Below are 72,089 nucleotides of genomic sequence, written 5' to 3' on the forward strand. Positions count from 1 at the left end.
TTTTTCAATTGAAAAAATATAATAATATTATACTAAAATTAAAGAGAATAAAATACTCGTTTTTATGGTGCAATATTTTTACAAAAGTATTAACGTATGAAAAACTTATTGTCGTTTAAAAATCGTGGGTGAGAAGTTGGTTTAAAGTTGAAACTAAAAACAAGATATGGTTAAAGATGAGGGGGGCAAACTTCTAAGTTGGGTGAATTGTGTTTAAAAGACAAGTTTACCCTTAATTACACGTATACTTTATGCATTAGTGTTTGCACAACTCTTAAAATCAAATGTCTTAATTTGACCTTGTTTGGTATATTATATATAGTATAGATATAGATAACTTGACAAAATTATTTTTTAGGTTTAGTATCTTGGTACCCGTAGTGAACTTAACCGATACCTATTGAATTCGTGTTAACTCGCTACTGCTACCCCCATGTTACGAAGTTACTAAATTTCTGTGTCGTATAGTCACGAAGTTACTAAATTTCCAAATCTTATTCAGAATAATTGTTAATTATCTTATCGCGTCAAGTAGCAGAACTAGAAATTTTATACAGGAGAGTCACTATAAATATTGGGGTTTATTACATACACCCCATGGTGTTTCCTAAACACTCTCCCATTGAGCCGCGGATCGGGCGATAAGCCGCTTAATGGTTGGGTGTTTTGGAAAGTTGTGTTTTTTTGTCATTTTGTTTATTTTTTTTTGTTTTATTATGTTTTTGTCTTTTTGTTGTCTTTTAATTTTATTTTGTTTCTTTTGTATATTTTTTTGGCTCGGGTAACCTTTTTTGATCGATTTTGGAAGGTCATTTTAATCGGTTTTCGAAGGTCACAACCGGAAAAACAATTTTAAATTTAATAACGAACAAAATAAAACGAACGACTTTTATATAATAATAATTAGTACATAACGACTTATATTTGTTTTCTTTTTTTGTATGTCGGGTGTAACAGATTTTTGATTTGTTTTAAAGTAATAACGAATCAACAATTTTAAAATTTAAAACGACCAAAATAAGCATAACGCATAACCAGATTTATAAAAATAATAATTATTATTACATTACTTGTTCGGGAAAAAAACAAACGAGTTCGGGAATAAGTAACAACAAACAAAAAAAAAATCTAAAATGCGGCACCACCCGCGTCGTCATCGCTTCCCTCCCCATCGAAACGTGGCGCCGGTACCATGTACTGGGCTCCATGCTGCTGGGCAGATAAATAACCAACCATCCAGCTCACTTGACGCTCTAGTCTCTGTAGGCGGGGGTTAGTGGCCGCATCCAAACGCACGGCGCGATGTGTACGCGGAACGCGCTGCGGGTGCTGATGAGGTGGATGTGGCTGTTATGAACACGATAAATTAACGTTAACAAGATACAAAAAAAATCAAACGATAAAATATAACGTACCTGATCACCGTCCTCCATGTCCTCATCACTGTCAACCTCGGCGCCCTGAATATCCACCTCCGGCTCCTCGATTGGCGGAGGCTCAACAAGTGGGACCTCTACGTATGGGCCAGAATTGAAATTAGTGACCAGGTGATACTGGCGCCCAATCTTATTGACGATTTGCATGCCCTGTGCCCGTACACGGTCCAGCTCTCGCGGAAAAAAAGCGGCGGCTTAATGGGTTGGTCATCCAGTAGGCGCTCGTAGCCCAAAGACAACGCAATCCGCGTAACGAACGTGCCACCGACCAATTTCCCGCAGCCCTGCCTGTGCAAGTAAATGGCGAAGTAGTCGTCGAGACAGCGAGCGAGGTTGTAGTGTCTCCCCGTAAGCAGGCATCGCAAAAAAACGAGGTCACGGAGGTTGAAGTGATTTGCCCCCCCCCCCCCCCCCCGTGATGACCCTGTACGGTATGAGCAATAAGCCTGTGTAGGTACATGTACAAAAAAACAATAAAATTTAATATTATTATAATATAATACAATATAATATAATATAATATAATACATATACGTGTACAAACCTGTGCAACGGGTCCATGATGGCTGAGGCTTTGGCGTCTGACTTGTATTCTCCTAGGGGGGTAGTTGGCCAAGGTGTATTGCTAATCGCCGTCCAAAAACGTCTCAACACGTCATCTGGTGATTCGTGTATGCTCTGCGTGTAAACAGGGGCGGTTATATCCTCAATTGTGTACAAGCCCAGCGCCCTGGCAAACTCCTCCATCGGCAGATAACGCCAAATCCCGAAATTACGGAACCAAACCTCCGCCTTACTGGTATCCGCACCCTCAACCAGCATCGGGACCTGCAAATCTCCCTCCGGGCGTGGCCTGAAACAATATTTACATGTTTGTTAAATCTACTTTATTTATAAGTTAATTGAAAAGGAAAAAAAATACCTGAAAACGAATGTAGAGTAAAACTCTAACATGAGAGCCCGGTACGCTGGCTCCTCTGCGGTAAACAATCTCTCCCACGGTGTATCCGTCCCAACAATTCTTTCTATCATGTCTTCTGCCCGAACCATATTTATAAACTCCCTAGACAAGTTCGAGGAAGGTTGTGGCTCCATTTTCCGAAGCTGCGTAAACCGGATTTGATAATCGGACTGCGGGTCAAACCTCAAATGCTCATAAACATCAAGTACTTCGTCCCCAAAAATGTATGTATCCGCCATCTATGTTTAACACATAAATATAACCGGTTATTGTCAAACCCGTAAGCCAAACGCGTTTCCTTGTCAAACCCGTAACCCAAAACCCGTTTCATCATCAAACCCGCCCGTAAGCCAAACCCGTTTTCTAACCAACCCGTAACCCAAACTCATTTCATCATCAAACCCGTAACCCAAACCCGTTTCCGGGTGAAACCCGTAAGCCAAACCCGTTTATCATCATACCCATAACCCAAACCCGTTTTCTAACCAACCCGTAACCCAAACTCGTTTCATCACCAAACCCGTAACCCAAACCCGTTTCCGGGTGAAACCCGTAACCCAAACCGTTTATCATCATACCCGTAACCCAAACCCCATCATACCCGTAACCCAAACCCGATTTCTATCCATCCCTTAAACCAAACCCTTAAATCAACCAGTTTGATTAACAAACCAGTAAACCCTTAATCTAAATGAACACCTATATCAAAATAGAGTAAAACAGAAGTATCATAGTTACCTTATTGTTGCCGGGTCGGAGTTGGTGTTGTTAAAGACAGAAGAAGTTCGGGACTATTGGGGGACGGCGATTAAGGGTTTTTGTGGGAAATATGGTGTTGTTTGAGATTGAATGTGAAAAGTGATGGTGGGCAGCGGGTTAGGGTTGTGTTTAACTTTGATCCGCGGCTTATCGCCCAATACGCCGCTTAGTAGTATTTTTTTTTAATTTAAGTATTTAAGGTATAAATAAATTTTATCTAAAATAATTTTATATATTCATAATATATAAACGGAATTATACTAATAAAAACACAAATTTGATATGGAAGCAACACTAAATTACAAATTTGAATTTATAAACGAATTGAAACTAGTAACAATTAACAACACAAATTTGATATTAAACCAATAATAAATTACAAATTTGAATAAATACAACAAAAGGCACTGGATATTACATCAAATTCTATACAAAGACTAATTTCTAATCAATCATTACACCCGGGTATCTTGGCCGACAGCAGCTCCCCAGCCACCGGAATGTCAATTCCGGAGTGCTCCTAGATACACCGGGACTGGTACCGTATACAGGTACCGTTATGCCCGCATATTTCCTTCATTAGCTGGTTTAGTCCTTTACGATCTATCATGTAGTTATGACGAATTTACATCGGCAAGGCGACTGTTTGTGGGGACACCGAATTCATCAAAGATCGGTGCCATCTTCCTTATTACATTGGAAACCCACCCCATGGAGGTTGATACGGGACTTTATTATTACAGAGCTACCAATGTTTCCCGACACAATCACCAAAATCCCAAGTAAAGGACACTGTTGGGATATATGAAGGGGGACTACTAAAGTGTTCCGCCTGCTCACGGCAGTTGCACTGTTAGCTCAAAAGTTCAAAATAGCATTTACACAGTCACCACTATTATTTTTAAAATATATTTAAACAACCGAATGCAAAAAAACAAGGTTGAAAAATATATATTTTTAAAATCTATTTTATATATATTATTAATGTATATATATTTATATATATATTTTTAAAATCTATTTTATATATATTAGTAATAAATATATATATATATATATATATTTTTAAAATCTATTTTATATATATTACTAATAAATATATATTTTTAAAATCTATTTTATATATATTATTAATAATAACGGACTCCAAAATAACATTCACACAGCCACCACTATTTCTGAACGAAATTATTATGGTTGTGTAGATGCTATTTTTCGGACCCCGTCGTCGTTTTCAAGTACCTACGTTGGGTTTAACAAAAAATTAATAAATATTACAAATATTCTTATTAAACATGATTATTATAATAAAATGATATTATTAATAATATTCTTATTAAATCTTACAGAATGTATATTTTTATATATGATAAAACAATATATATTCAAAATAATATATATTAAAAAGACACTTACAAAATAATAATATTCTGACAACAAGTACATGCATGGGGGTGTCACCAATTTTATCTTGGTCACGAAGAACCTTCACGACGTTGTTTTTATCCCTAGTAATACATTTGTTACCGGGAAAGCTTTTCTTTAGGGCTGACTTAATTTTAGCAGGCGTCAGACCCTACCTATGCAACGTCGCAACCATATCAATTTCCTCGTCGGTCAGTTTCCTTGGTGTCGGGTGCCCCTCCTCAAACAAAACGGGATCGTGGTTGTGCGTCTCGTTGACAACCTCTAGCTTCCAACAACCATCTGGCGCGTTGTACCTCCCGACAAGTTTAAATGGACAACCCCTTTTAATACTCCCGGTATGCCTCACCGTTCCCTTGAGTTTTGGTTCCCCACCTCGATTGCATACAAGTTCAACACTTCTCTCCCTTGAACGTTGGACTGAGATAACACAACCATGCTCACGTCCTGTCTTCTTAACCCAATCCACCAACTCAGCAACAGAATCAAAATACTAATATGAAACAATGTAAATAAAGTAATATTTAGTAACGTGTTGAAAAAGAATAATAATAATTTTTTTTTAAAAAAATAGGTCATACATTATTAGTTACATAAGAAAATGACGTTTACCGTATGAAACGATCATCATCATCAACATCGTCATCGCCTCCTTCGTGGTGACCTTCTTGAATGCCATCAACGACGTTGCTCGTGATTGGTCTTGACATGTATGGTTGCTCTCCTAAAGGTAACTGGTATGAATTATGAGTTCCGTAATACGGACCGTCTACATGTAACTTCTGCGAAGACTGACCATAAGACTCCTCGACTATGGCCTCATATGTGTTAGAGGGATGTCCTATTATCCTCCGGCCACGAAGGGTGACTACCGCCGTATATGATATACCCCTGATAAAAAATATTTTGGCAAGACAACGTATAATATTTAAAAAATAACTAACGCGTTGTTGTACTATATAAACACACTGAATAACCTGGTCAGGATTTGGTAAGTCGTATTGCTCGATATTTCCATACCCCGGCTCATGGTTCAAGTCGTGAAGTTTATTCAAATCTGGCAAGCCCGACTGCTCCGGCTGATCGTTGTATGCGTAGCTCGACTGCTCGTCGTTCCCGTCACCAAACAAAATATCATATAAATCCATTATAGTTTAACAAATACAAAACACAAATACTTTCTATATCTAATCAACGAAAAATATTGTCTACAATGAAAAATGAGAAATGAGCATGATATATGTAGAGAAAGAGAGACGGATGTGCCAAAATTAAATTATTGTCTTGATCAGCGGCGGATCGATCGATCCTCGGCGTATTAGGTACGGTTTATGATGGATTTGATCTGCCGATATTGACGTGTACTCGATAAGCGGCGGATCGACCACTAAGCCGCGTATTTGGTACGAACATAATAAGACAAAAGCGTATAGTATCATATGAATACAAAGTTGTTAAAGTAGTAGGGTTTTAAATTCAACAAAGTTGTTAATAAAAAAATATTAACAGTCTAGTCCCAATCTTCATTCATAATTATGTTCTACTTCCAAATTTAATCACAATCTTCATCACTATTAATCGGTCCGGTTTGGTTTTTAAAAAATAGAAAACCGAACTGAAATTGCAAATTCAGATTATTTTAAAAATACATAAAATTAACGGTCGGTTAATGCTCTAATTCGGTTTTCTGCTCACACAAATAATTTCATAATTTTAGGAATAATAATAAAAACGTATAATATATAGTTGCAGTTTATAAATTATACAAAAGTAACAAAACCATACGCGTTCGAAACTTTCGTTCAAACTTTGTAACTCTCCCGCGTAAAATCAAAAACCAAAAATTCCCAGTGCCACGCTGGCAATCCCAGTAAACCCACCCACACCAATCAAAACCAAACACTACCGGCTATAAGTACAAACACCCAATAACCAACTTAACATCATCAAACTCACATTTCTCTAAATTGGGTATTATTAATAATATTATTAGGGTTGATCAATAGCATTTTTCAATGGCGCCAAAGGCTGATTCAGAAGCGAAGAAAGGCGGCAGAGGCAAGCCGAAGGCTACGAAGTCTGTTTCCAGATCTTCAAAGGCCGGACTTCAGTTTCCGGTTGGTAGAATTGCGAGGTTTTTGAAGGCTGGAAGGTATGCTCAACGGGTGGGTGCTGGAGCTCCGGTGTACCTTTCTGCTGTGCTTGAGTATTTGGCTGCTGAGGTATGTTTAGTTTGTTTTGTTTTGAAATTAGGGTTTCTTTTACAGATTTTGAAGTTAGGGTTTTTGTTTTTGGATTCTGTAATTTTTTTTTTTTACTTTTTTGATTCTGCAATTTGGGTTGCTACTTCTGATTCTGAAATTAGGGTTTTTTTTTAAAAAAAATTTGAAATTAGGGTTTTTTTAGATTCTGAAGTTAGTGTTTTTTTAATCTGAAATTAGGGTTTTTGATCTATTTTCTGAAATTAGGTTTTTTTAATTATTGAATTAGGGTTTTTGTTTCAGATTTTGAAATTAGGGTTTTTGATCAATACTCCAAAATTAATTTTTTTTTTATTTTTGATTTATAAAATTGGATGTTTAATTTAATTTAATTTAATTTGAACTGGATTCTGAAATTTGTGGTTTTGTTAATTGATTTCGGAATTTGGGGTTTTGTTTAAATGTTTGAAATTAGGGTTTTTGATTGATACCTTGATATTATGGGGTTTTGTTTTGTTGATTTGGTAATATGTATTCTGAAAATTGGGGGTTTTTTTGTTGTTATGATTAGGTGTTGGAATTGGCTGGGAATGCAGCTCGTGATAATAAGAAGAGCAGAATTGGACCGAGGCATATACAGTTGGCGGTGAGGAATGATGAAGAGTTGAGTAAGTTGCTGGGAGCTGTGACGATTGCAAATGGTGGTGTTCTTCCGAATATTCATTCGACTTTGCTCCCGAAGAAGGCTGGCAAGGAAAAGGGGGAGATTGGATCTGCTTCTCAAGAGTTTTAAATTGAATCGGTGTTATGTTTAGTATAGTGTTTATTTTCGGTTTGTGGTTTGTTGGTTATGATTCTGGTCTTGTGAATTAGAACTTATGTTGTTGAAATGAAAGCATTTGTCATTTTTCTTCTGTTTTTGGTGATTTGTTTTTTTTTTAATTTTTTTAGAAGTTATTTATATTAAAAGTCAATGGCCAATTAAAAGTTGCAAAAGCTTGAACTTAAAATGAATGAAAAGCCAAATGAAGTAAAAGCAATTCTGATTAGTAGTGGATGTGTAATCTTATGTGCACAAAATAAAGCAAACAAATAATTGATGATATGCTGTAAGAAATGTGGTTTTGTTAATTTACGCCCTACTTGCGGTGCGCACATATAATGTATATATGTGTGAACTCTTGGGTGGATAAAAGTAAAATAGCATTAATTTTGATGTTATTTTACTAATCTCGTGAAAATAACGTTAAAAGTGGTGGAATGTTAATCAGGTATCATGTGGTGGCGTTGATAGCCGAAAGACAACGGTACATGCACCAATCAGCCGGTGCCCCGATGATTGTGTCTTATGTGTCTTATGTCCAAGGCTTGATGCAAAACTACTATCGAGCCGGGGGTCTCATCGGAAGCAGCCTCTCTATCCTTATGGGGTTGAGGTAAGGTTGTCTACATCTTACCCTCCTTAGACCCTACCATAACTTTGCTATTGATGGGATATACTGAGTACGATGATGATGACGTCTGTTTTTCAACTTGGGTTTCTTTTGAAACAATTCTTACGAAAATATTTCACTTACTAAATCCGATTATTTGTTCTATAAAATACATAATTTTTTACAAAGCTACCCCGTGTACACCATAAATCGGGATCATTAAAGCTCTTTCACTAAAATGACATAGTTTTTTAGAAGTTTAACTATATTGTACCTTTGAATCAACAAGTGTGTAGTGTGTACAGTGTTACTGTTTGACTTTTATTTATTGTGTTTGACTGCTATTTGTTTAATGACTAAACTTTGTACACGTGGGGTTTGAACCTCTAACCAAGTATTTAACATCCTAATCACATTATCACTCCATCAAAGTTGGAATTGCGTTTGACTTCTATATATTGTGTTGCCGTATCTCCTTTTTTACAGATGTTCGTATGATATGTTTGTTTATAAGATTTGTCGTAAATATTTCTTTATAAGCTTTATTAGAAAACCCATATACCGTTGAAATTGAGAATTTACAAGGAAAAAGTTAAAAGAGTGTTGTATTTAGTTTAAGTATGTATCAAACAAAGAATGAAACATAATCTGTCTTGGTAAGAGTGTTGCATAACTTTTTGATGAAAATGTTTGAAAATGTGTATTTGTCTCTTTAGTTAACCACTATTTAAATTTCGAAAAGGTAAAAAGTAAAATTAGAGTTTTATAGATTTTCCCTCCTTTATAAAGGTCGAAAACTTATTTAAGTAATACTGAAAAGATAAATAAAATGTAAAGTCTCGTGGGCAGATACTTTGATAAGTGATAACGTTTTCCTGTATAGTCTTAAAATACGAAAAATTTGACTTTGAATAGGGAAAATGGTATGTAGGTCAAAAGCTGGTTATCGGTTTTAAATTTTTTTACAATGTTTAGACAAGTTGTAACATTGAGTTTAAAAAAAGTATTAAAAATGTAATTTAAAACTTAAGCAACGGTGTTTCAGCCGTGACATAGTTGGCGAATACAAATTCGGTGTAACTTCATTCCCTAAATTCTAATCACCTCCGTAGACCGACAAATGACATTATTCATTTTAAGATTAGACTATTCCTATTGGCAAACCATCATTGATTTACCACACTGTTTAGAATAAAAAAATATTAAAAAACATTGAATTGATGGCAAAGTAGTTTGTTCAAGCAAGCTAGTTTGCAACTCATATTGGTGTCACATGTCACTATATGAGTGAGTATATTTTTAATTTCTTTTTCTTTATTCTTTAACAATAATTTGTTTTATGTCTAATTTTGGGTTTTGCTAATAACTTTTAATAATTATGTTTTTATAAAAATTTAGTCTTGTTTAAATTTTTTTTGTGAGCGTATAAATTTTATTATAAAACGAGTTAGTTAAAAAATAATAATATAAAATTAACATTACTTATTTAAATATGTATGATGAATATAGTATTTTTAATATAAAACTATTATTTTTTATATTTCTAGCCATTTAGAAAAACAATTATAAATTATATTTATTGAAAAAATAATAATGAAAGTTGGGTTGCTAATGAGTGTAGAAAGTTTGGGTTTGATTGAATTGTATAAATAGAAGAGATATAAATTAGTTTTATAATAAAAGATTTATCTAGGTTGAAATAAAAAAAGGATGGAAATTGGGTGAAGGAGAAACATACAATCAACCCACCGTCCAAACGTCTCACAAATTCATTCTTGCAAAATATTTCTAACTCCAGTTAGGGTTATGAATGGTGGTCTTGTGTTGTTATCTACATACAACAACAGCATATGCTGCCCAAAAGTCACTTCAATATCAAGGTATAAGCTTACTCGTAATGTAAAGATCATTGCAGCATCATCTTCTGAAGCTGGTGTAAGTGGTGAATTGAAAAGGTCTTTGTTACTGGAACAAGTGGATAAAGAGTTGAGTAAAGGTGATGACAGAGCTGCACTTGCTCTTGTTAAAGATTTACACTCTCAACCTGGTGGTCTCAAAGCCTTCGGTGCTGCCCAACAGGTAGCCAAATAATAATAATAATAATAATAATAATTAATTAGGAGCATAAACGAGCCGAGCATAAACGAGCTCTAGCTTAAAGTTATGCCAAGTGTAACATTCTAGGCCAATCCCACATCGGCTTTAGACATGAGAGATTCTTGGTTTATAAGTAAATACCCTGCACCAACAGTTAAGCGTACTTAGATGGGACTAGTAGCAGGATGGGTGACCTCCTGGGCAGCCAAAAACAAATCCGTGAGCTCTTTGTGGACAAAACGGACAATAAAATTTCAATTTTAATAATCGAAAGTTTAACACATTGGCCGATAGTAATTCATACTGTTAATTTGACTATTGAAAGCCCTAAATTTCACGTTCATCGGCAACGACAATCGTGGTAGTTATTCGTTATGGATTCATTTGATTTTGACTCGATTACAAGCGGAGTTGTACCAAAATGAATTTTCCGGGCATACGAGATTGACCAGCCAGCTGGGTTGGTTTGGCTCACAATGATGATTATGAACTGAATGGGGGAAACATACAAGCGAAATTTGAGTGGAAATCAAATATAAATCGGTTATAATAAGTGTATGACTATTATGATATTCGGATTGCTCCTAGTAACAAAAGTGAAAGTTAGGACTGCTAACGACCAAATTGTCAGTGTGAATTATTATTATTGGTAAATAGGTCACAGTTTGGATTATTAAAATCCAATTTTCCTAAAAAGAAAACTCGATATGAGCCAAGGTTTACAGGGTGTGTGAATTAGCAGTTGTAAAAAGTTACACAGTGATTCATTTTGCTTATTATATATGTTGCAGATGATTATAACAATATGAAGTAAATACAATTTATTTCAATACAGGTACCCCAAAAGTTATACAGCTTAAATGAACTAAAACTGAATGGCATAGAGACTGCATCTCTTCTAGCACCAAAGGATAACACCCTTGGCACCATAGAAAGAAACCTCCTCATTGCTGCGTTCTTAGGATTCGTTTCTGCTTGGAACGCCTTTGATTTTGGCCCGGAAGAACTCTTATATATCTCATTGGGGATCTTCTTCATATGGACATTGGACTCTGTATGTATCCTAAAACTTCTTTCTGTTGTCACATGTTTATGTTTGTTTTTTCTAATAAACGAACGAACTTGAACACGCGCCTCATTGGTTCATGAACGTTCGTTCATTTAAATTTGTTTATGTTCGTTCGTTAATATATTATTTAAATTTTTTAGCCCCGTTACATTTGAGTCTTGTATTATCAACTTTTTAGCCCCATTACTTGTAAATTTTTTATTAATCCTCAACCATAGTGTCCAAAATCATATGAAAATCCAAAATAACCAAATTGTTCATACTCAAAAGAAAAAACTTCATAAAGTAATAAATATAAAAACGAAAGCAAAAAAATTAATAACCTCACAATCTAAAACAAAACAGAATATTAATAAGCTCATAATCTTAAACAAAACTGAATATTAATAAGCTCATAATCTAAAACAATATACATATATATATATATATATATATTGCTAACCAATAAAGTTTAATGTGTTCGTTATATAAATAGAGATTAACTGTTAATTATGTTAATCCCATAATTATTTGGTAAGCTGTTCAAGTATTTATCACATAAAATCAAATTAAATAGAAAAAAAATATAAAAATATGCACCTGCCGCTTTTACTCTTAAAATGTCGACTTTAGTCAACCAAGGCGGTTGACTATCGCCTCGCCCCTGAAATCTCACCTAGGCGCAGGGACGCACCGTTTTTAATAACTATGCATGTAATCTGTTTTCTTAAAATCTTAGTTTTAAAAAGCGACGTGACAATTGATACGTTTTGATCCCACAAGTCGATGCGGTGATCGATGCGAGGCTTTTACTATTAATAAAAAATATACTAAAAATTGTTTGCAGATAATGTTTGAACTTGACAACTTTGTAGATAATGTGGGAACTGATATGTTGTAGGTGGCTTTTGCTGGAGGATTTAGCAGCCTGGTACTTGATACAATCGGTCATAACATCAGTGAAAAGTATCATAACAGAGTTATTCAAGTAAGATATCATCTATCAAAAACTTGCAGCTACCAGCTAACTTTATGTTTTATAATAAGTTGTAAGGTTTATTTGTTGTAGCATGAAGCTGGACATTTCTTGATTGCATATTTACTCGGAATACTTCCGAAAGGATATACTTTATCAAGTTTGGAAGCTTTTCAGAAGGAAGGATCACTTAATGTTCAAGCTGGCACAGTTTTTGTTGATTTCGAGTTTACTCAACAAGTAAGCATGCATTCTTCGTATTGAATTCAAGTTTTGAAACTTGTTTTGTTGATCTTCTAATTGTCAATCACTTTCTGTACCATCAAAAGTAAATTTGTCAAAATTTTCTAATTTAACATGTAAGCCCTTGTCAATTTTTAACATGAAAAAAAAACCCGTTAAATGTGAGAAGTTTTGGAGGCAGAGTTTTATTGTGTGATTAAGTTACTCGTCAAACATGTTAAATAAATATATATTTGCTAGGGGTGAGCAAGAAACCGAAAAAACCGAAGTGAAACAAAAACTGACGGTTTGGTTTTATGTTTTTGTAAAAACCGCACTAAAGGTTCGGTTTTCGTTTTGCATGTAAAAAAACCAAAAAAACCGAGCTGAACTCCTAATTTTTTTTTATATTTTTATATTAAGTAATTTATAAGAATTTAATAAATATGTAACTTCAATATTTTTGATCAAATGTATAATAGTCAATTATTTTACAATTAACAAAATTATTTATAACTAAATAAATTATTTTTTGTCAACTTTTTTTTTTCGGCCTAAAATTTTCAAGCTCAAATGGCAAAAACCGAAAAAACCGAAACCAAAACGAAATCCGAAAACCCGAAACCGAACGGTTTCAAAAACTCCAAAAACCGAAGTTTTGGTTTTCGGTTTGGTTTTAGCCAAAAACCGCACCGAACCGCACCACGCACACCCCTAATATTTGCTAAAATTTTTGAAACTTTGTATGCGCAGATAAGCGAAGGAAGAGTAACAGCAACGGTATTTTTCATTTTTAATCATATTTAATTACATTGTTTGCACATTTGGTTCAAAGCAGAAATTTAGTCATCTTATGGAAATGAAGAAATGCATTTTTTTCAGATGTTGAACAAGTTTTCATGTATAGCATTAGCAGGAGTTGCAACTGAATATCTTCTTTACGGTTATGCTGAAGGAGGCCTTGCTGACGTCAACACAGTATGTACTTTGTTTATTATGGAATTTTAAAAAATTATTTTTTCTATAAAAAAAAGAGTGAACTGCGGTTTTCGTCCATGTGGTTTGTTCAAATTTGCGGTTTTAGTCCAATAATTTCATATTTGCGATTTTCATCTCTGTGGTTTCACGTCACTTGCAATTAAACCCATTAACCTCGTTAAATCTGGCCGTTAAACCCATCAATGCGAGGGGCATTTTTGTCCTTTTACTCCCCAAATAAATCCCAGTCGTAATTCGCAAGCCCCCCTCACATGAGGGGCTGAGGTGTATTTGGGGAAAAAAAGGACAAAAATGCCCCTCACGTTGATGGGTTTAACAGCCAGACTTAACAGGGCTAATGAATTCGGGTTTAATTGCAAGTGAAATGAAACCACATGGACGAAAATCACAAATTTGAAACTATTGGACTAAAACTGCAGATTTAAACAAACCACAGGGACGAAAACCACAGTTTACTAAAAAAAAACTTGTAGTAATTGTTTTTTTGTTATATAATATAGCTTGATAGGTTACTGAGCAGCTTGGGGTTCACTCAGAAGAAAGCAGATTCTCAGGTGAGATGGGCTGTACTAAACACCATCCTTATCCTGCGCCGACACAAACAAGTGCGTGCTCTTCTTGCCGAAGCCATGTCCGAGGGAAAATCGGTTGGGTCTTGCATTGAAGTTATTGAGAAAAACATTGATGAAAGCAATATTTAACCTCTTCATGGAACAAAGTTACTGTTCAATGATGTATATTTGTAAAGTTATTTTGTAAAATGATACATAGGATTATTTATTTGAATATTAGCTTGTTAAAATCTTATACCGATTTGGCCAGGGTGTTCAAGTTATTCGAATTTGAAAATTTTAAAGCTGAATTCGATTAAGATATTAAAAACCGACTCAAATAAGCTTGATGGAATAATTAATTGGACTCAATAGGGAACCGATTAGATTATTTAAATTCGTCATTTGAACTTGGTTCGGTTTAAATTTTGGGCTTATGGAGTCCGATTCGAATAATGAACACTCTTAGATCTAGCTCAAGCTTATTGACTCATGCAAATTGTTGAGCCTAGTTCAAGTTATTTGGCTGGACTATTTATTTCCTTGTATGTTGGTAGTCTGGTAATATATTGTCTGAGATAGTTGACTTGTTATTTGAGACTTTTATAAAAAGAAATTTATAAAATCAGTAAAACGATTAAACCGAACCAACTTGTCGAGCCACGAGTTGCAGGCGAGACGGGCATGGGGTCATATCTAGTCCAGTTGGAAAAATCGTGCCGCACTGACCCAGGTCGTATTATTATTGGCTTGAGCCCGAGATGACGTGGGCTCTAATCAAACTCACTAGTTCGTTTGAACAACCCCGCATACACACAATTGGGAGTATTTAGAAGAGAGAGAAGACGTGATAAGATTGTGAGTGGAGACGATTTATTCTCGTGGAGTGTGAGAGAGAGAAAATATTTTGACATGTCCTTATTGAGTTATTGGTGATACTTTTTTATAGTCGTATAGATATGTTGTATACTATTGTGGTTATAAGCTTGCTAAATTCTCAAAATAGTCTTTCATTATATGTTTATTGTCTTGGGTTTCGTTCTCTCTAATAATTGTTTATGTTTGTTTTGAGAAAACAAATAATCATCTTTGATTTATGTTTTGATTATACTGTAGGAGACATTACTGATGCTAATACATACATAAAAAACACTTATAAAATTGAGTACTATAGGTTATTCTTTTTCAAATTTGATAGTAAGAACATTTACAACCTTATCCCTAACCATATACTTCATCTAAAAATCATATTTTTTAAATTTGTTTATCACTTTATACATCTCATTCCCTATATGTTTTTATCTTTTTAGATGAAATATGATCTTTTCAATTAAATAAATAATATTTCTTTATTTGTTATTATTATTTTTAAATCTTTTTTCCACTCATATCTGCACACAAAAATATATATACTAAAACATAAAAATAAAATAAAGAGTGAATATTGTTTATGTTATGTATAAAAATGTTGGATGCAAACGATGAAAATGCAAAAATAAGATGGATGTAAATTTAGGTATTCGTATCGAATAGACAGGGACAAGTACTGATACATGCACTCGGTCCTAATTCAAAGTAAACAAATTTTAATTTCCGTGATTTAACCAAACATATTTTACCCGAATCATCTTGACCTGTCTCGCTTTTTGCCCCCCCACTAGAAGCGAGCAAATAAACCGGTTAACTGAATCGACCCAAAATCGAACCGAAACTGAACCGGTTTGAAACCGTTTATGCAGAAACCTCTTTGGAACCGACTGAAACCATAGGTTCGAAACCGGTTTGTAATTTTCTCCACCAAAACGGTTACAAACTGGTTAACCAAACCAAAACCAGCCAAAACAAAGCAAAAACCGGTCAAAACCCATCAAACCGAAACCAATTGTAAACTAGTAAAAAAACCGGTTTCAACCCGAACCGAAACCGATCTTAAATCAGTTTTAACTTTTATTAACCAAGCCAAACCGGTTTCAACCCAAACTAGTTTTAAGTTTTAAACCTATTTGTGCGAAACAAAAACAAACTCCATGGAGACAGTTGGATATATAATAAATGGAGGAAGTATGTATGTATGTATGTATGTATGTATGTATGTATGACTGAGTGTATTGAATAATTTAATATTATTTAGGGAGAAGTGAGCTGGATGAAAGTCATACTTGCTTGCTGTACTCACTCACTGGACCATTGAGGCATTCATTGATTATTATTATTATTATTATTATTATTATTATTATTATTATTTTTCAGAGCAGTCAAACTCATGAGTTCCGGTTAGAGTTCTTGTTCAGGCCAACAATATGATTGAGCAGTTCATCAATTTTGTCATTCGACCACCCAGGTATCATATATATATATATATATATATATATATATATATATGTGTAGGTTAATTGCCATTGCAGATCTGTTTGTTTCCATGCCCTAATTTTCAATTGGAATATTAATATTATTGATTAATTACCACTTATCATCACATTTAGGTTTATCATTTTATTCACCACTCAATTACTTACTTTTCTTCATTATAAATGAGTTACTACTTATATCCTAACCAGTTAATGCGGAAAAATATCCGATATCGGTAATTTTAATATTATGCAGAGTTTATATATATATATATATAGCACTTTAACGCTAACAATTCAGTATACAGAAACAGGATCAAATACATTTTATTCTTAACATGAAAACGGTGAGAACCAATTTGTTGTTATGATTAGGTTTATTTTTATAGGTGTTTTATGTTATTTTTTGTTCGTATTTGCTAATTTTCTATTATGAGACGTTATAAGTATTTGCTTATTTATATTTGGTTGTTATTATTTGATGTTTTCTTTTGCTGTTATATGTATTTGCTGGTATATGCTGTTATTATTTTGTTCTTGATTTTGATTCTTTTGTTGTAGTTTTTAGGTTCTTTTCTTTGTTATTATAAGTCATTGTTTATGTAGATTGGTATTGTAGTTGGTATTGTTTCTTACGTTCACATTTTTAAATAAATTGGCGTTATTTCCTACGTACTCATGTTAAGATCAAAATGTACATGAACCTTCCCCTAGTATACATACTCTCCTACTACTATTAACAAATTAACCTTTTGCAACTAGCGGTTCGGTTTGGTTATTAGCATTAACCGAACCGAACCGATTGGTTATCGGTTCGGTTAATTTCGGTTAATAACCGATATCAAACATGGGCTAAAATTTTGCTTATAAATACATGAAATGAAGGTATAACTACATGAAATGAAGGTATAGATATATGAAATTGAGATATTAGTACATGGAATGGAGATATAAATACATTAAAATGATAGTACTAAACTATTAATACGTATAATACATGAAATAGAGGAAAAAAGGCTGGAAAATATGAAAAAAAATGAAGAGTTTGGTGCGTTTCGGTTAATTTCGGTTACTTCGGTTCGGTTCGGTTTCGGTTATTGCTCACCCCTATTGCAACTGCCAAACACACTAACAATTGTAGCAAGTAGGAACTAATTAAGACTCAAAACACCGACATTAAACACTAAAAGTTGAAAATTAAGATTTAAAACGCTGATATTGGGAATATCGATGATATATCGGTCAATATCGCCAATATTATTGGTACCGATATTTCACATGATGACCGATAACCAAGATACCACCGAGATTGACTGCATAGCTTATATCCAACCTCACTTTTCACTTACTAGTTACAAACTTAATTGAATTCCCATTAAAGTCTTGTGAATGATTGATTGATTGATTACACAGAGCCGAGTATAACCCGGAACAGTATTTATGGGAAAAGAACTTCACTCTTGGTGGAAGGACTTTCAGAAGACAAGACCTCGAGGCAAGTATGGACGGACGGACAAACAACTAGTTACGTATACTTGTTTTCATTTGTAAAGATTTCTTAATGACATTGTTTGCGGTTTGCAGCTGACGAATAGTAGAGGGCATACCTTGCGGATGACACGTGTCTCCCTTGTGTCGTATACTGCCATGGAAACAGGTACCTTTGTTTTTAATTAATCACATTTATCTGCACTATATATAATACATGAGACAAGGGTAAATTAAGACACTTGATTTTAAAAGTTTTACAAATGCTAATGCATAAAGTACATGTGTAACGAGGGGTAAACTTGTCATTTAAACACAATCGCCCAACTTACAAGTTTGCCCCCCTCATCTTTAACCATATTATGTTTTTAATTTTGATGCCGGTTTTGATGAGTTTTTAGTTAAACTTATGAGCCCAACTGTTAGTACCAACTTTTGTTCGTCCAAAACCGAAACTGAACCATTGAAAATTGAAACCGAACCGTTACTAACGGTCTGGTTCCTGTTTGGTTTCATAGTTTAAGCTTGATGATAAATTTTGTGAGAATGCTACGTTGGATGTGTGGGCACACAAGGCTAGACCGAATAAGAAACGTTGTGTTTCGCGAGAGATTAGGGGTGGCGAACATAGCAGACAAGATAAGAGAGTGGAGATTGAGATGGTTTGGACATGTAAAGAGAAGACAGACGACGAATCCTGTTAGATCCGTAGAAAACATTACTATAGAGGGGAGGAGGGGTAGAGGACGACCGAAATTGACTTGGGATGAGAGGATTAGGCATGATTTGATAGACCTAAACCTCTCCGAGGACATGGTTGAGGATATGAATTCGTGGAGAAGTAGAATTAAAGTTAAGGATTTTTAGAGAGAATTGAATACCTTAGGGCTTAGACTTAACTTATTTAGGTCACATACCATAATGGTATTTCCCTTACATATATTATTATTATTATTATAATTATTATTAGCTTTTATATAGCTGTTAAACTGTGATCTTATTATTAATATTATTATAATTAGTAGTAGTTTTTATATAACTGTTAAACTTTGATTTCCTTTATTTTGCTTCATACACATGTACTTAGAGCCGAGGGTCTCTCTGGAAGCCACCTCTTTATTCCTTTGGATAGAGGTACGGTGTGCCTACATCCCACCCTCCCCAGACCCTACTTATAGCTTTGCTGTCAGTGGGATTTTTACTGGGCATGATTGATTGATTGATTGATTGATAAATTTTGTTAAAAACGATTTTAATTAAACTGTATTATCATTTCTAACCGCATCAACAAAATATTTATGAGAAACTTATTTATGTAATCATCTGTGTGTGTATATAGTGGATGCAGGGCAGATGCAAATGAGGCTGCCGTTATTCTTCTACCATCAAACATTACTGTCTTCACTCTTGATTTCTCGGGTTCAGGGTTATCGGATGGCAATTACGTCAGCCTTGGTTGGCATGAGAAAGATGACCTCAAGGTTGTTGTCTCGTATTTGAGAACAAATCAACAAATATCTCGTATCGGTCTATGGGGACGCTCTATGGGTGCAGTTACTAGGTTGCTATTTTTTTTATTTCTTATATTTTAACACCCTCGATGCAGCTTATTTATTGTATTTTTGAATTATGCTTTGCAGCTTACTCTATGGTGCTGAAGACCCTTCTATAGCTGGAATGGTGTTGGATAGTGCTTTCTCTAACTTGTTTAATCTAATGATGGAACTGGTTGACGTGTATAAAATACGGCTACCCAAGTTTACGGTAATTTAAAGACTGTTGATTGTTTTTATCTTTTTATGTACACCAGACCAATTCTTTCTATTTAATCTGGTGAAGGTGGCTCTGCAGTACATGCGTCGAGTGATTCAAAAGAAGGCAAAATTTGATATAATGGATATTAATGCATTGAAGGTCGGTCGGTCTATCTGTATCTAATAATATAGACATTAGCAATCAAGTTATATCCATGACATACACAAGTTAGCATTATAAATTGCTGCTGCAGGTTGCACCGAAAACGTTTATTCCTGCTTTATTTGGACATGCCAAGGGTGACAAGTTTATACAACCCCACCATTCAGACCTTATCTCTCTTTCCTATGCGGTATAAAATCTCATACTTCGTTACAGATATTATTATTATTGTCATTAATATTAAGTTTGGAAATAATAATGTATACTGCAGGGAGATAAAAACACGATAAAGTTCGATGGCGATCACAACTCAACTCGGCCTCAGTTTTTCTATGACTCGGTATCTATTTTCTTTCACAATGTTCTTCACCCTCCTCAAGTATCACCAAACAGATATTTTGACCTGGGAGATCTTCAGGTTGAAGAGGTAATTTCTGTTTTACCCTAATGTTTTCGCTTTCAATAATTCTTTTTTTTTAAGGTTGTTTTCAATTTTCTGTTTTGATTGGTGCAGTTGACTGCTGCTGCAAGCATGAGTAAACCATCACAATTCCAGGTATAGATAATATTGTTGTTCTTCTTCAAACCATGCGTTTTCTGTTTGGAAGTTGACTTTTCTTTACCAATGTTTGCAAGCCCCCATTTGAGGAGTGTTGTTCTTATACAAGCTCAAACAGAGAGAGTTGGGGAGGATGCTCATCGCTGGGCAGTGTTGGTGAACCTTTTCCAGACTTCAGCACGTCTAATGACGATGACACGGTCTCTCTCTCTCTTGTGCGTATATATATATGTGTGTGTGTGTGTGTATAGGATTAGGATCATGTGAGAACCATTTTGAAATTGAGAACTATGAGAACCATTTTGGACCACAAAAAAAAACTCTTTAAAAAAATAAAAAAATTATAAGACAAAAAAAAACTCGAAAATTAAAAAAGTAAAAACCAAAAAAATTTATTTTTTATCCCGGTTTCTAAAAAAAAATAGAAAAAAATTAAAGAAAAATATCGGTTTAGCAAAATCATACACATATGTATAATACTTCTTTTTTTAATTTTATACATGTTATTCTTTATACACATATGTACAATTAAGATAAATTATAATGTACATATGTGTACATTGTAAATCGAGATGAAATACAAATATACATATGTGTATAATTAGGTGTTTTTTTTATGAAGCCGGAATGAAATATAAGAATTTTGGTTTTTTAACTTTTTAATTTTTTTTTTGTTTTATAATTCTTTTAAATATTTTTTTAGAGGTTTTTTTAGTGGTCCAAAATGGTTCTCAATTTTCAAATGGTTCTCTTAGGATCCTTACCCTATATGTATATACATGCACGTGCATAATTTAAAGTGTGCCAGTTAATGTACCGAAAACTGTTGGTATGTTGTCAAACAAATCTTAATGGTACAACTAACGGATAGTATGTTGACTTTTAGGGGACATTGAAGGTGCTTGCAACACCTCTTCGAAGCGGACAAGCAGAAGCAATAGCAGCAGCAGATGCAGTAAAGGATAAAAAGAAAGTCCCAAAACTAGAGGCCCTTAGTCAGCGCCTGCGCCTCTGCATTCTGAAACGCGTCAAGCATAGGAGAAATCATTCATCCTGAATAGCTGTAAAATACTTAGCTTCTAGGATTCAAGATTCTGTAACATCTGGTAACAACTAACATGCCATTTTTTTATGTACTGATTAGAAGTGAAAAAATGAATGTTGTACATTTGTCTTTTAACTGAAATATTTTAATATCATTTAAGTTGGGACTAAAACTATACTAAAAATTCCAACCATCTATAATACATGTTTTGAAATTTTCTTTTCTTCAACTAGTAAGATGAAAAAAGAGAGTTAGAATCAATAAAACAAAATATATGTATACATTTAAAGGTGGGCATTATATTATGGTTTGGCTTCTTGTCTCCATTTGTGGAGTTCTTTTTCTACACTCTGCCTTGCTGCATCGGCCGTGCTTTGAGCGTTGTCGATCTCTTGTTGTATTTCCTTGTTTTCATGCAGGCCTTTCTCCAGCTTCTCAAGGACTCCTTTCTCTTTTTCTTTAATTGTTTCGAGCTGAGCCGTGATGGTTGCCACTTTCGTATCAGCTGCAGTTGTTGCTTCTTCGGCTTTTCTACTCAACGCTTCAAAATCCTGCGTCGTCAACGCGATGGTATTTGAATCATCATCCACAATCCCCGAATCCGTTTCTTCCTTTTTCGAGGACGACTGTTTACGGATTTGATCATCTGCAAGCTCCTTCGCTGCTTTTGCTTCTTCAACCTGTTTTCGTGCGGTCTCCAGCTTGGCCTCGGTATCTTGGATCGCCAGCTCTGACCGCTGCGCTTCCCTCCAAAATATTTCCACCTGTTTCTTCATTTCCTGTTCTTGCTCTGTTGCCTTTTCAGCCTCGGACCACAGCTCGTGTAACTTCGATTCTAACTCGTTTACATGAGTCGCTGCTATTGTTTCCTTTGTTATCGCCTCTTGGACTTGCAGTTTAATTTGGTCTAGTTCCACTCGCAACTCTTGGCTTTTTAACTCGTCTTCTTTGCACACGGTAATATCCCGCCTTACATCCTCCAGTTCCCGCTTCAAGGACTCGACCATATCTCTAATACTTTTCTCTTCCTCCTGAACTTGAATAAGTCGCATTTTAGCCTCGTCGACCTCCGAGTTTGCAGTTTTTAACATTTCCATATCTGCAGCACGCACTTCTTCCAATTGGTCCCGCAGCACGTTAACCGCTTCACTAGTTTCCTTTAGTCTTTTTTCGAGATTTCCGGACGCAGGGTCGACTTTCTTGTTTAAACACTCGGTTCTTTTCGAGTCAAGATCTTCCTTCTTGGACTCTATGAGGGCTTCCTTTTCTTCCATACGCCTGTCGTGATCTTCTTCAGCTTTCGCAGACGCAATCTTGACGCGCTCAAGGGTTTGACTCATGGCTTCGACGTCCTTGGAGAGCTGGCTTATTTTCTTGCGGTTGACTTTGGCGGCATGTTGGGCTTCTGCAGCCCGCTGAAACGAAGTCTGCTTTGCAACCAAGGCCATCTCGAAATCGTGTTTGAGTTTATTAAGTTGTTTCTTGGCTGCAATAAGTTCCTTGGCAGCTTCTTTGTACTGGTCTCTTTCGCTGTCAACGGCTTCTTGCCAAGCTGGCTGGTTTTCCAGTTGTTCAAGTCGAGCCTTAGAAGCCTCCGTCTCCTCTATTGATGCATGTTTAGATTCGCTTACGTCCTGTAGCCTGTTGGTTAGCTCATTCAATGTTTTATTCGCCTTTTCTAGTTCTCCAAGTGCTTGGGCTTTCATAGCTTCTGCGGTTTTAACATGTTCTTTGAACTTATCAATCTCCTTGAGGATCCAATGCAGTTGTGTTTCTCTCCCCAATACGCTCTTCGAAAAGATAAATTTACAATTTAGTTATAAGATAAACATGCATGAACGCATGTCACATTAATAAGATTTAGAGTGAACTGCGGTTTTCGTCCCTGTGGTTTTTCCAAATCTGTGGTTTTAGTTCAGTAGTTTCAGATTTGCGATTTCCGTCCCTGTGGTGTCATTTCACTTGCAATTAAACCCGAATTCACTAATCTCGTTAAACCCATCATCGTGCCCTTCACGTGAGGGACAATTTTGTTCTTTTTTTGCCAGATACACCCCAACCCTTCACGTGAGGGGCTTGTGAAAAGGGACAAAACTGCCCCTCACATGAGGGGCACGCTGATGGGTTTAACGACCAAACTTAACGGGGTTAGTGAATTCGGGTTTAATTGCAAGTGAAATGAAACCACATGAATGAAAATCGCAAATATAAAACTATTGGACTAAAACCACAGATTTGGACAAACCACAGGGACGAAAACCGCTGTTTTCTCTAAGATTTAAAATATGTACGTACCTCCTCGATAGTTCTGGTTTTTTTTAAGACAGGTTTGTCGGCTTTGGGTGATGCTTCAACGAACATAGTAACAGCAGCCTTAACCGATTCAAAAGGTGGTTTGGTATCAATTTCCCCGACGGCTTGCTCATTCCCTCGAGGGGACGCAGCAGCTGCATTTTGGCGGTTTCTTGCTTGAAAAGGAAACATTATTCTGCTTTCTTTCTTGTACCACAAACAGATGATCACATTTAGCCTAAAGTACACGTATGCAGGTTTCGACACACAGAAAAAAGATGAAATCAAAACGATTATTAGACGTACAGAGAAGAGAAAAGAAGATCCTGTGTTTCAATTCTCTTCTCTGTATTTTGCAAAATGATGGGAATTTGGAACCAAAAACATAAGGATGGTCAGCCTCATTTTGTGGGACATCCTAAAGATGAATATTGGAAAGCTTACTATTTATAGAAAATTTTTCTTATTTTCTGTTTTATAAAATCTAGGCATGGAAATAGCTCAAGACAGGCGACGAAAAAGATACGACCCTGGGCCTATTTAATCAAAATAAGCGCTGGAATTCTCCATTTTAGTCGTTGACTTTGACTCTCCAGTCTCCACTAATTAAGCCGTAGTCGACTGGTTATGTGGGAAAAGATGGGTTGACCCGACCCGTCGGATACTTGTTACAAAACCTCAAATCTTCCATCCGCGTGTGCACGTTGATAGTATGGATTTTATCAGAATGTTGGTATCGTGATGAATTTATTTGATCGATCTTTGTCTACTTCTTTCGGGGCAAGGATAGGTTTCGGGAGAGGGGATGTGGCGATGGTGGCCAACACAAACATTTTGTTTCAACTTTTTATTACCGGGAGTGTACAATGAGACGGCTTTAAAAAACCTGTGACCGAAACCATGGTATAGTTTTATCATAGAGAACATTTTATATTTACTGCTGGTGCACAAGATTCAGTTCATATTATTTTCATATTATTCTTATTCTTATATTTCCTCCATAATCAGCAGGTGACAGTAGATAACAAGCTCATGTAAACGATAAGCATGAAATGTAAATGTAGCGGTTTATTACAACATTTTCCAGTTTGTAACTAACTAGCAGCTAAGCAACACAATCACAACTTGGATAAGGTCCCTGCAGTTGGCCTGCAATAAGACAAATTCTCAATCAAAATTCCAACCAAACTAATAAACATTCATCGTTAGTTGTATAACATAAGATGATATACATAATACTAACTTTTTAGCCCTTAAAAGCAATAGATCTTAGTCTTGACATTAAATTATATATCTTCCACTACACATTTAACTTAAGGAAATGTGACAGGTTTTGGATCGGAACGGGTTCGGTTCAGGTTTCAAGCCAACACGAGTTTTCACCCGTGACGGGTTGGGTTTTGGTTTCTTTTTGGTCGATTTCGGACTCGTTTTTGTCCGTTTTTTCAGTTTCGGTTTTGTTTGGTTTGAATTCTTTTAGCTTCATTTTGATTGTTTTATTCGATTTCGATTGATGTGGTCCGGTTTTGGCCAGGAAACATTTTAGTGTTTTAGATATTTTAATAGAAAACCCCTAAAAAATTTAAAAAAAATAATAAAAAAATCATAACTTTATATATAAATAAAAAACAAAAAATCTAAAAAAACTAAAATGTTTCGGTCGTTATTCTCGTACACAAAAAAAAAAACTCAAAACCCGGTCCGACCCTAACCTATTCCGACCCAAACCAAATCAACCCTTTTTTTAATTGACCCATTCTGACCCAAACTCATCCTGACCCAAACTCGTTTTGACCCATGACTCGTTCGACCCAACCCAACCAATATGCCACCTCTACATGAAAGCAATAAATTTTACTTTTCAGAATTTAGATTATACTAGTATATCAACTTTTCAGAATTTAATTATTACTTGAATGAATAATAAACTTACATGAGCTCCAGAACCAATGCAGATGCTCCTCCACCGCCGTTGCAAATCCCAGCAACCCCAACCCTTCCATTATTTTGCCTCAATACCTGCAAACGAGCATTTTTGTAAGACAAACTCAATGAATGACGAATAATATACCATAAACATACCCCTAGCAAGGTGACCAAAATCCGCGCTCCACTGCAACCTAGTGGGTGACCCAAGGATACAGCTCCACCATGAGCATTAAGTCGTTTCTGTAAAAAATCATAACTTCACGACAGTGATAACTTTATAATTCAAAAGAAAGAAAGAAAGTTGTTAAAGACTACTAACTTCATCGATTCCCAGCAGCTTCTGGTTTGCCAAGGCGACAACCTGCAAAGCCAGTTCGGTTTACCAACACACCGAAGAAATGAAAATAATGGGTTCATAAATAATTAAATACTTACTGAAAATGCTTCATTGATTTCATAGTAATCAACTTGAGAAGCCGTCAAGCCAGCATTCGAAATAGCCTTCGGTATTGCAAGGGATGGAGCTGTAGTAAATAATTCCGGGGCCTATTATTCACCCAATCGTCAGTCGTTATGTATGTATGTATGTATGTATGTATGTATGTATGTATGTCACAAAATAATAATACAATACAAGTTACCTGAGCAGCATCAGCAAAACCTCTTATTTTAGCAATCACTTTTAATCCAAGTTTTAACGCCTTTTCTCCACTCACCAGCACAAGCGCAGCCGCCCCGTCACTGTCCATCGGTTAAAGTTCGTTATGTTCTCGGCTTCTCGCAACATATATCTTTTAACTAAGTTATCATAATTACATACCTTATACTTGAAGCATTGCCCGCAGTCACAGAGCCACCATCTGCCTTGAAACTTGGTCTTAGATTCCTCAATTTTGTAGCATCAAACTATAAAAATACATACAAATATTATTATTTTCTCTAACAATCATATGGTCATAATATTTTTTATTAAAATTTGCATTTAATAGGTACCTTTGTCAATCCTTCATCTCTATCAACGAGTTTAGCGGCCTTCCCAGAAACTTTCACCTAACACCATCCATGATTGTAATTAGAAAGCAATGCATTGTTTTGAGTAGGCGTGGCAAATGTGACCCATGGGTTGTATTAAAATGTATATAATGGGTCAGAATGGGTCAAAGCGGGTTGACATTTCTCGAGTTTTTTTTTTATGAAACGAGAAAAACGGAAAAAGCATTTTAGTATTTTCAAAAAAAAATTCAAAAACTAAAAAAGTAAATATACTAAAAAGTTTTTTCTGTTTTGACCCATTTAAAAAACCCCTCATTAAAAAATTCAAAAAAAATTAAAAAATTAAAAAATTATAACTTGAAATATAAATCAAAAACTAAAAACGTAAATATACTAAAAAGTTTTTTCCGTTTTTCTCGTTCCATAAAAAAAAAACTTAAAGAAATGTCAACCCGTTTCAATCATATTCATTTTTAGTTTGACCCATTATATACATTTTAATGCAACCCATTCAACCCAATGGGTCACATTTGCCACCCCTAGTTTTGAGCGTATTTGAATCTCACCGGAACGATTTCCCATTTGAAGGCACCATTCTTTTGCGCAGCAATTCCACGCTCGAAACTCCTAACAGCATAATCATCCTGATCTTGTCTTGTTATCTTGTAGGTGTTAGCGCATAACTCACCACACACTCCCATACCAAAGTCATTGTAAACATCCCACAGCCCGTCTTTCACCATCCCATCTATGATGGTCTCATGTCCTAGACGAGACCCCCGTCTCGACCCTGCTACATATTTAGGCGCATTCGACATGCTTTCCATTCCACCAGCCACTGCAATATCATTCGCGCCAGTTTGAATGCTCTGCGCTGCAATCATCGTTGCTGAAACAAAACAAAACAATATTATTATACAATTAATAATAAGTTAATTAATGAAGATGGAAACAACCTTTCATCCCGGACGAGCATACTTTGTTAATAGTAGTGCAGATGACGGTATTGGGTATGCCGGCACCTAATGCAGCCTGCCTTGCAGGAGCTTGGCCTAAATTTGCGCTCAGGACATTACCGAAGAAAACTTCTTGCACTAGTTTAGGATCAACGTTAGCTCTTTGCAGAGCAGCTAAAAATTAAGAAACACAAGAGTTCAATCAAACCTTAAATTATAAGCACTACCGTATTCGTAGACAAGGAAACTCAATATAATTTTTATTTTTTTAGAACGGCAACTTTCTTGTGTGTTAGGCCACTGCACTGTCCACCTGTTGCCCCACTTTGGCTAGACTATGTTGTCTTGACTATTAACTGGGCCCACACTGACTCCAGAGTGGCTTGGGCGTTCTCCCGGAAAACCATACTGCCGATTGCTAATTGACAGTCATTGTGCCACCACAAGGGCAAAACTCTCTGGCATAACACACGGGGTGACTAAAACCCGGGTGGGCTCAGGATTCAAACTGACAACCCAACCTTGTACAAGGCCTAGCTTAAATCTTTCATTGCCAGTATCCACCTAAAGTGCCACAATTCGGAATTGAACTCGGGTCTCCATTTGGAGAACCACTACGCCACAAGTGAGGGATAGTAAACTCAATATATAGGGGAAAGTTAACATACAAATGAAATTAACGTGTTAACTGTGAGAATCAAGTAGTGTAATTACACTATGCTGCAATTACACTGCACTATATAATTACATTATGTTGTATATATATATATTAATAATATATAAATATAAAGGCAGGTAGGTAGCTAAGTAATTACTAATTAAGTAAGTAAGAGTAACCTTGAATAGCAATGGATCCGAGGTTGGTTGCAGATAAAGAAGAAAGAGAACCGAGGAAGTCACCCATGGGCGTACGAGCAACACCCACGATACAAACATCTACATGTACAAAAACAAAAACACATTCAAAAAAATTAAATAATTATGGGATGAATTGAGGAAAAACTTATAAATAATAATATTGTACCTCGAGGGTTAATTTGATCGGAATAAGGAGGAGGCATGATCAGCAGCAGCAACTATTGGGAGTCGGTGAGAGAGAGAAGATTACAAAACACAGATGATAACTACAGACTTCAGTTTGAGTCCAAAACTCAAACTCAAAATTGATTATTATTATTATTATTGGGAGGGATGGGAAGGACGTGTCAGCACCAATGGGTGTTTGACTATTGTCTTTTTTATCATTATTACTCGTATTTGTTTAATTTACTTGGGAAACTCACCAAATTATCAACTTATAAATTCACTATTTTTTATTACAAAAAGTAAAATAAGATAAATTGTAAATATATAATCTCATCATTTTATGTATTTACTGATAATAACTTTACCTTTGGAATTCTCAATTTAAGGTTCAACCTTCTAACTATTTTCCTCTTAATTGGCATTCGTTAAAAAATATCACTAAATGATTTTTTTTTGAATTTCAAATCAATGTTTTAGGACTTTTGATCGGAAGAAATATACGAGACGACTGATATACAACTTATCTCGAAATGGTTAATCAAATGGCTTGATTTTTATTAACTAGAAATTCAAACACCCGAATTGAAACACTGTTTAGTCGTTTGAATCACCGTTTCGAGATACATTTTACACCAGTCGGCTCGTATCCTTTTTTCGATCCCTAAAACGTCGGTGTGAAATTATGAAAAGCGTTAAGTGTTTTTAACGGTATAATAAACCACAAAATAAATAAAAGGAAAAAGGTAAGGAAATGAAAGAAGGAAAAATTCCATCCCACATTGGTGGAGGAAAGAAATGGAGAAGGAACCTCCATAGTATAAATAGGTTTGTAAACTCTTGTCCCACATCGCTAGATTAACAAACTAGTGAGGTCTTTATAAGAAATGAAATTTCTATGTTAATGTTCTTATAAGACATATCACACCCAGTGATTCTAGCGGAGCGCACGGGCTCCGGCTCGTGCAATATGGCGCTTTGATGTCGCACTTTGCACGCTCGCATCGCCGCGAGCCGCTTAAGGAGCGCCTTAGTATTTTTGTTGGGAATTAAGATTTTTAATAAAATAAAATAAAAATAAAAATCCTTCCATCGCGATACGCGACGGGTTTAGATTACCCATCGCGTACCGCAACGTGGAGGTTACGCAGAGGACACGTAGCCTGCCACGTGGCGTGCCACGTAGCAGGCCTAGGGCTGACTCAGCGAAGCTATAAGATGCTTCGCGATACGCGATGGCCGTTGTGTATGGCCATCGCGTACCGCGATGAATTCCAAAATCAGCTATAAATAGGTTGTGAACGGGACATTCATATTTGCTCAAAAATTCTCTTCTCTCTGAAAACACACACACACACACATCAGTATTTTATAAAGTATAATACCCAAGTTATCGTAGCGATATCCTATCCGATCGAAAGAAACATACACGAATCCAAAAGCTCTGCCTGTTAAGGTAAGACATTGTGCCATCGTGTAAAGTTTCTAATCTCGTGATTATCGTTATGATTGTTGGTTTTATACTAATCTAGTTATACTACATTGTGTTTATCCTAGGTGCTTAATACCAGGAGGTGTTCTTTAATTATAAACTTACAAGGTGAGACATTCGAGTTTTTGTACAACTCATATTTGCGTGAGACAACTATTTTTCCAACATTGTCATGATCATTTCAAAACCTACAAAACTCATGGCAAATGTTCTAAATATTTTCAAATATATTTTTAAAAAGTATTTTAAATACATTACAGTGATTAAGTCTTTGTAGACTTACGGGATGGTTACCACAGTCATAGATACGGTCGAGTGACAAGTACCTTTCGGTAATTTGTAAGCAGACAGATGTAAAAACATCTTAATGCTGTAACTGTAAAATGTGTCATTTACAAATGAATGTACTCACCAGTATTTCTTGCTGATCAAATATTTTAAATATGTTTCAGGTGACTTGTTAGAGACAAAGGAATAATGCCTGCGGGCTTCCAGCTTAAATAAGTGGCTTGTCACAAGAATAAAGAAACGTGTTTTGTAAATAAGGGTTTAACCCTATAAAACTTATGTGTGTATCAAAAGGGATTAAATTCCCGTTTTATCATAATAATAATAATCATGGTGTTTTTATAACTCTGATCATTTTTCCTAACTACGGTTCTGATGAAATTTTCCGCTGCAAAATAATTTAATAAACACCGATACCACCAATCAATAGTCACGGCTTCCCATCCCGGGGTATAGGGGTCGGGGGCTGTGACTGCGGAAGTGGTATCAAAGCCACTGGTTTAAGCAATATGAGTATTTTAATAATACCTAATCTTAAAAATTAATGTTAGGAAATACATGCATTAACCTATGTGTTAACCATAAAAATAAGGTTTTAACCACACGTGAAAATAAATACTATTTTCTTTTGGAATTCGTTGTTTTATAATTTTTTATTAACAACATGAGTGAGCTAGTTGATGCTTTTGAGCACATATCCGTTAACTCCACGGATATAGAAGAAGGAGAAGCTAGTCAACAACAACCTGAACCCATGATCTTTCAAGCCCTACCTGTAGAAAAACAAAGCCTAAAAGTAGAAGAAGGCTCAAAGATTGGCAACGAGGATTGAGAAGAAATAAGAAAGGAAAAACCACAGTCAAACAACCAACTCAATCACAACCTGAACAACCAACTCAACCACAACCTGAACAACCAACTCAACCTCAACCAATAGAACCACCACCAACTTTACCACCACCCATGTCAACAATACCAATGGAGGAGCGACTAGGCAGATGCCTAGATGAATGTGAAATCTTTCAACCCATATTCAGTGATATAGGTGCAGGAAGCTCCAACAACCCGAATATGCCAACCAAAACCCAAATAATATATTTCCCCAGGATGATATTATCAGTCAAGCTCAAATGGAAGAATGGTGAACGAACGATTGACAATATCAAACAATGATGTCAAATCCTTATGCACAATTCCAGGCTGAAACCGCAAACTACCCCACCATGACACCGGAAATGACGACAGAGCTCCGTCACTATGAGGAAGAATTGGTGGAAACCGCCAATAGACTGAGGAATGTTGGGGAGACCCTACTCTGGAAGTACTATGACCGAGAGCCTTATATATAAAGCCATATATATATATATAATATTTAATTACGATATTAATAAATTCTTTCTTGTATATAATTCAGATGTCAAATGAAGCTAGTTCTAATTACGAAAACAACCATAATCACGGAAACGAGCACAATCAAGAAAATTGGAATAATCATGAAAATTCCAATCAAGAAACTCATCTGAATATGAATGCTATTGAAAATATGATAGCTCAGAAAATCGCGGAAGCAATTCCTTTAATTGCTGATGCTATTAAGCAACCCATTTCTGTAATTAGGCATAAGGCCGAGAATAATAAGCGAAAGCTAACACTGTGGCTAGTAACAGTGTGAATGGAGGAGGTAGAAACCCATTACCCAAAAAGCAAAAAGTTCGCGGTTGTACTTACAAGGATTTTTGGCTTGTAAGCCAACCGAATTCTCTGGAAATGAAGGATCAATTGCAGCATTACGCTGGTTAGAAAAGACGAAAGCCATTATAAGAATCAGCAAGTGTGCTGAAGAAGACAAAATATTATATGCTTCTAATCTCTTCGTTAATGAAGCAATAGAATGGTGGAACACAATCCTCCAGTCAAAGGGAAACAACGTTGTTTATACTATGACCTGGGAAGAGTTTAAAGAAATAGTAGAAAGGAAATTTTGTCCTCCTCATGAACGAGAAAAGATTGCTACTATGTTCTTAAACCACAAGATGGAAGGTGTGAAGTGTCGTGAGTATACGATAAAATTCTTCAACTATGCGAGAATGGTGCCGGCTTTGGCTTCGCCAGAGTCAGTTTTAATTTCTCGTTATATTTTGGGATTAGTAAGTGAAATTCGTGATCTGGTAAAGTCAGCTAGACCTCAGACTATTGAGGAAACAGTTAAGCTAGCAAATACCCTGACAGACTGTAACATCCTAAAAATTTTAATGATGAATAAAGGAAGTTATGTTTAGTGATTTCGCGTAATTAATTAGTATCGGGTAGGGAGCGGGTCTTGGACGTGGATTAATTGAGATGGGTTAAATAAGAATGGGATTTCAGGGATATAAATACCCCCAAAATCCCAAAAATATCTTCATTTACATCTATTTCTTCACACACTCAAAACACACACATTCTAATCGATCAAGATTCGAAGCCGAGACTCGAGATTTTGTTGATAGATCTGAGTTGGTAAGGTAAGAACAAATCCAACAAAGCTAATATTACTGAAAATGGTTAGGATTGGATGGGTTAACCGGACCCGAAACCCAAACTGCCCAAATCGGACCCCTAAAACGTCGATTTTAGGCCGATTTGATGGTTGGGATTTGTAGGCGCCGATCATACGATTCCGTGGGTACCAAAATCGAGTTATTTGGCTAAGAAACGAAGGATTTATGGGCAAACAGATCTGCAGCGCGATAACTTCGCCTGCAAGATTAAGTTCGCCTGATGAACTTCGCCTTCAAGCGTAACTTCGCCTTCAAGCGTAACTTCGCCTAAGGATAACTTCGCCTACGGCCAAGTTCGCCTAAGGATAACTTCGCCTGAAGCCAAGTTCGCCTAAGGATAACTTCGCTTGAAGCCAAGTTCGCCTAAGGATAACTTCGCCTGAAGCCAAGTTCGCCTAAGGTTTAACTTCGCCTGAAGCCAAGTTCGCCTAAGGATAACTTCGCCTGAAGCCAAGTTCGCCTAAGGTTTAACTTCGCCTGAAGCCAAGTTCGCCTAAGGTTTAACTTCGCCTGAAGCCAAGTTCGCCCGAGGTTTAACTTCGCCTGAAGTGAAGTTCGTTTAGAAAATAAATTAAAAACCTAATGGAAAATGTGTTAAGGCAGTTATCGAAAATAAAATTTTTCCAAGCTGACCTGGCAGCTTAACCCCAGCCAGGGGCTCTGCCCCTTGGACCCCGCTAGGGGCTGCCGCCCCTAGACCCCGCTGCCAGGGGCGCTGCCCCCGGACCCCCGTTCATTGTGGGTAGTAATTAAGACTAGAAAGATGTTATAAGTAGTGATAGTTAAATTGATATGTATACTTGTTATACAGTCAGCCGTGCACAACTGAAGAAAGGGATTACGATCAACGGAGAACGTAACCGTGTTCAGGTGAGTTTCTAGCCCCATTTATGTGTTATGTTTTCGGGGCTGTGTGCATACTCGATATGTTTGTTAATACGCTTATCCTAAGAGATAAGTGTATGCCTTGTGTGAATAATATGAAAGTATGAATGATTGCTTGATGGAACGTGAACGATCTTCGGATATTGCACGTACTGTCAGGTTGTAACGCTATGTATAAGGTAAGTATGTTATGTATGTTTATGTGTATGAACGTGATAAAGATAATAAAAGAAAGAAATGATAATGTATGGTTGTATGGTTACGGAAAGGGTACCGAGCCCTAATAATACTCGAGGTATGATGTATGGTTGTATGGTAACGAAGAGGGAATCGAACCCTACTAATATTCGAGAACTAGGGAACCGAACCCTACTAATATTCGAGGAAAGAGGGTACCGAGCCCTAATAATACTCGAGGAAGGAGGGTACCGAGCCCTAATAATACTCGAGGAAAGAGGGTACCGAGCCCTAATAATACTCGAGGAAAGAGGGTACCGAGCCCTAATAATACTCGAGGAAAGAGGGTACCGAGCCCTAATAATACCCGAGGAATGTAGGGCGTAATGCTCTTTATAACGTAAGATATGAAGGTAAGTTAATACAAAAGAAAGTAAGAAAGTATGAAAGTAAGAAAGTAAGAAAGTATGAAAGTAAGAAAGTATGAAAGTATGAAAGTATGAATGAAAGAATATAATGTTATGTGAATGGTATGATTATGTGATTATCTAGAACTCACTCAGCGTAGCTGACTTTTAGTATGCACGCAGGTGAGTAGGATGAGGCAGCTTACTTGAGGAGACACATGGCACTGAACAAGAGTCGGGCATCTGAAGACTTATGATGTTTTAACTTTAATGCTTTAATGGGAAAGACAATGAATGTTTTGAGACAAATTATGAATTATGTAATGTTTTATGAAAGTTTTACATTCCGCGTAAATGTTTTAATTAACTCTGATATTTAGAGCTGTGTTTATGAGTAAATCCAACACGAAAGTAGGGTTACCGGTAACGGGGCCTTACACAGACGGATTAGTCCGAACCCAGGAAGAAAACAAAAAGAAAGATCTAGCCTAGAAGATTACCCAAGAATTCCGGAAGAAAGGAACAGGGCAATCTTATGCTCATCATTTCTGTAAAACTTGCAGAAAAAGACATTCAGGGAGATACGCTTTTAAGAAAACTAAGTAATGCAATTATTGCAAAATGGCTGGACATACGGATGAAGAATGTAGAAGAAAGGAAATTCGTGTTTGCTACAACTGCGGAGAACTTGGCCACATTCGTCCAGAATGTCCAAAGCTGACAAAGGCGCATGACAACAGAGCAAAGAACACAGATGGACCTACGAAGAATGCACGAGCCTTTCAGCTTACTGCACAAGAAGCAGCAATGATTCCGGACGTCATTGCGGGTACGTTCCTTATCAATAACGTTTACGCTAAAGTATTGTTTGATTCCGGAGCAAACCAAAGTTTTATAAACACGAAGTTTTGCCAAGCCTTAAATCAACCATTAACCAAACTCCATCAAGTCTGCACGGTAGAGACGGCAGATGGAAATTCCATTCATATTCATGAAGTACTCCAAGAAGAAAACATAAACTTACTAGGCCACCAGTTTAAAGCAAATTTACTCCCAATGAATCTGGCTGGATTCGATGTTATATTAGGAATGGACTGGCTAGCAGCCAATCATGCTCGAATCCTATGTAATACAAATTCTGTTGAAATTCGCTCGCCAACAGGAGAAATTATTACAATTCAAGGAGATAAGATACTCAAGCCTAGAAAGTTTATATCAGTAATGAAAGCGGCAAGCTATCTAAGGAAACAAGGCGTAGTATATATGATTTCTGTAATCATTAGCGCCAAAGAAAAAGAGCTAAAAGAAATTCCGGTAGTATCGGAATATCCTGATGTCTTTTCAGAAGATTTACCTGGACAACCGCCTGATCGTGAAGTTGAATTTAGAATCCATATAATACCAGGAGTAGCGCTCGTTGCAAAAGCACCATACCGATTGGCGCCAACAGAGATGTTAGAATTAAAGAAGCAACTAGATGAATTGCTAGAAAAAAGTTTCATATGACCTAGCTCATCACCCTGGGGAGCACCAGTACTGTTTGTTAAAAAGAAAGATGGGTCGATGCGTATGTGTATCGATTATAGAGAATTGAATAAAGTCACAATTAAGAATCAGTATCCTTTACCGAGAATTGATGATTTATTTGATCAACTCCAAGGAGCTCGATATTTTTCTAAAATCGATTTACGCTCAGGATACCATCAATTAAAAGTGCAAGAAGAAGATGTTCCTAAAACAGCTTTTAGGACAAGATATGGTCATTATGAGTTTACAGTCATGCCATTTGGTTTAACCAATGCACCAGCTGCATTTATGGATATGATGAACCGAATATGTAAACCATATTTGGATAAATTTGTAATCGTTTTTATAGACGATATACTTATTTATTCCAAAACCAGTGAAGATCATGTTTAACATCTTCATGCACTTTTGACACTATTGAGAAAAGAAAAGCTTTACGCTAAATTCTCAAAGTGTGAATTCTGGTTACAAGAAGTACAGTTTTTAGGACACTTGATTAACCATGAAGTTATTCACGTGGACCCTTCCAAAATAGAAGCTATTACTAATTGGTAAATTCCTAAAACTCCTACAGAAATTCGAAGTTTCTTAGGATTAGCAGGATATTATAGACGCTTCATTCAGAATTTTTCCCGAATAGCAGTTCCGTTAACTAAGTTAACATGTAAGAATGTCAAGTTTGAATGGGGACCTAAGCAAGAAGAAGCTTTTATAACTTTGAAGCAAAAGTTAACAAATGCCCCAATACTTGCGCTACCAGAAGGCACTGAAGATTTCACAGTCTGTTGTGATGCTTCTAAATCAGGATTGGGATGTGTATTAATGCAACGTGAAAAAGTTATTGCTTACGCATCTAGACAATTAAAGAAGCATGAAGAGAATTACATGACTTAGAATTGGAAGCAATAATTTTTGCCCTAAAGATCTGGAGACACTATTTATATGGTAGTAAGTTTACCGTATTCACAGATCATAAAAGTTTAAAATATATCTTTCGGCAAAAGGAGCTTAACATGAGGCAAAGACGCTGGATGGAAATTCTTAGCGATTATGATTGTGAAATCCTATACCGTGAAGGTATGACAAATATAGTAGCCGATGCATTAAGCAGAAAAGAGCATGAAAAACCTAAAAGAGTGCGAGCTCTAAGGTTAGAACTTCAAGTCAATTTAATTGATGATGTAATGAATGCTCAGAAACAAGCAATAGAAGAAAATAATATTGCTGATGAGAAAATAAATGGTACCATTGATCTACTTGTCAAAGGAAATGATGAAATTCTCCGAATGGGGAACATGATCTGGATACCAATCATAGGAGGATTACGAGAAAAGATTCTCGAAGAATCCCATAACTCCAAATACACAATGCATCCAAGAAGAGATAAAATGTATCAATATTTGAAGAAAATCTATTGGTGGATAGGAATGAAAAAGGACATAACCAGCTATGTTTCAAAATGCTTAACTTGTTCACAAGTTAAAGCGGAACATCAAAAGCCATCAGGATTACTTCAACAATTAGAAATGCTAGAATGGAAATGGGAATTAATAACAATGGATTTTGTTACCAAATTACCTACCACAAGAAAAGGTAATGACACAATCTGGGTGATTGTGGATAGATTAACAAAATCAGCTCATTTTATACCAATGAAGGAAACTTTCAAAATGGAACAATTAGCTAAGCTGTATGTAGACAAAGTTGTCTCATTACATGGAGTTCCATTATCCATTGTATCGGATCGGGATAGCCGTTTTACTTCTCATTTTTGAAAAAGTTTCCAAATAGCTATGAGAATAAAATTAAACTTGAGCACGACATACCATCCACAGACTGATGGTCAAAGTGAAAGGACCATACAAACATTGGAAGACATGCTAAGAGCATGTGTAATAGATTTTGGTGGAAATTGGGATGACCATTTACCACTAATAGAATTCTCCTATAATAACAGTTATCATACAAGTATTAATGTTGCCCCATTTGAAGCCCTTTATGGACGAAGGTGCAGAACTCCAGTATGTTGGGCATAAATAGGAGAAAAACAATTATCATGTTCTGAAATCATACAAGAAAGTACTGATAAGATAAATCAAGTTAAGGAAAGATTAAAGACCGCACGAGATCGTCAGAAAAGTTATGCAGATCATCGACGCAAACCATTGGAATTCCAAGTTGGAGAAAAAGTGCTACTAAAAGTTTCTCCATGGAAAGGAGTAATCCGATTCGGTAAGAGAGGAAAGTTAAGTCCACGATTCGTTGGACCATTTCAAAATCTCAAACGAATTGGATCAGTAGCCTATCAGCTAGAATTACCAGAGGAAATGTCAGGTATACATTATGTATTTCATGTAAGTAACTTAAGGAAATGTTTAGCTGATAAAACACTAGAAGTACCCCTTCAACATATAAAGGTAAATGAAAAGTTGAAATTCGTTGAGAAACCTTTGCAAATTGAAGATAGAAAGATCAAGAATCTCAAGCATAAAAGAATAGTTCTGGTCAAAGTGAAGTGGGATTCAAACGTGGACCAGAATATACTTGTGAATTGGAATCCGAAATGAAACGGAAGTACCCAGACCTATTCCAACCAGATCTCGAGGACGAGATTCAAAATAAGGAGGGGAGACTATAACAAACCACAAAATAAATAAAAGGAAAAAGGTAAGGAAATGAAAGAAGGAAAAATTCCATCCCACATTGGTGGAGGAAAGAAATGGAGAAGGAACCACCATAGTATAAATAGGTTTGTAAACTCTTGTCCCACATCACTAGATTAACAAACTAGTGAGGTCTTTATAAGAAAGGAAATTTCTATGTTAATGTTCTTATAAGACATATCACACCCAGTGATCCTAGCGGAGGGTGCGAAGCACCCGAACGCGCACGGGCTCGGGCTCGTGCGATGGACGCAATGTGGCGCTTTGATGTCGCACTTTGCACGCTCGCATCGCCGCGAGCCGCTTAAGGAGCGCCTTAGTATTTTTGTTGGGAATTAAGATTTTTAATAAAATAAAATAAAAATAAAAATCCTTCCATCGCAATACGCGACGGGTTTAGATTACCCATCGCGTACCGCAACGTGGATGTTACGCAGAGGACACGTAGCCTGCCACGTGGCGTGCCACGTAGCAGGCCTAGGGCTGACTCAGCGAAGCTATAAGATGCTTCGCGATACGCGACGGCCGTTGTGTATGGCCATCGCGTACCGCGATGAATTCCAAAATCAGCTATAAATAGGTTGTGAACGGGACATTCATATTTGCTCAAAAATTCTCTTCTCTCTGAAAACACACACACACACACATCAGTATTTTATAAAGTATAATACCCAAGTTATCGTAGCGATATCCTATCCGATCGAAAGAAACATACACGAATCCAAAAGCTCTGCCTGTTAAGGTAAGACATTGTGCCATCGTGTAAAGTTTCTAATCTCGTGATTATCGTTATGATTGTTGGTTTTATACTAATCTAGTTATACTACATTGTGTTTATCCTAGATGCTTAATACCAGGAGGTGTTCTTTAATTATAAACTTACAAGGTGAGACATTCGAGTTCTTTAATACTAATCTATTTTTCCGATATTGTCATGATCATTTCAAAACCTACAAAACTCATGGCAAATGTTCTAAATATTTTCAAATATATTTTTAAAAAGTATTTTAAATACATTACAGTGATTAAGTCTCTGTAGACTTACGGGATGGTTACTACTGGTATTGTGGGGTTTTGTATACAAGGCTTTCCTACTGGGCTATTACACGTTACTTATTGGACAAGTGTTAGCCAATAAGTAATATGACCACAATCATAGATACGGTCGAGTGACAAGTACCTTTCGGTAATTTGTAAGCAGACAGATGTAAAAACATCTTAATGCTGTAACTGTAAAATGTGTCATTTACAAATGAATGTACTCACCAGTATTTCTTGCTGATCAAATATTTTAAACATGTTTCAGGTGACTTGTTAGAGACAAAAGAATAATGCCTGCGGGCTTCCAGCTTAAATAAGTGGCTTGTCACCAGAATAAAGAAACGTGTTTTGTAAATAAGGGTTTAACCCTATAAAACTTATGTGTGTATCAAAAGGGATTAAATTCCCGTTTTATCATAATAATAATAATCATGGTGTTTTTATAACTCTGATCATTTTTCCTAACTACGGTTCTGATGAAATTTTCCGCTGCAAAATAATTTAATAAACACCGATACCACCAATCAATGTTCACGGCTTCCCACCCCGGGGTATAGGGGTTGGGGGCTGTGACAAACGGCGGTCCATTGAGAGAAAAAAATCGTTGAAATGTTTGACCATTGACAAATATTTTTAAAGGTGAGATTATTATCGACACAAAAGGCGGAATTGTTTATTTCACATTTGCCAGAAAATAATAATAAATTTTGATAGTCCTAACTCTTACTGCTTGCTCATAATTGTTCATACTTGCATTTTGACTAATGATAATCATAAGACTGTGTATTGTCGTTGAAAGCATCAGCTAAATTCACCTAATAATATCATGCAATACAGTGATGACTAGACGTTGACTGTACAGTCGTTGAAGCCCTTGTTGAGATCTTTTGAGCCTATTGTGGTTTAGATGAACAGGAGCTCCAACAAGTTTCTTTAATTCTTTTTTTCTTAAATATAAAATAACAATCTAAGTTAAAAGATAAATTATATAACAAAAGATAATAATATATAAATTTTAAACCATCTAAAAAAACTGTAATTTTTTTATTACTAAATCAAACAAAATAATATATAAATAACTTAAATTTAGTAAATTGGGCCAGGAAGCACATGATTTAGCAGGGAAAGAAATTCATTTAAAAAAAAAACATCCATTAGCTTTAAAATATAGTCCGGGAATAAGAAAATAAGGACACATGTGGTTTGTGTATCTTCTTCTTCATTTGCCTCTACATTTTCAAAATAAGTGACAGACCTAAAAAATTTATTACGAAGTGTCTCTATCTATAAAATTTTTCTGGGTCCATCACTTATTGTGAAACATAATACGGTTTGTATGTATATCTCAAATAGCTTTTATATAATTTGCTATTTATTAAAAAGAAAAACATGTTAAACTCAAGAACTCCATACTTTTTATAAATAAAAAATAATAATAAATATAGTGTTATTGTCACTAGGAAATAACTTTTTTTAACAATTGTGTCCCAAATTGTTGCAACAAGAGTAAAGTAATACCAAAAACACATGTACTTTTGATGGTTGTAAATGTTTGTTAGGATGATGCATGCCACTTGTGGTAATTCAATAAAGGACCACAATGTTTAGAAACGTACGTACATGATAACAAAAACAAAACAAAACAAAAAGAAAAAAATGATAATTAGATGTCTCCCCGTTGTAACCTTCATCACCACAAACACAAACCCATCCTTCCTCCCAAACCAACTCGCTGCCGGACTTCCATTCGCAAGAACATTCAGAAACAACGTTGGAATCCGTCTGAAGGTACGACGTTGTTCCTTGTCGGCTGATCATAATATCTACTAACCACATGGACTCAGTTGCCTTTACCTCAATGCTCAAGGCTTCAATCATGCATTGGAAACAACAGGTCGTATTTAGTTCCGTGACATGTAACAATTTCTGGTATATATATAACTAGTAAATTACCTGGCGCAACAGGGACAGTCAGATATGCTTATATACCTGTCATGTTACTCTAAATCCTAAGATGCAAGCATTAAAACAAATAAAATATTTAAAATGACGTTTATTTGGCCGTTAAAACCCGAACGCTGGTAAGCCCGAGCATTATCGGTACCCGGTGTTGTGGCAGTGAGTTGACACAAATTTGGTCGGTTTCAGTTTATGTTTGTTACGGGACGGTATAAACAATGTTGGTAATTAAAACCTAAGCGTTAAAACCCAAAAAATAAATTCGTCAAATTAACATATAAAAATATAAAATATCTAACATGGCGTTTATTCGATCGATAAAACTTGGGCGTTAGTAAAACTCGAGGCGTTGTCGGTCCCGGCGTTACGGTGGTGAGTCGACATCAATTCGGTCGGTTTCAGTTACGTTCTTTATGGTTTCGGAACTAAAACAAAAATGTCCGTAAAATCCGATCGTTGGTAAATTCCGCACATTGTATGTTCCAGACGTTGCGGTGGTGAGTCGACACGAATAACCGTTTAATAATCAAACTCAAAACAAAAAACTTAAAAAATATATATAAATATATAATACTTGGACAGTCAGATGCCGCCAAATGGACCAATCACAGTCCAGCGGCGCCAAACTTCCTTTTTATAATAATAATAATAATAATAATAATAATAATAAACATGTGATGCAAATTATGCAATGAAGCTCAACTTTTGTGTAGGGAAAGAAAGGTGTTTGGATTAAACTACCGATCGAGCTTGTGAACCTTATTGAACCTGCGGTTAAAGTTAGTTTGATATCTTCTATTTGTAATACGTCTAAATATATTAAAAGTTAAAAACATTTGGCTTTGTAGGAAGGCTTCTATTATCATCATGCAGAGCCTGAATACTTGATGCTTGTGTACTGGATTCCTGAAACCGCTAACACTTTGCCACCGAATGCAAGTCATCGTACGGGCGTTGGTGCCTTTGTGATGAACGAGAATGGAGAGGTACTTTTGTTGTAGCTAGCTAGTCAGTATCTTGGTTGTGCTTTGAATTATAGTTTCAACTGGTACTATAGGTTCTTGTGGTTCAAGAAAAAAGTGCAAAAATGCGAGGAATATGGAAATTTCCGACCGGAGTTGTTGAAGAGGTACTGGTACATATGTAGATTTTGTCACCAGGGCCATGCCCGAAAGAATATGCGCTTTAAGCCTTAACGAACTAAATAATATATATATTTTTTTAAACGATGATTAAAAGTATAGACTATAGTAATAAACATAACAATTAGCAAAATCATAATATTAGAATGAATTTATGGCATACAAAGTAGACTATAAAGTGTTTGAGTATTATAAAATAGCGGGCTTATAAAAGTTCAGGTATACTAAATATATACTCTCTCCGTCCCGTTAAAAGTGTCCACATTTCCTTTTTTGTTTGTCCCATTACAAATGTTCACTTTCAAAATTAATTAGACAATTTCCAAATTTACCCTTAAACACACACAACTAACATTAATAATCAATATTGACGGGCCTAATTTCCAAGGGCATTATTGTCATTGACAAGCAAAAAAAGTAGTCATTCAATCTACCTTGAACTTTGTGTTGTTCAAACCATGACACTTTTAATGGGACGGATGGAGTATATAATATTGGAATTTTTTAAAATTTGCGTGCCCCTGAAAAACACATGCCTCGGCCGAGTGCCCACATTACCCACCCTCAAGGCCTCCCCTGTTGGTCACCAACCTCACACAGCCTCGAATGTTCGTTGTTTTCTACAGGGTGAAGATATATGTGAGGCAGCTGTTAGGGAAGTAAAAGAAGAGACAGGAGTAAGTTGCGTAATAATACTCGCTTTGAATAAAAGATAATTTGGGGAATTTTGCACCTTTGTTAAACATACATATTATGATAGGTGCTAGATTTGTAACTTAGCCTGATTAATTTGAAACTGAAAAGTATGAGATATGGGCAAAACTGCCCTTTTATGTGTTTGTAAACACAGCAAGATCATTAAGACATTTTGGTGAACTAACTTGATGTTTCTGATGCTACAGATTGATGCCAAATTTGTGGAAATATTAGCATTCAGGTGAGGATTGCCTAATTAAGTTTGAAAGACATTACTAATTTCTAGGGGTGTGTGCGGTTCAGTTCGGTTCGGTTATTAACATTAACCGAACCGATCAGTTATCGGTTCGGTTAATTTCGGTTAATACCCGATATCAATCATGGGCTTAACTATCTTAAAAGTGTTTGTTTATGTGTATGTAGTGGATGGCGTTTGAGGAATATGCGGCTCAACCTTTCGTCCAAAAGCATGATCTTCCCAAGTATATAGCTGAGATATGCTTGGCAAAGAGGGACAGACATTATACGGGTTTTGCACCTCTGTCTACGCTAACGAGTTTTACTAAAAGCCCAAGCAATTTGTACTTGAACACCACCTATCTCAGCTAGACAGTTTTCTTGTGTTCAACTCAAGCTACAAACATGGGATTTGAGTTATACACATGCAAGTTTGGGCTTATGATTTAAGTAATGGAACTACAAAAGCCTAATGAGAGTTGTCATTTGTTTCTTAGTAAATAGAGGTGCTTATTGTTTAGTATAAATCTATTCTTGGCTCATAAACAATATTGCATAGGTATTAAATTGAATGGATCTTTATTATCAAGAACAATAATGTACACAATTTTGGTATGAATTCATTGAATTATTGGAATTGATTTTACACACATATATATAAAACTGAAATGTTGCCTTCCTTTGTGAACCATTGCGTCGCTTAGCCGGTAATTACCTTCATGTATGCGTCATTTGCATGGTTCTGACTAACCAAAGACCCGACTAAATGGCTCGAAGATTGAACCATCGTTTAATCCTAATAGGTCTCTAATGAACTTTATACTAAGTAAACAACTACCATACATAATAAACATCTCATCAGTAATAAGACTATAGTAGAATATGAAGAGAGTGGGATGTAACCGTATCTCTATCTCAAGGATAGATAATATGTTTCTAGGGAGATCCCAAACCACTAAACCCTAAATAGATATTAATAATGTAAAAGAAACATATAATTCTGCACATAAACTTTAAACAACAATAATAATTATTAATAGTAGTAGTAATAATAATAACAATAATAAACAAGTTAATTTTATCTTATCAGATATACCATTCACCCTTTATTTTTTTTTATTTTTATTAGGTCCAATGTTGTGTTCCCAAAAATCCATTTTTCAATCATCATATTTGCTACCTTCGAACTTACGTAATTGTGTATTCTAGATGACCCAACAATATGTTCTATATAACATTGCAGGTTTAACTACGACTCTATAAAATTTCCCTTTAACTAAGTTGGGAACCTCGTGTCGCACAAAACCATTATGGATGCCCGTTATCCACACCATTGTACGTGGATGAGGTTGGCTACAACATTATTTATGTCCTCGTCCCTTTGTACAAATGATCCTTAACACTTAAACTTGGCTAACTGCGGAACCATTAATTTGGCCTTATATGGTGATTTGGATATCCTCATCGTCGTTTTCCCACTAAAGTCACAATAAAGATACTCAGACTTAGATCAATAGTCCTTGAATCGTTCATATCTAAAGTTGTTTGCCACACCTCTAGCTTCATGTTCATATTATGTTTACTTTTAGCAACTAACACAATAAGGTACGTGAAAAGCTTGCACCACGTAAATGTCTTCCGGATTGACTTTGACAACTCATCAATGACTATTGCAAAAAGAAACTGACTCAACATTGACCCTGATGGAGGCCTACCTCAACCGGGAAGAAGTCAATATCCCCATAGGTGCACGAATACTTGTTCCAATCCTTGCATGCATATCCCTAATAATTTCTACGTATATCCCAAGGACCCCTCTACCTTAATTTAAGACCATCCCAAAATAGCCAACGACTCAACGTGGTACCCTATCGTATGTGTTTTCTAGGTCAATGAACACTATTTGTATATCACGCTTGTACTTTTCTATCAATCTTCTTATAATGTCTATCGCCTCCATCAGGGACCACCCGGACATGAATCTAAATTGGTTCACCATAATCTGAGTTTCACTTTTAATTATAGTCTTAAAAACTTTTTCCATAATTTCGTAGGTTAGGAGCTTAATTCCTTTGTAGTTGCCACAACATAGTATAGTTTCATTACAGGTAAAGATTTCATTAGTGTCGTCTTTTCTAGGTTTCTACCAACCTGTTTAACATAATTTTTTTCTTTCCTTTATTACTATTTGTTTCACATCAATACAAAGAAACTCTCTTAGCTTCTGAGTTTTTTTCTTCTTTTGAATGAAGCTGAATTCGTATCACATGAATTTTGACTCGCCTCTTTCATTTTTCTTCGATTTCTTGAATTAATTTGATGATCACTATCCGCGATTTTTTGTTTGTCCCTTCAGAATTTTTTTTCTTAAATTTCCGTTTTAGTTTAACGATCATCATCTGCGATTCAGTTGTGGTTGTTTCTTCTTCTTCTTCTTCTTCTTCTTTGTTTGCGATGAATGGTGGTTGATCTTGTTGATACACTCTAATCCCAATTTAAGGTCCCAACTGATATGAAAGTTAAAGAAATTATCGAATGAAATCAAGATTTATTGATTAAATTGAAATCAGGGAGGCTCAGAGGGTGTGTGAGCCGCACCATCGGCCGGGGCACATAAGTTTCGGGGGCACAAACGTTTTTATACATATTACATATATATGTTTTTTTTTGTGTAAAAATAAGGTTATTTGCAATGATTTATGAGATAATTACATGATCAGATGTTTCTGCTTATAATAAACCAGTCGATAAAAATTTTATTCATGTACGCTAGCGAATAAAAAGTTATCGTTAAGGCATACGAGCCTTTTTATTTTGGCTTGGCCGAGGTATTATATTCTCGGAGATGACCCTGAATTTGAAATTTGTTGTGTTTGGTCGGCACATACATGCCCTATTTATACACACATATACGTCGGTTCTTGATTCAATTAAAACGTCCCTAGTCTAAGGCACTCGCATTAGTGACCCAATGCTTGAGTGGGTTGCCATACATGTATAAAAAAGGTCGATAAAGTTAATTTATTTTTGCAACCCTGGTTGCAACCCTTTTGTTTTGTTTTTGTTTTATTTGCCAGATGGCGTCATTTTATCAGTTGTTTATTAATCTTCATTTCCCTTTTCTTTTCTAACAATATATTTCACATATAATTTCTTTTTTTTTATTAATTTATAATATTTAATGTTTAAAAAGTTACAATATAATTAGTATGGTTTGAGTTGTATGAAAATTCGGATTATGTTGGGTCTTTTGACTTGTTAGTGGAAGAGAGAGAAATTAGTTTATTTATTGAAATGTTGGGTTGAAAATATGGATAGTAAGCAATGCAATGAGGTGTTTATAATTTACATAATTATACATTAGCCCTAATTAACATAATATCTAAAATACAACCCTAAACTTAATAACTAATGTTGATTAGGTCTAAAAGTCTAAAACTATCGGTCCATGCATTCTTCAAAACTTAGGTCAATAACTATTAAGGCTAGGAAACAAATAGATGACCAGCAGCCAAAAAATTTTGAAAATAATATTGAATTGTGACTAAAAAAGATAGATAGGGCTGGCTTGACTAAGGGATGTTTGTGGGATTAAAAGATTACAAGTTGGCTACCTAACTTTCTTCTTTCTTTTACTCAAATGCCCTCTTTACCATGCATGTGTAATATTTCTAGCCAACTTTTTTGGCCAGGAAATATATAATATTTATCACATAATAAATACAAAAGAAATTATAATTCCCATATTAATTTTGTTGTCTATGGAAGTTTACCTATCAAAATTGGGTAGACATGAATGGTCAACCCTCATAATATTAAACAAAGAATATAGGGTATATATATAACTATGTAACCTCCCAATGCAAAAGCTGGTAGACATCCTAAGTTTTCTGTCTCTTATCACACAAAGATGATGATGACCTATTTTACTAGTTTCATGTTCTTCATCCTTTTAGCTCCGGCTATGGCGTTAACAGACGACCTGATAAGATTGGCAGGATACGGCGAAGAGAGGCTCTCTACGGTCTTGGTCTCCGGGACCTTACTTTGTAACGATGCTAGGAATTCCCACCATCCCATCCCTGGTTAGTTTATGTTGTCTTAATTAGTTATACACATATATTTTTTACATCGAAATAAAAGACAAACAGGTAACAAGCTGTCATACCATGTTTGTTCTTTTTGTATAGAAAAACTAAGTCGTTTAAAAATTAATTTCTAACTATGTGGTACAGGAGCATCAGTGGCCGTCTGGTGTCATGCAAGCAGGAAAACAAGAAAATTTAATATTATTAGAGCGAAAACTGACGAATATGGAAATTTTGTTGTTGATCTTCCTTCCCATCTTCATGCAATTCAAGACAGGTAACAAGCTGTCATACCATGTTTGTTCTTTTTGTATAGAAAAACTAAGTCGTTTAAAAATTAATTTCTAACCATGTGGTACAGGAGCATCAGTGGCCGTCTGGTGTCATGCAGGCAGGAAAACAAGAAAATTTAATATTATTAGAGCGAAAACTGACGAATATGGAAATTTTGTTGTTGATCTTCCTTCCCATCTTCATGCAATTCAAGACATGGAAAAGAGATGTCGTGTTAGAATCGTTAGTTAATCGAAAGATTATACGTAGCTCGGATCAAGTAAATACGTAGCTCGGATCAAGTTGTCATCTTCAGGGAACGGAGTTCGCACTTACTCCACCCACAACATCCACTTAACACGGAATTCAGGAAAACGAAGACATGTGTTGCATTAAACAAGTGAAGAGATCCGACCTTAGTTAATCGAAAGATTATATATACACACACATATATATATGATGGCGCTACAGTCACTACAGAACTTATCGATAGAGCTAGTTATGTTGCTTGATCTTGTTTCGTAGTTCAGTAGGAATGTATGTCGTATTTCCTTTGTGTTATGTACTAGCATGGATGAATTAAAATACTTGTATAAATATGAAGAAAAAAAATGAAATGCTAGCCATGAAATCAAAAGTACATGCAAGGGGTGAACTCAAATATTATGCCAATTGTTACATCTTGCATACATCTAGGGCTGTCTGTCAATTTATGACACAGACATGTTGACACGACGGGTTTTAACGAGTTTGGGTTTGAGTTTAATATGTTTCGTGTTTGAAACATGTCGACCTGTTTAAGACATGTTAAAATTCGTGTCATAACAGGTTAAAGAGACATGTTAACATATTTTTAATTTGAAAAAATAAATAAATATGCACTCCTAAAGTCATAAACATAAAGTCATACTTATATACGAAATTTCATTAATGTTCATCATAACCCGCTATCATATTTTTAATGATTGTTATGATTTGCTTCTATAATTTTTTTTGTTTCAAGTATGTTATCAATTTGTGGTTTTTTGTTTCATATATGTTAAGGGTTGTGGTTTTTTTTTGTTTTAAATATGTAACGTATTATGTATTAATTAAGACTTTTACGTTTATTTTTTGTTTCATTACACATGTATTATTCATTGTATGTTTAAACATGTACCTTAACAAGGTCTTAACATGTTAACCTGCTACTAAACAGGTTCGTGTTCGTGTTTGAAAAAAAATGACACGATTACTTATTGTGTCGTGTTTATGTTTAGTACAACACGTCATCGTGTATTATCGTGTCGTGTCCGACATGTTATGACAACCCTATACATCACAAATTAAAAGGTAACTATACACATAAATGGTCTATCCCACACCCTCCTGCAAACGGTCGTCTGAACACACAAAGAACGGTAATTGGAGAAGACAAGGGGTTGACGTTGTCAATGCATTTTAAATACATGACCGTTTGTTACTAGACTCAATGGACATTTGGACAAGGGTTAACTTCATCTGTCGTATAATCAAAACAATCGACAAGGTAAGACCATATGTAGCAGGAGAGTTGTCGGTGGCGTTTCTAGCCCAAAACTCTCCCTAATACCACTCCACTCAAAGTTATAGGTAGAGTTTTCGGTTTCAAAGCTGTGTACATTACTTTGGATGAGGTGGCGTTTTAGGTTGTTTGTGAGAGAGAGGAAAGGGGGGGGGGGGGGGTTGTAATAATGACTGCAGACGAGTTATGAGCTTTTTACCACTACACAACTTTTTGCAGAATTCTCTATTACTGACTGTGATGCCACATAACGTAAAACACCTAAGGATAGAAAGTTTTGACCATGCATAGTCTAAGATTGAGTGATAATTTGACTATTTTTTATTTATATTAAAACTTAATTTCATGTTGTTTTAAATATATTTATGGTCGCTACGTGGAGGTAGAATGTGTACGTAGTTGTGTGTGTGAATAGTTTTAAGTGTCCTCTACCATAGACATCCTTGTATTTTTTTACCTTCCAACAATGTTGTAAATGTAGATTTACAAGGCCTAGTACTTCCCGAGTACTTGCTACAAGGTCTGGTGTCGAGGAGAGTTTCTTTAACTCCGCATAGTTTTTAAGAATCAATCAAAGGTTGTCAACATAGGCCAAAATCGCATCTAGATGGTTAACTTGGGCTGATTTTGACTAAAAATTAAAACATAATTCGTAATTATGTAATATTAAAAAAAGAATATCACTTTTTTTAACTAATGGATAGCAAATTTTAGAATAATTTAGTATCTAAAAATGTATTTATCTTATTTATATTTATATTCACTTATTTTGTTATAAATATTAATAAACTTATGATATTTGACATATATATAATATCCGAAAGTTATTTTTTTTTGTATTTACTATTTTCGAGTACTCGTACTCCCCGGGTACTCCGAGTACACCTAACTCCCCAGTCAGCAGCCTAGGGTCAGCCTAGCGACTTTTGCAACTTTGTCTTCCAAATAATCGATTTATATGAACTTATTGAAAACAAATTGTCTTAACATCATGGGATCCCAACCCTTCTCCGTAACTTGAAATCCATATCCATTTTTATGCCTACAATTGTTCTAATTAACTTCTTTGCTGCCGTGAGATTAGGTTTGACTGTGTGTCTTTAACAAAACCCTATTATAATACACCAAGAACATTGACAAGTCGGACGGGATGGGACCGATATTGACAAGTCGATCATATATAGTTGGTTGTGTTTATAATTACAACATTTTCTTAATTGCACTCTAATTAGAATATGGTAATGTTTTGATTAGGAAGTTAGAGCTAGTCTATATAGATCAAGTTATGGTTAGACATTGTAATCAAGTTTTTGAGTTATATTTCTTGCTTAATAAATGTTTGGGAGTTATCCAACTTTATTTGTTAATTTGTTCTTTGTTCTTACTTCTTAGTACTGGTTCAACACTTGAATTTGGATTAGAGAGGTTAAGCCCTTACCACTTGTTTTTCACGGTTAAAATCGTGCTCGACAATGAGCCGTTTGATAAATCAAATTCGTGATCATAAACGAAGAGTATGGTTAGGTTTAGATAGAAATTTCGAATGGCCGACTAAGCAACGATTGGTTTTGCATATCGATTCTAGCCGATCTAGGGTTGGATCACACAGGCCAGGCTGATGGATCAGTCGGATCCCATTACCGGTTAGCAAAGTGTTTCATACATATGGTAGCATCGATCGAACAACATGCTAACTTAAAATCCATTGGTCTTGACGATGTTGTGGGAAGTCTAAAGGAATATAAGGAGTGTATAAGAGACGAGGATTGCCAGCCTGACAACTAAGGTAAATTAATGTTTCTTAAATTATTCCTTTTCAAAACACTGAAATCACGAACCGACACAAAGTAGAAGTCGAGGTTTGTATTGCGGCGGGGTATGATGGCCACATTCGAGATCAATTTGGTCAAAAGGGTAAAAATTGGGATTATTCAAAAATTACTTGTTATCAATGATAGAAGACGGGTCACTTCGCTTCAAGTTGTATTGACCAAAAAACTAAAAACAAGCAAGTTAACGCGGCCGAGACAAAGGGAGTTGCTTCATCCTTATACATGGTGAGATGTATCAAGCAACACTGTTCTTGAACGATGAAAAAGTAATTCTGAAAAAAGTACAAGTCTAGACCGAAAGATGAAGAGACGTGGTATTTGGATAACATCGCTAGCAAGTAGCAACCACATGGCGGGGAATTTGTCCTATTTTTCGGAACTCAATAAACGAGTGGGTAGAATTTGGTGTGGTGGCAAAAGCAATTTAGGGGGTGTTTGGTACAGAGAATGGAATTGTAGAGAAATGGAATTGCAGAGAAAGGGAATTGGTCTGGAGAATGAGAATTGACTGTTCTGTTTGGTAGTACAGAGATTTCAGTAGAGAAATATAGCTGAGAATCATTTCTCTTGTTTGGTACATATAAAATAAACAGAGAATTATATCAACTTTATCATTAGCACAAGTATTTTTTTCATAACAAATATTTATTAAAAAATAAAAAAACATATAAAAAGATGCATAAATTCCAACCAAAATATGCATTGATCAAACCAATTCACATACAAAACATAGTTTTTAAGCAAAAAACATCAACCATAGTTAAAACCAATTCACATACAAAACGTACTTCAACCATACACAACTATCCCATTGAACCATCGGTATACAACTCGACCATCTCAATTTTCTCTTCTATTGTCAACGCAAGAAAAGAACGTCCTAGATCCACATCTTTACCAATCAAATGAGCTGCTTTGAACCGTTTTTTCGTAGTGATACCTGGTAAAGCTTTCAACTCATCACTAACCTTTTCATAGATTTCACGAGCCTCCATACCTTCTTTGCTAAGTTGTTCACCCACCATCTCCCCAAATCGAAGCAAAACTTCCTTGATATCTTTGCAAGACTCTCGATATATCTCATCTGCATCCGTGCTTCTACCTCTTTTGTGCTTGCTTGTTACACTTCCTGTTTGTCCTTCAGATCTATCAACATTTGGAACGGCTTCATCAACAAAATCAAAGTCTTCAATATCAACAGGTGAGCTTTTTTGCGTCTCTTGAACAACATCTTCTTCTCCAAGGTCAACTGCTTTACTACCAGTAGCTCTATCCTTACCGAATATGGTACACAATTTGTCATAGAAAGGAAATGACTTGTCACGAAAATTCACAGCACCTTTGTGAGACTACAAGACAATTACAAATAAATTAGACTAAAATTTTAAAATCTAAAAAATATATTTTTTAGAATATACCTTCACGTATTCATTCCAAAAACTATCATCGGCAATAATACAACATTTTTGTTCATCCCAACCAAACCCACTTGTATGCACCATATCATATACAATGCTAAAGTGTGTCTTCCATGTCTTCATCCTAGACTTTATATGTGGTTCTGATTTGAGGCCAGAGTTAGGAAGACTTACATCTAGCAATTTTTGAACACCATTTAAATAACCTGGTTTGAATCCATTGTCAGCACCAGCATACTTTCCGGATGCATGTATCTCCATGAATGCATCAATTAGCTTTGCATCTTCATCATTTGTCTAGGTATGCTTGCTCCGAGTAACTCCTCTCACTATATTTGAATCTGCCATGTCTACGTACAAATGCATAATTATACAATTAAAAATCATAATTCATGTAACTACAAATACAAATATAACAAGAAACATTAATAAGAAACAAATAAAGTGCATAAATAAACATTAATAAGAAACATCATTGGTTCTACAAATAAAAAATACATAATTGTCAAACATAATTAAGAAACATTGTTGGCACGCTGCGCACGCATCGCAGTCCAACTATTAAACATTTCATTAGCAAGAAGGTCTACGATCGGTCCATTCTTGTGAGGGCTCGATCATAGAAATAACATTGTCATGGTCATTTGCAGGTTGTGTGTGATTTACTGGGATTTCGTTATCAAGAGGGTCTTCACTCATTGTTGTTCGTATGAAATTGTGCAATAAACAACAAGCAATGATGATACGTGGCATGGACTCTATGGGATGATATGAGTTATCACGCAAAATAGCCCATCTATCTTTAATCATTCCGAAACATCTTTCTATAACATTCCTGGCCGATGAATGTCTCATATTAAAGAACTCCTTAGCATTCGTAGGAGGACGAGACCAATCGTTAAGATGATAACGTTGACCTCGATATGGAGTTAAAAATCCTTCACCATTTGTATAACCGGCATCACAAAGGTAGTATGTTCCTACAATTAACCATAAACTCTATGTTAATTATCATACTTAAATCTATGTATATTCTTTGAAAATTGTCTTATCACATACCCGGAGTTATTTTAAGACCATTGGGTCTACTGATTGCATCACGCAAAACTCTACTATCAGCTGCAGAACCCTCCCATCCCGCTAAGACATACGTAAATAAAAGGTCTCTCGTACATACTCCGAGTACGTTAGTACAAATCTGCCCTTTTCTTGTCCTATAAGGTTTTCTATCAATAGCAGGGACTTTAACTTTAATGTATGTTCCATCTAATGCTCCTAAGCAACCCTGAGTTAAAAGAAATCATTACTTACTAATGTATGTTAGCAAAAAATATCTTTAATAAAAAATGTGTTTGACTAACCTTAAACCATTTCCATCTTTCATCAGTTTCATTATCTGGCACTGGCACGGGTGACTTGTAGAGTTCTTTGTGTAATCGACATATAGCATTTAAGACTAACTTGAAATACCTACTTACAGTTTCCCTGGACCGATGAAATCTGTTGACTAGTATCCTATTCTTTGCATTATGAGCAAGGGTATGTAAAAACATAGCAACTTGCTCATCGACTAGCATGTTTTTACTATTCTTTAGTCCCCCTCTAGTTTCTAGCATATCACAAAGTGTTGTAAATGCATGTATATTCATTCTTATGTTAACAACACTCGTAACATTACTTTCATAAACCATCCTCACCATGTTTTCACGCCTATTATGGTAACTCATTAAATATTTTGTACGTAAAGTCATTGACTCAATCGACCGACGCAAATGATAAGTACACAACATCCACCAACGAATCGTAACATAAATGACATAAAATGCACCTATGGCAACTATTCTTTGTCTGGAAGGTGATCTTGCCATCTACACATAAAAATATAAGAAAATTCAAGAAAAACAAATAACTCCAAAATATAATCCAAATATTAGTTTGCTTTGTGTCTGTTAAATCTAAACTTCATTTAGCTAAGACTATTTCGAAGAGGCATCAATGAAAATAGTCGAAACCCAATAGACTACATCACCAGCTAATCGATTAGCAATTATAAAGATTATTGAAGGAATAGGTGAATGTTGCAACCGATTGGTGAGTGACTGTCGAGATAACGATTAACAGGAGGCAACTGGGTTGCGGTGCTATGAGTTAACAGATTATAAGATGCATCAAAAGACAATATCACAGATCTACCTTACAAAGCAAAACCAGCAAAAAACAATGACTGCACTGCACAAAGCAAAACCAGCAAAAAACAATGAGTTAACAGATTATAAGATGCATCAAAAGATGTCCAATATCACAGATCTACCTTACAACTGACTTACAAAACAAAGATTTACATGAAGGGTGTCATACTAATAAATATAAATTAGTATGCACAACGGAGATAAGCAAATGCATGTGTGTGAAGTATGAGTGAAACATATACATGTATGAATAACATAAGATACAATCATCTATATTCAGTTCATTCTTCCATTCCACAAGCTATAAAAGACCTTTAATAAAAAGACTAAAAAAAGCAGCAGTGAAGCAGAGCATAATCATACCCTGAGCTTATAGAGCCAAGATCCAAATCCTCAGGCATAAACAAAACTTCAAACAATTATATTCAAAGTACAAAAAGATAAACTTTTTTTTAATTAAGTTTACATGCCTTAGTTATTCTGAAGGTGTTGAGTAGTCCTAACAAAACAAAGTCTTTGTTTATTCGTTAACTTAATAATAATAATAACTCATTCATCATCAACAAGTACTATGAATCAAATAATAAACATCTATTCATTCTTTAAAGTTTAAACATCTAGATGAGAAGTCGATTCCAATACAAATTAAAAGTTAGGTTGCTTGAATCAATCAGTAAAAGCAGAACATAGAGATAGAAAGAAACAAACAAAGCAGCATACATCATCCGTACATCTAAGCTAAATCATCAACACCGATCTATTATATATAAATATAAATATATGAAGATCGAATATGCATAAATAAATAAAGAGAAAATCAGAGTGATAAAATTAAGGATCTGCTGCACCTGAATCGAAGGTTGATTGGAAGCAAAAGTTGGAGGCTTTTTTAGGGTTTTCTAAAACTCCTCGGAGGGGCCGTGGAGAAGTTGAGACTGAATGAAAGATGGGAGAAATGAAGGAGGAAAATGGGAGAAATGAAATCAGAGAAATCCAATTCTCCGCCTTTTTTAGAGAATCAAAATCAGAGAAATGGAAATGGTTTATTTCCATTTCTCACCTCTTTCTTTCATAAACAAACAAGAGAATTCTTTCCAATTCCATTTCTCACCCCTCAATTCCCTCTACCAAACACCCCCTTAGTTTCAAAATAGAGGTTAGTGGTTCAATTCACACTAGTGGTTGTTTGTAAATATATATTTGTTAAAAAAAAAAAGAGTAAATTTAAAGTTGGAGGGTGGGTTGTGTCATGTGTGTCGATATTTGCGGAAAGGACTGATTAATTAAAATAATCACATACAATTATTCTCTAAACATCATGCAAATGTAAAAATCTTGCAAGCATAAAAACGAGAATCAGAGACAAATTACCATCACATCCAATTAAAAAGTAAAAGGCCACGTATTTCCTTAACTGCACCCTACTACTTCACAAACTTTTCACACCTTTGTAACTTTCTATTTGGACTCATAAATATGTGTCTCACTAGTGTTTTTTCCAATGATGTCTTGTGCCCGACATTCTTCTAGTTGTCTGGCTATACCTGTTGTCAGGCAATAACTAGATATTTGAAGCAGTTAATCAATTTCTTCCACACAGTTTTTAAGTTTGGTGGGCTAGCTAACTATTGCTTTCATATCTCAGTCTCACAATATCCCTACATAACCCTTGTCGTTTTTCCAACATTCAACTGTATTTTATTTAATTATTTTTATCATTTTGTTAGTTATAAAGTTTTATTATACACACTACTAGAAGAATGTGGAAATTATTATTCTTTTGTAATTCCCTAAGAATCACTTCTTCCTGCAGATAGATATCACTACACTAATGATTTTTATTTAATAAAAGAACATGTGTGTGTAATCATTATCCATTCCCAAAGGAGATTTTTAACTTTTCACAAATTTATACTACTAGAAAACAAGTCATTTTCCCACAAAACTTTCCTATAAATTTTCTACGACAAGTGGTTCCAACAAAAAAATTAAGCTCCAACTTGCTACAACATTATCTAATAAACATTATGTTAAGTCAAAATAGTTTTTGTAGGATAGTTGTAGAAAGTTTGCAACCACATGTTTTTGTAGCAATTTTGTAAGAAAAGTTACGATTTTCAAGCATGTGTTTTTCCAACGTAACTTTTTGTTGGAAAACTGTTAGAAACTGAATTTTCCAACAAATTTCCTACGAATTCAGTTGTAGAAAAACATCTCTTTTTCTAGTAGTGTTACCGTTTTTACCGAGTGGGAACTAAAAAATTCACAATATATGAGGAATCAGTTAGTTAACCATATGGGTGGGGTGATAAGGTGAGTAGGGCGTAGAATAAGACGTCATGGGTTAATTCTTACAGAGTGTAACATTTAGCCGTTAAAAGAAAAACAACAAAGATACACATGGGTACCATATGATCACAATTAAAACAATTGTTTCAAACTCTATATTATACATAATTACACAGTAATCAATTGGTGTTTAGCTTCTAGTTCAAGCTTGAGATCTTGTCTCATCTTTCTTATGAACTCCTCTATTTTCTTATTCAACTCTTCTGTATCCATATCTACACAACCTTGTTCCTCTCCAACATCTTCTGGATTGTCCCTCTCAATCTCATCATTTTGAATATTGTCATCCATTGTTTCGTTGTATGCATCCATCGGTTCTTGTTCGTACTCTGGGGCTTGTTCTATAGTGATGTTATTGTTATTGTCTTCCACGGTTTCCTTGTATGCTTCCATTGATTCTTGTTCATACTCTAGAGGGGCTTGTTCTATAGTGATCATGTTTCCTTCAACAAGCGGTGCGTCAAGTGCGAGAACATGTTCAACATTAACTTCCTTGAAACCGAAAATATTAATGTTCTTGGTGATGAAAGTGAGAATAGTGGTGCACAAGAGGAAGATATATTTTTTCTCAAATGTGTGTGTGAATAATGGGATCACAAATGCTGATAAGTAGTAGTAGTTGTAAGAGGTGAATGTGAGAATGAGAGCCACAGGAAGGAGGAGGAGGTGTAACTGTAATGACATGCTCTTCAACAACATATTATAGAATTTGTGACCACCTTTGGCTTTGTCATCCATTTTTGTTTATTGTATTAATGTGCCTGTTTGTGTATTTGAAACTTGGCTTTTGATGAATCTTCATGAGGGTTATGTCTATTTATAGACACATGAAGTTTCAAAATACACCCTCTCACTTTCTTTTATTGTCTATCACTCATCTCCATTTAAGCAAATTGCATCCAAACCCCTTAATTACTTCATGAACGTAGTTATCTAGAAAATTCATGGACGAGTGAATAATATATATATATATTATATGAAAATGTTCATGTACATTTTAATCTTAACATAAGAATATAGGAAATAATACTAATTTATAAAAAAAAATGAGAACGTAAGAAACAATACCAACCACAATACCAATCTACATAAACAATAATTTATAATAACAAAGAAAAAAACCTAAAAATTACAACAAAAGAATCAAAATCAAATACAAAATAATAATAATATATACCAGCAAATACTTATAACAACAAAAGAAAAAAATCTTATAATAACAACAAAATATAAATCAACAAATACTTATAATGTCTCATAATAAAAAATTAGTAAATATGAGCAAAAAATAGCAGCAAACACCTATAAAAATAAACCGAATGATAACAACATATTGGCTCTCGTTGTTTTCATGTTAAGATTAAAATGTATTTGATCATGTTTCATTATATGTATATACAGTTATATAAATTGGGTAAGAATCCTAAGAGAACCCTTTGCAAATTGAGAACTTTGAGAACCATTTTGGACCACTAAAAACACCTTAATTTTTTTTTAAAAAAAATCATAAAACAAAAAATAATAAAAATTTTAAAAAAGTAAAAAAACCAAAATTCTTATATTTTATTCCGGTTTCATTAAAAAAACAAAAAAAAAATGTTGTATTATACACATATGTATAATTTTATTTAATAATTAGTTACGTAATATACACATATGTACAACATCATTTATCTTAAATTATACACATGTGTACAAAAAAAACATGTAAATGTACATATATGTATATATTATACATATGTGTATATAATCTAGCTAAACCGAGTTTTTTTTATGAAACCGGGATGATAAAATAAGAATTTTGGTTTTTTTACTTTTTTGATTTTTGTGTTTTATTTTATTTTATAATTTTTTTTATTTTTGAGTTTTTTGTGGTCCAAAATGGTTCTCATAGTTCTCAATTTCATAGTAAAGCAAACAACAAACAAAGTCACTCTTTATTATTATTATTATTATTTGTTTTTGTTTGTTTGTTTCTGAGTAAACAAAAAGTCTATACATGATAATATTTGAGTTTATGTTATATAATTCCAAAAAGTCTATTCATTGTTACCTTTTAATCCGATTTCAGAAAATCTGAATTTGACTCTACCAAATTTGGAATTTAATATTATTATTATTTGTCATACCCTTTTTCTTTCTTCTCCAATTGAAGATCTTGGAACTGTCTCTCCGAGTGTATACAATTGTATACACTTTATTCTCCGAGTCGTCTTCGTCAAGACATTGAGGATTCCGCCGTTAGTTTCCAGATCTGCCGTTAACCATCGGTTATCAAGCTCTCGGATCTGCCATTAGCTTCTTCATCATCAAGCTGCTCCTTCGAACAACAACCCACCGTCGTTAGCTTTTGGTAACCTTCCAGATCTGCGGTCATCTTGCAGCTCACAGTTACAGGGACGTAGCGTACTTTCCGGAGGAGTCGTATGGAACACGGAGGTTCCGTGTGTTGGGTCTTGAAAGCCGTTTCCCTTACCCACCACTATTACTATTATATTATTATTATTATTAATAATACTAATACTCTTATTATTACTATCATTATTATAAATAGAAGTATTATTATTGTTATTATTATTATTATTATAACTATTAGTATATTATTATTATTATTATTATTATCTTGATCGGGTGTTCTATTGCTTGTGTTTGTGCGATTAGTTGCAATCATAGAGCGTACGAACCATGACTATTACTTAAGACCATGTCCTGAAACGAGGGGTGTAGGAAAGGGTAAAGATAGGGAGTATATATTTCGTTTGGCTTCTTGGAATGTAGGAACACTAAATAGTAAGTTGCTAGAATTGGTAGATGTGCTTAGAAGACGTAGGGTCCAAATAGCATGCCTCCAGGAAACTAAGTGGAAAGGGCATAGAGGGACTGAGTGTAATGGGTATAAGTTGTGGTACTCGGGGTCCGATGGAGCTAAGAATGGTGTGGGTATCCTAGTAGCTAAGGAACTACACACTAGTGTGGTGGAGGTGATAAAACATAATGACAGGATTATGGTGTTGAGATTAGTACTAGGAGAGGAAGTAGTGGCAGTAGTCTGCACCTACGCGCCTCATGTAGGCTTAGGGGACCAGGAAAAGAGAGAATTTTGGGATTGTCTAGACGCAGTGGTAGGGGGCATACCTAGGGATGAGAAGATTTGTATAGGAGGTGATTTTAATGGACACATTGGTAAGGCTAACGATGGTTTTCAAGCCGTACATGGGGGTTTCGGTTTTGGTGATAGGAATGAGACCGGAACAGAACTCCTAGAGTTTGCGGTGGCCCATGACCTAGGAATTATAAATTCTTATTTTAGGAAACAAGACCCTCAGTTGATCACTTTTAGCAGTGGCGGACGCGACACGCAAATTGACTACCTTTTGATGAGGCAAGGAGACCGACGTTGGTGGAAGGACTGCAAAGCCATACTTGGGGAGACAGTGGTGGCTCAACATAGACTGCTGGTGACAGATATAGGCTTCAGAAATAAGCTAACTATTCGTGAGAAGAAAGGACCACCAAGAATTCGACGGGGAAATCTGAGGGACGAAAATCTCCTACTGTTTAAGGATAAACTCAGACTGCAGACGCAGGCTCAACTAAATGGGGACTCAACTCATATATGGGAAGCTATGGCTACAAAGATCATTCAAATAGCAAAGGAGACTCTCGGGGTCACAACAGGAAATACAGGTGGGCATAAGGAGTCTTGGTGGTGGAACGAGGCTGTACAAGATAAGATAAGGAACAAACAAGAATGTTTTAGGGAGCTTATGAGGTGCACGAATGAGGAGGAACGCGTGGAATTGAGGGAGACCTACAAAACGGCCAAGAGAGAGGCGAAGAAGGCAGTGGCGGAAGTAAAGAACGCGGCTTATAAACGGATGTATGAACGTTTAGAAACAAAAGACAGGGAACATGGTATGTTTAAGATTGCCAAAGCTAGAGAGCGTAGAAGGCAAAATCTAGGGCCGGTGAAGTTCATAAAGGATACAGATGGGCATGTACTAGTCAAGGAGCAGGACATCAAGCTAAGATGGCAAACCTATTTCCACAATCTTTTTAACAATGGGAGAGCTTACCAAGAAGAACATAACAACACAACCTCCCAACGACAATAACCAAATAACTGCTACTGCCAACGGATCACACGAGAAGAGGTGCAGACTGCACTTAGGAGGATGGGAATGGCTAAGGCGGTTGGCCCAGACAATATACCCATCGAGGTGTGGATGTGTCTGGGAGAGGAAGGAGTCATGTGGTTAACTACTCTGTTCAATAGTATCCTTAAATCTGGTAAGATGCCAGACCAATGGAGGAGCAGCGTTGTAGTTCCTATCTATAAGAACAAAGGAGACGCCCAATGTTGTGGTAACTATCGAGGAATCAAACTACTAAGTCATACTATGAGCTATGGGAAAGAGTGATTGAGAAACTCAGGTTACGGTGAACTAGTTTGGATTCATGCCGGGGCGCTCCACCACCGAGGCAATACACCTTATAAGAAGATTGATGGAAAAGTATAGGGAGAAGAAGCGTGACCTTCATATGGTGTTTATTGACCTAGAAAAGGCATACGACAGTGTGCCACGACAGGTGCTTTGGGAGTGCTTGGATGGTAGAGGAGTACCCAGGAAATACATAGAGATAATTATGGATATGTATACCAGGAGTGCAACAAGTGTCCGTGCGCCAGTGGGTGATACTGATTTCTTTCCTGTAGAGGTAGGCCTTCACCAGGGGTTAGCGCTGAGCCCGTTTCTTTTTGCATTAGTCTTGGATGAGTTGTCAAAGTCGATTCAGGGGCGCTCCCATGGTGCATGATGTTCGCAGACGATATTGTGTTACTTGCTGAGAGAAAACAAGATCTAAACATGAGACTTGAGGAGTGGCGAACAACCTTAGAGACAAAAGGTTTAAGGATTAGTCGATCTAAGAGGGAGTACCTCCACTGTGCTTTTGGAGGGGTAAATGACAATGAGGACGCACAGATTACCATTGAAGGCCAGGTGGTCCCGCAGGTAACGAAGTTCAAGTATCTAGGATCATTTGTTCAGAGCGATGGGGAATTAGACAGTGATGTGACCCATCGAGTTTAGGTTGGATGGGGTAGATGGAAAGCAGCCACAGGTATATTGTGCGACAAGAGTTTCCCAACTAAACTAAAGGGAAAATTTTATAGGGTTGCAGTTAGACCTGCAATGCTATATGGAACAGATTGTTGGGCCATCAAGAAGGCACAAGTGCGGAAGATGGAGGTAGTAGAAATGAGAATGCTACGTTGGATGTGTGGGCACACAAGGTTAGACCGAATAAGAAACGTTGTCTTTCGGGAGAGATTAGGGGTAGCGAACATAGCAGACAAGATAAGAGAGTGGAGATTGAGATGGTTTGGACATGTGAAGAGAAGACAAACGACGAATCCTGTTAGATCCGTAGAAAACATTACTATAGAGGGGAGAAGGGGTAGAGGACGACCTAAATTGACTTGGGATTAGAGGATTAAGCATGATTTGATAGACCTAAAACTCTCCGAGGACATGGTTGAGGATAGGAATTTTTGGAGAAGTAGAATTAAAGTTAAGGATTTTTAAGGAGAAATGAATACCTTAGGGCTTCTATTTACCTTATTTTAGTCACACACCATAATAATATTTTCTCTACATAAATATTATTATTATTATTATTATTATTATTATTATTATTATTATTATTATTATTACTGTCGAACTCTGATTTCCTCTGTATTGTTTCATACACATGTACTTTAGAGCTGAGGGTCTCTCTGGAAGCCACCTCTTTATCCATGTGGATAGAGGTACGGTGTGCCTACATCCCACCCTCCCCAGACCCTACTTATAGCTATGCTATTGGTGGAACTTCACTGGGTATGATTGATTTGATAGTTCTCAATTTCAAAAAGATTATCTCATGATCCTGATCCTATATAAATTATCCTTCTCGGTTGGCCGGAGGACTTCAATCATGATTTTACACTAAATAATTAACATTTTTATAGCCACATCACACATGCACGTATTCATTTAAATAACATACATATCATAGTATAAAATAGGCAGGAAACCATTTGTGAGATAAAATATATATACATCACACTTTTAAACAAAATTACAATACATATATATGTAATTAATACAACTATAACTGAAATATAGTAAACTGCAAGAACGAGATGAATACACAGAAAGTGATATATAGGGATTTATGTTTAACACGATTGAATACCTAAAATATATTATGAGTCTCCCGAAAGAATCATGTTTCCAAGGATATAGGACAGGCGAAAGTTAAGACATGAAGATCAAAAAACTTGTTGAAAATTGTTACGTGTTTGTGAGAATTCTTTATTCTTGTACTTTGCAACTAGCTAGCTAGGATCACCTTAGAATTTATATTGAAACAAAGTCAAAACAATTCCATTAAGAATTAAACAAAAAATAAATTGTATTGGACGTCTTCATGTGATTAGCTAGTTGGTTTAATGATTTTTGATGAAAACTGAAATTTCTTCTGTTTCAACTCGCCAGTCCCGATTGATTAGTGGGAAGTGGTTAGTCAGGGTCGGTTCAACAATTTTAGGGGCCTAAATCAAATGAGTCGTGGCCCTTTTATCACATTGTTTTAAAAAAACCCAAAAAAATGTTATTAATGAGTCTCAAACTCATGACATGAAAGTTAGCGACACACAAGTTTACCACTATGCCAAAATTGTTAGGATTAAACACACACACGAACCGAACACACACGCGAAAGCAATGAATGAACACGAGGATTTACGATGGTTCGGTTTAAACTGGCCTACGTCCACGGGTGGCAACTAGGACGTATTCTTTTATTGAGTGACAAATAATTACAAGTACATATAGTTGTTTAAATAGAGACTGAGCTAGGGTTTATATATTATTGAACAAGAAATCCAAACCGGGCCGGGCTTCGGTCTGGCCAACCTACACCCGTCTGCCCTTTGGACTTCAACTAATAAACCGGGCCACCTAAGGCCTACAAACCAACAATCTCCCACTCGGAAGCCTTGAGTACTCTCGTCTGCACTTCTCATCGTACTTCTGTAATCTAACCATCTTCTAGTTGCCACCGCCTTCTCATCAATTAACCTGAAGGCCCGTTGAAGCTCCCTGGAGCTCCAACACGTCAGTCACGGCTAAAACTGCCCCTGACCCATTCTCTGCCCCTACCGGCTCCAACTGAAACAAACTACCGGATCCTGAGATACCTTGAGAACAAACACTTTCCATATTCAGCAAGTAATCCACTGGAGAGACTTTTACAGCTGGAATATTGGTTTCCTTAATCCATTGTCAACCTGGAACTGTAACTGAAACACGACATGTGCTCCCACTGTCACGATGTCCTTTGACTGATTTAACCTTCCTAGCTCGTTCATCCTGAATCTTCACTTTGGCTATGGGTTTGTTACTTGTAAACAAACCTTCTTCTGCCCACGAGATTCTGTGAACCGGATTTTTTCTTTCACCAAAACTGGATCCACTCCTTTCGGTGACATATCGACCATATACAACGAACCCATCTTCTTTCCATGAGCAACCACGAGATTCCCTTTGACTATTCTCCACTGCCCATTCCCGAACTTAACATCGTGCCCTTGGTCATCCAACTGCCCAGCTGAAAATAAACGTTTCTTCAAACTTGGAATAACCGTAACATATTTCAAAGTCCAAGAAGTACCGGCTGAAGTTATCAAATCAACATCTCCCAACCCGTAACATCTAGAATATCATCATTCGCAAGCCGAACCTTTCCAAAATCCCCAAACTTAAGATTCTTCATCGTTTCACTACAACGAGTGGCATGAAACGATGCACCAGAATCCATCACCCGATCAATAACGTTACTCTCAACACTACAAACCAAAGTCTCATCACTAGTGACCCCGTCATCTGTGTCGTCTTCTGTAACATTCACTTCTTTCTTACCATTCGGACACTGATTCCTGAAGTGTCCATTCTCTTTACAACCCCAACATTCAATATCTTTATGAGTCCTAGACTGAATCATCTTCCTGCTCCCACCGCCTCATTGTTTTCCCATACATCTACCTTCTGTGACTAATATATTACTTGATAATTCATCTGAACTTCTGCGTCTTGAATCTTCTCCAATAATAAAATCCCGAATCCCATCAAAAGTAATTTTTGAAGACGAACTACTAACTGCAGTCACTGTTTGCGACCAACTGTCAGGCAAAGATGATAATAACAACAAGCCTTGAACTTCATCATCAAACTTAATGTCGACTGGAACTAAGCGAGACAAGATCGAATTAAGATTATTAATATGCATTGTAACTGACTCACCCTCTTTCATTCTTGTCGCCACTAGATATGATAGACCTTATTCGTTGCCGAAAGCTTCTCACACATGTTGGATAGTGCCTCCATCATACCACGGGCTGTGGTTTCTTTCATGATGTTAAACACCACATCTTCCGACAACAACAGTGTAATAAAAACCTAGCTTTCTTGTCTAACTTCTTCCATTTTGCTTCTGACAACTTTTCTGGTTTTCTATCTTCAAACACTACATCCAAGTCTTTCTGACAAAGTAGCGCTTCAATATGCATCTTCAACCAATCAAACTTCTGTCCGTCAAACTTCTGTATCGAAACCTTTCCATCTTCTGCCATGACAATGACTAAAATGAAAATCTGGATAAAAAGAGAGAAATACACAACAATGGCATAACAAACTGAAAATCAAAAACTGAATCGAGAAAACCTGACAAACGCGGTTGACACTGGTTCTTGGTTTCTTTAATGTTCAATCTGATTAACAACGGTTCTTCACAAAATAGGATCTTGATTCAACGTTCTTGGTACCCAAAAACACAGCTGGTCAAACAAAACGAAACACACCAAACAAATAAAATAAAGAATCTTTTTTTATTTTTGGTGAACAAAAATCTCTTTTCCTTGGTTTGTGAACTCCAAGACAAAAAAAAAGATAATAAATCTTCTTTCTTCTTCGTCTTTCTGGTCAAATGTAACCACAAACAAAAAACTTAAATATTTCTGTTTATTCTTCGACAATCCGGTGATTCGAATAAAGGAACTCACCCGGCCTTTCACTTCTCCTCGAACCCTTACGGCTAAGCGGCGGCACACGGTGGTTATACTAGTGGTATTAAACAGAATTCCGGCATGGCGGAACCCTACAGGCGGCGGCGGCGTAGACTGCTAGCTTCTTCACTTTGGAGACATAACCTCCACAAAACGAATGTCGGTGGCTGGAAACAATCCCTAACCGACTGTGACGGCGACTAACCGAATATGATGGAACCCTAGCTCCAACTTCAGGTGCGGCGCCGACGAGTGGAACCGGTTCAACGTGTTCTCGTGTGATCCAAACCTAAGCTCTAGATACCACTTGTTAAGATTAAACACACACACGCGGAAGAAATAACGAACACGAGGATTTAACGTGGTTCGGACTAACTGACCTACGTCCATGGGTGGCAACTAGGTATTCTTTTATTGAGTGACAAATAATTACAAGTACATATCGTTTTTTAAATAGAGACTGAGCTAGGGTTTATAAATTATTGAACAAGAAATCCAAACGGGGCCGAGCTTCGGTCTGGCCACCCTACACCCGTCTGCCCTTTGGACTTCAACTAATAAACCGGGCCACACAAGGCCTACGAACCCAACAATATATATATGTGTGTGTGTGTGTTTCTAATATGTCTATTGAATATACATCTATATATAATTTTTTTTTTAATTTGAAGGCTTTAACTAAGCGTGAGCCTAAAGCCCTATATGCATTTCGTTAGCCCAAGCGCTGGCTCTATGCACCTAGTCACAACTCACAACTATGCAATGGTAATTAGAACTATTAGAAAGAGTAGAGGTGAACTTACAATCGCAACCACTATGATGACGTCAGTAGTGGAAACTATGACGGTCACAACTTCTGTAACCCGAGCAATGAAATATCAAGTCGTGATTTGCGTTGTCGCTTCATCAGCAGCAACCCATGCGGTAGTAAGTGGTATTCGAGAGAAGACCACATCAGAGAACAAGCTAGATTTCAGAAATACAAAGAAAGCTCTAAAAATGATATAACATAAATTCTATTATTGTTTATTTTCGAATTCAAATCCAGCTTTAAAATTTTCAAACTTAAATAACTTGATTCGAATAATTAGAAATTCGATTCGTTGAACACCTCTATCTCTGGTTCTCCATTCTTCCACCTTCTACACTTAAATGACTTGGTGCTTCATTACTAGACCGGTATACATTCCAATTAGTCATGTATCCCCTTAATATAGCCCAATTCACCTCTATCTCTATCTCTGGTTCTCCATTCTTCCACCTTTTACACTTAAATGACTTGGTGCTTCATTACTAGACCGGTATACATTCCAGTTAGTCATTTATCTCTTTAATATATCCCAATTCACCATTTATAACTTGTATTTCATTTTAATAAACAAATTCCGATTTTCATTCATTTTGATAATTACTTATTTTTAGATATGCAACAAAAGTAGTGCTTTATTTTATTTATTTATATACTTATTTTTTTCATATCCACGTCAAGTGTGTTGCATTCATTAATTGTATAGATATGCAACAAAAGTAGTGTTTTTAACAATAAAAGTAGTTAATTATGTCAATATGTCTCACATTTTAATCATTAACCCAAACTAATATTGGAGAGAATATTTTCATTTTAATGATGGACTCAAGATTTCTTTTCATGAAAATAACTGGGGCTTAATAAAAAAAAATTATGTTAAGCAATCTAGAATTTCAAGTATAACTAACACTAAATAAATTTATGGAGTACGACTGCCCTCCATTACATCTATTTGGGTACGCCCTTATTTATTTTATTCCAAATCTATAAAACAACATTTCTTTGATAAAAAAACCCACATCTAAGGACTAAGCATGCAACTAAGGGCGGATCTTATTTTGGGGGTAGACCGGGTCGTGACCCCACCAAGTTTTTCGCGTAGTAGTATATTTTAATATATATATATATATATATATATATATATATATATATATATATATATATATATATATTGAGTCTGGCCCATCCAGATTATTTTTGTTCGGTTCACCCTTGAAATTTATAAAGAAACCCTAAGAAATAAAGCCACATAAGCCTAAGCCAAATGGATTTTAAACAAAAAGAAGCAAACATTAAGCCTAAAATCTAACCCCTAACATTTTATTGATTGTCGAAGTTGGAACGGCCCTGGGCGCTTCCCTACCATCTCGTGTGGATGTGCGTGAACTATGGATGGCAATGGGTCGGGTTTAGGTATTCCCAAACCCATACCCGGTTATGATAGCTCGTCCCAAACCCGTCTGATTTTAATCAGGTAATTACTCATCAGGATTAGGATTTTCCCATCGGGTTTCGGCTTTCCAATCGGGTTTTGTCAAAAAAAACCAGTTGGGTATACCCGGCCAAAAACCCATCAGGTTCAAACAAAATATAACTAATAGACTACAAAGTATGATCACCATAAAAATAGAATTTCTCTCATAATTGCTATAAACAAGTTTATATAAATAATATATTTAAAATATTTAGAGTATACTATATATAAATATAGAAAAAGTTATATCGGGTATGTAGTCGGGTAAATGGGTCAATGCTATCGGGTAATCGGGTCGGATAATCGGGTATATTACAAATCTAAACCCTTCCCAAACCCACGAAAACTTTCCAAACTAATCTCAAACCCTAATGGGTCGGGTATTACCAGTCCCAATTATCGGTTTTATTTCCATTCCTAGCGTAGACAATTGACGAAGATTCAGACTTTAGAACCAGGTTCGGCCACTTATTTCACCATTTGCATTTCTTTTTTCCCAATTTAGTACTTTGGTAGGTTAGGGTTTGAAATTATTGGAAGAATTGTTTCTTAAAATTGGCCTCCTTTCAGCAATCAGGAATAAGTGTGTTTTAATTATATGAATTATGTATTCGAATGTCAATTTGATGTATTTTGATTTTGGATTTCAGCAGAATCGTCTTTGCAATAAGATCTCAGATAATTATCTCATGAATAACTTGGTGATTTACATCGAAAGAGAACTTGATGAAAGTTTTTGAATTATTGGAAGAATTGTTGCTCAAAATTTGCCTCCTTTCTGCAATTAGGAATAATTTTATTTTGATTATATGAATTATGTATTCGAATGTCAATTTGAGTATTTTGATTTTGGATTTCAGCATAATCGTCTTTGCAATAAGATCCCAGATAGTTATCTTGTGAATAACTTGGTGATTTACATCGAAAGAGAACTTGATGAAAGTTTTGATTCGGGGTCCGTAATTGATGAGCTTAAAGGTCGTGGGAAGCCAAGCTGAGTTGTGATTCTTTTTCATGTACTCATCTTTCCTCTTTCATCTTGTCTTTGTTTGTTTAAAAAAATGGTTTTTTATGTGTAAGAACGGTAATTTGAATGATTGAATTTGGAGTTTTTATTGTTTGACCCGAACCGAACCACATCACCGACCATAAACATAGAAGTAGGAAACAAATTTTGGTCTATAATGTGTGAGTGAAAGAACTTGATTTAAGTGTTTGATATTGTATGTTTTAATTGTTTGTATGCATCGAATATGAGTACTTTGAGTGGTTTTATGATTAAAGGTGCTCAGAGCTTAAAGGAACTAATTTGGAGTACTTAGGAAGGCAATAGATTGAGTTACGAATGGAGGAATGAAACCGGGGGTTCGAAATTGTGAATAAGATTTAAAAAAATAAAAAAAAATGTATGTTGGTACTATAGCAGCCGTAAGCTAGACCGTAGCTTACGACTGTGGCTCATGTTTTGGTGACCATAAAGCAGAAGTTGTAACCCGTAGGCTACGGCCAAGCCATAGGCTACGGTGGTCGTGCCGTAGCTTACGGCATGGTCTGGCGGGAATCCATTTCTTGTTTTTTCTTTCATATTTAAGCCAAGAAAATCCTAAGGCCAAGAATCCTTCATACCCTATCATACATGGGCGATTTTGGAGTCGTCTTTCACCATCATAACGCCTTTTAATCATCATAGCTTTCATCCTTCCACACCATAATGAAGCTATTCAAGATGAATATGCAAGGCTAACTCATTCGTGACCACATCCGGGAGTAAGGTTGTGTTTGTAAACAAGACTTTTTGTATTTTGAATCTTTACATTCGAACTAGAGTTGGTTAATAATTCGGTTGGTTAATATTTTACGCTTGTTTGTGCATTCAAAAGTTTCTCGTAGTTGAATGTTTTTTGATTTTATCAGTTAACTGATTTGTGGTCATCAAATTTTAGGATTAGGTTCTTAGAGTCATTGTCTTTAGCCATTAAATCACTTACATTTATCAAACCCTAAAACGGGTAATCAATTAGGTTATTATTCATCCAAACCAATTGTTTGGATTAAGTCATGTCAACCAGTAAGGTCAAATATCTTGTCTTTTTGTTATAGGTGTAATCAAACGAGTTTTCCAAATAAGTTTAATCAATTGGTCTAGTTTGCTTCACAACCTGAAACCTGGAGTTTCGTTACCTTTGTCTAATTGTTTACAACAAAATCAATATTTAGTTTTTTTGACATCATCTGTCTGCCTAGTTTATTAATCAGTAAGTCATGAGTTTGATTATCACTTTCCACTGATTTCCTGTGGATTTGACACATTACTTGACCTTGCTAGTAAAGGTATTTTATAAATGGTTTTTATTAACCTTTCGACATCGATCAGTCTCATAAATTTTGGCTCAACCTAGTTAAATGTTCAAAATTCGTCGCTGGATGCAATGATATACTTGTAAGTAAGGAAGGAACACAGCTTGTTTTAGTGGTTCCTACACATCTTGAATGCTTCCTAATGATAATTTCAAACGCTCTTGTGTCACTAATTTCAGCAAAACTGCTCCCCATCTCACTTTGGCGTGGATTAAATTAAGTTTAGCCATTTGCCAACTTATTGAAAGTGTTTATGGTATCCAATCATCCTCACATATTATTGATCCAATAAACCCATTATATAGGGGAAGAAACATAACTCTATACCAACTCTAATTATGAAACTAAATCAAATACATATTTAACTAAATCTTGAATATATATTAATATGTGAGTATATATCCGCTAATACTTATGACCTATATTTCTTTTTACTTTTTTTTTGTTTCTTGATACTCATTTAAGTTTTTTATCAAACTGTGAAATTTACAAACTTTCCCCTACCACTTATGATATAAAATAATGACTTTTATAACAATTTTAGTTTATATTTCGTTTCCTCAAAACTAAAAGTTACGGCTTGGAAGTTTACCTTCTTCGGTCTCTTTTGGATTATAAATGAAGACGTTCATTAAGGGGGAGAGCTAGAGGATCGTCGAAGTAAGCTATACTTAGGAGTCTAAACAAGATCAATTGCTCGTAAGTGTTACTCGAGACAAATTCACTAAAATCGAACGGATTCGAGGTTAAAGAATAAAATTGTTGAAAATTAAGCATGAATGAAGAGTTCATATGGAAAATTAGTTACACTTATAAAATCAAATGTTGAGGAACAATATAAAATCAGAGTATCAACCTTTAAATGTTAAATGTTTCTTAATAACCCCTTTTAAATCTGATAAAAAATGAATGTATTTACGTATCGTGTATGGGTTG

At 35.7% G+C, this 72,089-nt stretch overlaps 6 protein-coding genes and 1 pseudogene across 7 annotated transcripts; 4 read left to right on the forward strand and 3 right to left on the reverse strand.

The window, feature by feature from the left end:
* The first annotated feature begins 6,458 nt into the window (after positions 1-6,458).
* On the forward strand, positions 6,459-7,636 carry LOC143592391 (histone H2AX). The gene is made up of 2 exons (XM_077072324.1): positions 6,459-6,803; positions 7,354-7,636. Exons 1-2 carry the CDS (start codon positions 6,597-6,599, stop codon positions 7,573-7,575), a joined length of 429 nt encoding a protein of 142 aa, XP_076928439.1. The 5' UTR covers positions 6,459-6,596; the 3' UTR covers positions 7,576-7,636.
* Positions 7,637-10,017: 2,381 nt separating this feature from the next.
* LOC143592392 (uncharacterized) lies at positions 10,018-14,380 on the forward strand. Its single transcript, XM_077072325.1, has 7 exons — positions 10,018-10,294; positions 11,148-11,366; positions 12,262-12,348; positions 12,430-12,576; positions 13,312-13,338; positions 13,441-13,536; positions 14,058-14,380. The coding sequence occupies exons 1-7, from the start codon at positions 10,022-10,024 to the stop codon at positions 14,256-14,258; spliced, it is 1,050 nt and encodes a 349-aa protein (XP_076928440.1). The 5' UTR covers positions 10,018-10,021; the 3' UTR covers positions 14,259-14,380.
* Positions 14,381-16,135: 1,755 nt separating this feature from the next.
* On the forward strand, positions 16,136-21,600 carry LOC143592397 (uncharacterized; annotated as a pseudogene). Its single transcript, XR_013145924.1, has 12 exons — positions 16,136-16,169; positions 16,240-16,300; positions 16,421-16,449; positions 17,870-17,955; positions 18,041-18,113; positions 19,284-19,505; positions 19,585-19,858; positions 19,953-20,051; positions 20,133-20,288; positions 20,376-20,417; positions 20,498-20,620; positions 21,307-21,600. The product of XR_013145924.1 is annotated as an uncharacterized LOC143592397 (transcript).
* A 63-nt stretch (positions 21,601-21,663) lies between these two features.
* On the reverse strand, positions 21,664-23,975 carry LOC143592393 (WEB family protein At5g55860-like). The gene is made up of 2 exons (XM_077072327.1): positions 23,761-23,975; positions 21,664-23,255 (listed from the first exon to the last, which is right to left on the reverse strand). The coding sequence occupies exons 1-2, from the start codon at positions 23,947-23,949 to the stop codon at positions 21,768-21,770; spliced, it is 1,677 nt and encodes a 558-aa protein (XP_076928442.1). The 5' UTR covers positions 23,950-23,975; the 3' UTR covers positions 21,664-21,767.
* A 734-nt stretch (positions 23,976-24,709) lies between these two features.
* Positions 24,710-28,784, reverse strand: LOC143592394 (acetyl-CoA acetyltransferase 1-like). Its single transcript, XM_077072328.1, has 12 exons — positions 28,660-28,784; positions 28,473-28,571; positions 27,636-27,809; positions 27,246-27,568; positions 26,680-26,736; positions 26,507-26,592; positions 26,328-26,427; positions 26,122-26,232; positions 26,006-26,047; positions 25,840-25,926; positions 25,691-25,776; positions 24,710-24,906 (listed from the first exon to the last, which is right to left on the reverse strand). The coding sequence occupies exons 1-12, from the start codon at positions 28,694-28,696 to the stop codon at positions 24,876-24,878; spliced, it is 1,233 nt and encodes a 410-aa protein (XP_076928443.1). The 5' UTR covers positions 28,697-28,784; the 3' UTR covers positions 24,710-24,875.
* Positions 28,785-41,501: 12,717 nt separating this feature from the next.
* LOC143592395 (nudix hydrolase 2-like) lies at positions 41,502-43,745 on the forward strand. The gene is made up of 6 exons (XM_077072329.1): positions 41,502-41,572; positions 42,351-42,416; positions 42,486-42,623; positions 42,695-42,766; positions 43,406-43,456; positions 43,682-43,745. The coding sequence occupies exons 1-6, from the start codon at positions 41,513-41,515 to the stop codon at positions 43,718-43,720; spliced, it is 426 nt and encodes a 141-aa protein (XP_076928444.1). The 5' UTR covers positions 41,502-41,512; the 3' UTR covers positions 43,721-43,745.
* Positions 43,746-57,512: 13,767 nt separating this feature from the next.
* On the reverse strand, positions 57,513-58,269 carry LOC143592398 (uncharacterized). Its single transcript, XM_077072330.1, has one exon. It carries the CDS (start codon positions 58,140-58,142, stop codon positions 57,513-57,515), a length of 630 nt encoding a protein of 209 aa, XP_076928445.1. The 5' UTR covers positions 58,143-58,269.
* Between the last annotated feature and the right edge of the window lie 13,820 nt (positions 58,270-72,089).

This window comes from Bidens hawaiensis, unplaced genomic scaffold, assembly GCF_021521415.1.
Source record: "Bidens hawaiensis isolate Kalapana, Puna unplaced genomic scaffold, B.hawaiensis_p1.1 tig00040723_1, whole genome shotgun sequence".
Lineage (NCBI taxonomy): Eukaryota > Viridiplantae > Streptophyta > Magnoliopsida > Asterales > Asteraceae > Bidens > Bidens hawaiensis.

Coding starts and splice junctions, on each gene's coding strand:
- LOC143592391 (XM_077072324.1), top strand. CDS start 6,597: ATGGCGCCAAAGGCTGATTCAGAAGCGAAGAAAGGCGGCAGAGGCAAG. Junction 6,804..7,353: donor TTGAGTATTTGGCTGCTGAG/GTATGTTTAGTT, acceptor TGTTATGATTAG/GTGTTGGAATTGGCTGGGAA.
- LOC143592392 (XM_077072325.1), top strand. CDS start 10,022: ATGAATGGTGGTCTTGTGTTGTTATCTACATACAACAACAGCATATGC. Junction 12,349..12,429: donor ATCATAACAGAGTTATTCAA/GTAAGATATCAT, acceptor TATTTGTTGTAG/CATGAAGCTGGACATTTCTT. Junction 13,339..13,440: donor AAGGAAGAGTAACAGCAACG/GTATTTTTCATT, acceptor CATTTTTTTCAG/ATGTTGAACAAGTTTTCATG.
- LOC143592393 (XM_077072327.1), bottom strand. CDS start 23,949: ATGTTTCCTTTTCAAGCAAGAAACCGCCAAAATGCAGCTGCTGCGTCC. Junction 23,256..23,760: donor AAACCAGAACTATCGAGGAG/GTACGTACATAT, acceptor ATCTTTTCGAAG/AGCGTATTGGGGAGAGAAAC.
- LOC143592394 (XM_077072328.1), bottom strand. CDS start 28,696: ATGCCTCCTCCTTATTCCGATCAAATTAACCCTCGAG. Junction 28,572..28,659: donor CGATCAAATTAACCCTCGAG/GTACAATATTAT, acceptor TTGTACATGTAG/ATGTTTGTATCGTGGGTGTT. Junction 25,927..26,005: donor AGCTGCTGGGAATCGATGAA/GTTAGTAGTCTT, acceptor GATTTTTTACAG/AAACGACTTAATGCTCATGG.
- LOC143592395 (XM_077072329.1), top strand. CDS start 41,513: ATGGACTCAGTTGCCTTTACCTCAATGCTCAAGGCTTCAATCATGCAT. Junction 42,417..42,485: donor TTATTGAACCTGCGGTTAAA/GTTAGTTTGATA, acceptor TTGGCTTTGTAG/GAAGGCTTCTATTATCATCA. Junction 42,624..42,694: donor TGATGAACGAGAATGGAGAG/GTACTTTTGTTG, acceptor CTGGTACTATAG/GTTCTTGTGGTTCAAGAAAA.
- LOC143592398 (XM_077072330.1), bottom strand. CDS start 58,142: ATGGATGACAAAGCCAAAGGTGGTCACAAATTCTATAATATGTTGTTG.